The sequence below is a fragment of the Ictidomys tridecemlineatus genome, chromosome 13 (genome assembly GCF_052094955.1).
Source record: "Ictidomys tridecemlineatus isolate mIctTri1 chromosome 13, mIctTri1.hap1, whole genome shotgun sequence".
Taxonomy (NCBI): domain Eukaryota; kingdom Metazoa; phylum Chordata; class Mammalia; order Rodentia; family Sciuridae; genus Ictidomys; species Ictidomys tridecemlineatus.
This window is the reverse complement of record NC_135489.1, coordinates 72,338,168-72,409,319: the sequence shown is the minus strand read 5'-3', so window position 1 is coordinate 72,409,319 and position 71,152 is coordinate 72,338,168. Positions and strand designations below refer to the sequence as shown.

Genomic DNA, 71,152 nt, shown 5'->3' with positions numbered 1-71,152 from the left:
TTTCTGAGGATGGCTTTGAACTTACAATCCTCCTGTCTCAGCTGGGATTACAGGCATGTACCACCGTGTGAGTCTGTAGATGATTATTGCATGCATAGTTGTGCCCAAAGGGGGATATAGTGGGCCATGTACAGGAGGGATACACCCACATGACCCTTAGCAGTCAACTCACAGTTCCCACACCCACACATATAGCATATATTCCTCCACATTCCATGCTGGCCACTGCTCTTGAGTATGAAGAAGGCAGGGGCAGAGAAAGGTGACATGGCATGTTATAAGGGCTGAACTGAGAAGGAATTGTGGGGTCCATCTCCATTCCCACCTTTACCAGGCAAAGCAGGGTCCCTAAGGTAGGGGGTCTTCTAGTCCCCCTCAAGAGATCTAGGCATATCTGTGATCTCAGCTTCTCAGGAGGCTGAGACAGGATGATTCCAAGTTTGAGGCCACTCTCAGCAGCTTAACGAGACCCTGCCTCAAAATAAAAAAAAACCAACAGGCCTGAGGGTATAGCTCTGTGGTAGAAAGCCATGAGTTCAATCCCCAGGGCCACACACACACACACACACACACACACAAAGATATTTGGGGGGGTCAGACTCTCCCACCTCTAAACTCAGGGCCAGCACACTAAGCCCCTCCCCAACCTGTACCTGTACCCATTGTGGTATATGAAGCCACCAAGTTCCATGGTGTCTGTGTACATCTGTCCCCAAAGCTGTCAAAGTTCAAGGGCGGGGGAGAAGGGAGACAGGTTGAACCAGATTGTGGGGTATGGTTTTTGTGGGGTTGCCTCATACTGGAAAGTTTCAAGAGTTTTCTATTGTTTCTGTAATGACCAAATGAAAAAATACACAATACAATGTGAGAATCTGGAGTAAGGGTGGTCCTCAATGTCACTTTGATCTCCCTACATGTCCTCTCCCTAGGAGTGGAAGAGCACATTTTGACCCTTTCCCTACACCCCACCACATCACAGACAGAAGACACTACCTCAGATGAGAAAGAACAGTGTTAAAAGCAATAGACATCTCAGTGGGAAGACACCCTTCGCACACAGAGGATGTCTTCATGACAAAACAGTTTTTCCTCCACATGAAATGAGCTGTTCCTTGGGGGAAAGATTTTCCAACAGAAAAGAAGAGAGTAGCATGATGATATTCACCAGAACAGCATCAAACTTCTCTGTAGACAATGGTGCCTAGGACAGTGGACATGGTGGCCCAAGACTCCTGGTGTTCTAGGCCTTTGCTGGCAGGGGCTGGTGAGTGATGCAGTCACTCTGATTGTTTTCATTGTCTCTTATCCATGTCTTCTTTGTAGGAAGGCTGTGGCCCTTGGTGCCAGCTTGGTGAACACCAGCCAAATTACACATCACTCACATCACTTCACTTTGCTCTTGAGAGACAGTCCCTTGAGGTAACAGGAGTATCTACCAAGCAAGGTCTGGAGTACCTCTTTGTGCAGGCTATTCTTTGAGGTAGAAAGTTTATGCTGAAACCTCATCTTCTCCTCTAGGATCTATGCAACAACGGTTATCAGTATCTGGGCATCAGCTGCCCGCTCCCCTGTCTATAAAGTTTGTGCTTGCTACTGACATGAGGGATGCAAAATGGCTGATGGAGATTTACCTTTTTTCAAGAAATGTGCCTTCCCTTTATTGGAGAATATTTGCTTCAGAATTTTTTTATCCTGTTTCTGAAGTGCCTCTCTGAAGGGGATTGTTCTTTCTCTGGAGGGAGACTCAGAGGACTTGTCCACACTGAGTGCCCTCTATTTCCCTGACCTGAGCAGGGAGCATATCCACCAGCATGGGAGGGCTTCCCTTCAAGACCTTTCTTCCTGTGTGCCTGACCTGGGCCACACACAGCCCTCTCTCTTGTCAGTGGGACCAACCATGTTCCTCTTGTTCTTCCATGGATCCTGCAAGTTTGGGATCTTGAGCTCCTGCAGGTCCTGGCTGCTTTTCTTGATGGTTAAGAGATCACACATCCCCTGGGATGTTGACACACTGCTGCTGGATATCTTCAGGAAGGTGAACAGAGTTTTCCAGGAAGTCACATGTCAGGGGTATGGTCCCAAAGAAACACATCAGTGGCACAGTCTTCAAGGATGATGCCATGGTCAGACCTTGAGGCTGGCTCAGCCTCTGTTCTCTTGCAGGAATCTTCTGGCTCTTAGGAAATAGAACTTCAAGAGCAGCAGGTTACTTTACTGATCCCAGAACTCCTCAGAAACATACGAACCATTTGGGAGTTGGACATCTTTCTGGTTCTCATGGTGACTACCTCTTCAGAGAGCCTATCCTCAGCCTTCTCTATCTACCTGATGCATTTGACCTTTGAAGTTTAGGACTCGCCATTGATCTGGTATTGATATGCTGTGGCATGGGTCTTTTGAGTCCTCACCTTACTGTCCTGTGGCTCATGCCTACCTTATTCTGGGCTTGGGCTTGGTTCCAGGCTGCCCTTCCCAGATCCCAGGGCAGTATTTCTGTACCAGGCTCGGACTACAAGAATCTAAGTAGGGGCACTGAGAGGGCAGGCTACCCCTCAGTTAGAGGGCCTCTGAGAGCCCACAGTTGTCACCAAATGGAGTCCTGCTCAGGGAATCAAGTGAGGGGGCAAGGGAGAGGATTCTGCAGGGTGGGACCTTTCTGAGTGTGTTTTCCCAGTACCCTAGCATTGTGGACAAAGGAGTCAGCTAAGAGGCTAATGAGAGAAGGGCAGACTATGGAAGGGCTGAGGCTTGAGACTTTCTCAACTTGGAGAAATTTATGTGCTTGAGGACTCTGAGGGGTAGGCCCCACCTGTGCCTCACAGGGAGACTTTTATTGTGTGCTTCCAGCACCTGCTGAGTGCCAGCATTCAGAAAGGATAGCTCCCGGGAAAGGTTCCCTCAGGTTTCCCAAACTTTCAATGATTTCCCATCCCCAGGTCCCAAATGTGTGAATTTTCAGGCAGGGCAGAGACATAATATGTGGCAAGCCTGGAATGATAACCACCCACAGGAATCATGCCTTCTTTGATTTGCTCCAGCCTCCTTCTCGAAGGTACTTGCAAGCTATCTGTATGCTTCGTATCTGGGTCTTTTGTGAATAATTTTGAGTTACTTCTTTAGGATTTCATCAAGTCCCTTCCTAACTTTTTTAGATCATCCTCAGACTATGTTCCAGATAATTGCCTGAGTATTTCCCCACCTGTACCATTTCTGGGTTCCCTGCCATTCTGGCTGGCATCATCTGGAATCATGAAGCTCCAGAAAGATCCATAATTGTCCTTTGGCATATCTGTGCTTGGCAACTTTACCCTGGGCTCCGTTGTGTCTGAAGATAGCTGGATCTTGTGGAATACTCCATGCCAGTGCTGAGTAAACCTCTCCTCAAAGGTGTTACTTGAGGGGCTGGAGATATAGCTTAGTTGGTAGAGTGTCTGCCTCATGTACAAGGTTCTGGGTTCAATCCTCAGCACCACACACATCCAAAAAAAAAAAAAAAAGAAAGAGAAAAAATGGTGTTACTCCAGTTTCTTCTGGTATTCATTGCTGATAAAATAACTTGGGAATCTGGCTGTGGCCTTGTGTTTCTGGGAGGAAATGTGCTGTCTGTGAGATATCTAAATAATTACTGATATGGTTTGCTCACATAAGGTAAAGCCCTCATACTTTTTAGTTGCTTCTTTCAAAGGTGATGTTCTAAGTGTTAAAAAGCAATTAGAACGGGACATTGCATCCCCATCTTGGGTTGTAGGGCAGGAAATGCTACAGGTACTATTCAGAGGTGAGGTGAGTGGCTGACAGGATTTGGAGTGACAATGTTAGATGACCCTAGTTCTGAATCTGAGCTAGTGGTAGGGACTCAGACAAGGATAAGTTTGGAGAAAAGTAAAATCTTTGGGCAATGAGCAGGACACTACCACCCCACAATTCTTCTCAAACACAAAAGGCAAGCCAGAGCAGCCTTCTGTTTCTCAGCTTTTTTTTTTTTCCGCAAGATCTTATTTTAATGTTTAAATATGGTGGAGCAAGGGCTGGGAGAAAAGTGTCATGCAGATACTTTAGTATAAATTTGTACTGGTATGGAATTAGAGAGTTCATTGAATAACATGGAGGAAAGCCTAGCAGAGGTCCTTATCGTAGGCACCAGAGCCTTGCTGTTTAGAAGGCCCCACAAAAGCTGGCTGCATTTCTACTGTGAGTGCTCTCCCAAGACCTTGGAGTAAATAAGCTGCTAAGGAACAGAAAGCTGCTGTGGCTTGCCTTTTGTGTTTGAGTAGGATTGTGAGGTGGTAGTGTCCTGCTCATTGCCTTGTAACTTTTCTGTGCTCCTCAGAGAATGAAGGAGGTCATTTAATTTCTGTTTTGTTCTCAAGTTACAAATTTTTAGTTATGCTTTCTTGCTTACCAGTATCTCCTGCAGTTTTTGTACATAAGAGATAATGAAAGAGATACCTTTGGCCTCTACTTGTAAGAGTGGGTTGTTTGCACAGAATGAGTCATCTGGTGGGTGGCAAACATGGTGTTTCTGGAATTCCCTGTGTAAATATTTGGAGAGGCATGAGATTCTGGCAGCCATCTACCACCAGGAGAGGGATGACATGGAACACATGGAGAGAACATGGACTGAGATTGCTGGGACAGGAGAAAGCAATGGCACCGAAGATGGCATTAGAATAGAAGAAGGTAATGAGACGAGATTTTGATAGGAGAGGAGCAGGCTATGGGACAGGAGAAGGCAATGGAACAAGAAATGACAATAGGAAAGTGTTATGGTTTGGATGTGAGGTGTCCCCCAAAAGCTCATAATGTAATACAATACAAGAAGGTTCAGAGGAGAAATTACTGGGTTGTCAGATTCTTAACCCAATCAATGAGTTAATCTCCTGATTGAGATTGATTGAGTGGTAACTAAAGTGGTAATGTATGGTTGGAGACAGTGGTTCATTGGGGGCATAGCTATGGGGTATATATTTTGTATTATGAGAGTGACTGTCTCTCTACTTCAGGATCACCATATGAGATGCTTCCCTCTGCCACATGATTCAGTCATTATTTTCTGCCCCACCTCAAGCCCCAAGGAATGGAGCTAGCCTCCTATGAACTAAGCCCTCTGAAACTGTTATCTGTGAAATAACTTTTTTCTTTTTTATAATAGTTCTGGTTGAGTCCTTTTGTGTGAAAAAAAGATAATTAAAACAGAAAGCCTCATGTTTGATAAAAATATTTTAAAAGCTTCTAGTTAAGTCTTCAATTAGTTCAGCATTTTTAAATTAGTTCTTGACTGATTATCTCAGTCTCATTAACCTATCCATAATTCCATGGAAATGACTTTCCTTCATATTTGAAAGGACAGCAAGGAAATAAACAGGAATAGGTATAGTATTTTTTCTGATATTAAATAAAATAGACACTGTCCACAACATATGAAGTTCATGATTATTATTCATGTTAAACTGTGCTCATAGTTTGGATTGCTAAAATCCAAAAAATTACCTGCAACATGAACTTCCCATCTTGTGATAGCTGTGCTCAGTTCCAGTAGAGCAAGTTTGCTGACATTTTAAAGCAGCTGTCCTGGTCATGAATCATAGCTGATCTCCAATGCCTAAGACATTCCTTTGAAATGATGCCTTTGCCGGGAAGGCCAGCACCTGCTGCAGCTGTGACTCTGAAGTGCTTTCCTTGAAATACTCCTTTAGATAGAAGGGAACAGAAAAAAGCTTAATGGAGCACAAGTTACTGCTGGTAGTTACTTAATTTCAGTTTATTCTATAGGTCTATTTGATGCACCAAGATGCACACTCCAGGGAAAAATCCTCTAGCAGAGGCCTCTGCACCTAGGGCCTGAGGCTCTCCGTGGTGGTTCTGGGTCAGCTGAACACTCATGCCTCATGGTCACACACTCAGGTCCTCACTGTACATGGCCCAGAAGTCAAGGGCAGAGTCTGGGGAAGATGCTGAGTAAATAATAGGAAAAACAATAGCTGCATAGGCATTCTGTAGTCATTGAGGGTGAATCTCTGAAGGAACTGGATTTCTAAAACTGTAAAAATGGATTGGAAATAAAATCAAATGACAATAAGGAATAGGATAAAGTTAATTTGCAGAAGATGCAGAAGTTTATCAAAACCCTGAAGAGCCAGGAACTCTCTATAGGGAACTAAAAATAAACTCAAGGAAACCATGCACAACCTTCCCCACAGAAGGAGTCTGCCAGGCCCCCATGGTGTCCTTGTCTTGATGACCAGGAGCCCTGCAGAGCCACCCTTCCACATCTGGATCTGGGTCCTCAGTTCACAATCCCTCTGGGGCCAACTTTTGACTGTAGGGCTCCTGTGGAGAGAACAGTGCAGTTAGAACATACTGAGCCCCCAGTAGCTTGTGTGCTATGAAAGAGCTGGGCTCGGAGCCAGAGGACTCGGGGCACAGATAAATCCAGGTCATCACTATTCCTTTGTCCCATGACCTGAGCAGTTCAGGGCATAAGGGGAAGCTGGGCAGTGGCCTAGGGCATTTCCCGTCAGGACTTGACTCTTGGGATGCATCAAAGGCCTGTGCCAAGGGCTGACTCCCCCCACTTTACCCTGACCTCTGAAGCCTCAATACAGTGACTTCCAGCTATGCCCACTGCCTGCAGGTTCTCTGCACTTGGACTCAGCCACCCTGATCATCCTGCAAAGGGGTGACTGAGACCTCATGGGACAAGCTGGGATCTTCATGGGCTCACTGGGCACAGAAAGCAAGAATGGTCACCATAGCCTCCGAGGACCTAGAGGATGGAGAAAGAGAATGGCAGATAGATCTGCCAGCAAAGCTGGGCTCTTCCAGGACACTAGGACCAGGCCCCACTGATCTTGATGACAAACTGGATGCACAATTCCTTCAGTTCCCCAGGCCTCTCTGCCCACACTCTACAGCTACTCAATGGAGTAATATAGTATCCCACAAATTCAGCAGCCTCTGCACAATGGCCTCACAAAATCTCCTGCCTCCAGAAACCAGCATCAGTCCAGGCTGATAGAAGGTTTCTGGGTTCAGGGAAATGACTTATTAAAGTGGTTCTACCCGGTTTCAAAGGACAAATTCAGGTCATCTCTAGCCCCAAGTTCCCACTTCCCATGGAATCCATTCATGCACTCATCAGTCTCTTGTGGTCATATTCCAAGTGCCTTTTTCTGTCACACACATTTCCATGATCCTGTATTTGGGACAGGAAGAACAGACCTGGCCCTCCTGGGGACCATGGGAGATCTGTGGGATGGGCACTCAGGAATAAGCCCATTGAGAAGGGAAGGAGCCCTGTAGCATTGAGGGAAGGGTGGGCATTCTAGGCACAGGGAAATCAAGGAGGGTTTCAGAAAGAAACAACATCCAAAATGGTTCAGGAAAACCCTAGCATGAGTGCCTTGCCATGGGGGAGGGGCATGATGAGAGAAGCCACAGAGGCCCCCAGGGGCCACACGCTGCAGGACTTTGAGGTACTAGGTGAGAACCACGGGAGGATTTTGAGGAAGGCATTGATCACTTGGCTTTCTATGTAGGGATTTTTGGGGTTCTGAACAGGAAAAAAAGGAAGGAGGAGGGAAGGGAAGGATGCTGCCTATTGATGAGGAGAATATTGCAGAGGATCCAGGGGGGTCTCTCTCTCCCAGTGTATTTCTGACATTCTAATCTGTTTCCAGGTATGGGAGATTGAGCCCTGCCCTCTGTCTCCTCAGAAGACTGTGATGTGCTCTAGGGCTGCACCTGTGGGGCACTGTTCTGAAGGATGAGGGCAGAGGGTGAAGTCTCAGTGTAGAGAGGGTCTGACAGTTCTCTTGCTGAAGCCAGTGGTTATGGCCCTTGTTGTAGTTGCAGCTGGATGAGGCTGTGCCTATTTTTGTGTTTTCTGCCCTGCATTATATAATTCATAGCAGCAGAAAATTTTTATCTTTTAATTCACAACTTATTTCACTTTAACTACAGTGCCTCGTGTGTAGCACTTCCTCAACGTGTGGTGTATGTGTGTGAGTGTGTGTGTGTGTGTGTGTGTGTGTGTGTGAAAGAGAGAGAGAGACTGCACACTTTCTGTTAGTGGAAGGCTTCCCTTTTTCTTTCCTACTTTCTCACTTTCCTTTTGTAACTCCATAAAGTCTTCTCCATCTTTTCTGCATATTCTGTGTTTGTGTGTGTGGATGGCTAGAAAAATGTGTGGGTGCCCAGCTCCTGGGAGGTGGCGTTTGTCCAGATGCCTCTTTGCTGGTTTATTAAATTTCTTTTTTTTTTAAGTATTTATTTTTAGTTGTACACAATACCTTTATTTTGTTTATTTAGTTTTATGTGGTGCTGAGGATTGAACCCAAGGTCTCGCATGTGCTAGGCAAGTGCTCTACCACAGAGCCAAAACCCCAGCCCTGGCTCATTACATTTCTAGAGTCCTTTTACTGTAGGTATTTATTGTATTTCCAAACTAATCAACTATCCTGAATTCAGTTCTTGTCTCCCATGAGATAAAGAAATGACATTTAAAAATTTGAAAAGTTAACTAAAACTGGGCAAATAAGGAAATATCTGTCACTGGAGGCTGGCAGTGTTTTATTCATGTTTAAAATTTGTGATTCCCTAAACTGTGGGTTAAAGTTGAAGCTAGTGAAAACCTGTAGAAGTAGAAATTTTGCAGGTTTACATTTGGAATCTGTAGTTTTGTTCAGAGGCAATGGCATTAGAAAGTAACAGAATTTCCCAAAGATTTTCCCAAGGAGAGAACACCATTTGGGAGACCATATTTACAGTGTCTTGGTATTCTGGGGGCAGGAAAAGGCTAGTGGTGTCCCTCTTGTGCTTCCAGTTGACCAAGTAGTTTCAGAGGAAGGAAGAGTGGATGTGGGGATTCTGTGGAAAGTCTCTGTGAAATGTCTCTATGTTCAGTCCCTGTGGGAACTCTGTGAGGTGCCTGTGTGACATCTTTGTGTGACTCTCTCAGAATTGGTAAAGTATGTATAAAGTCTCTGTGTGAGGACCCTCTATGAAGTCACGTGTTTCTCTGAGATATCTTCATAGTATATCTCTTCGTGGTATCTGTGATAATTCCTCACTAAGAAAATCTGTAGGACATCTCTGTGGAGATGTTTCTCCATGGTCTGAAACTCTGTGGGAGGTCTCAGTGAAAAAATCACTGCATGAGGACCATGTGGCAGTGAAAGTTTGTAGTGGAGGATCTCTGTGTTATGTCTCTGAGGTTTCTCTTGGTACAAGTCTCTGTCAGAGGTCCCTCGGAGAGGTCTGTGCGAGGAGTTCTGTGTGATCTCAATGTGAGGTCCCTGAAGTTGGTGTTATTTCTGAGGGAGGTCCTTGTGTTTCTGTGACTGCTGTGTTGGAGGTTCTGTAGTGGTCTCTGTGGGAATCTTTTAGTTGGGTCTCTGAAGAGCTATGTGTCTGTGGGTTTTGTGTCTGACAAAATTCTGTGAAAAGTTTCTGTGAAGAGTCTCTTCATGGGTCTCTGTAGAGTCTCCTGATTGTTGGCATTACTGATCCTCATATATGAGAAAGCTGGCAGCAATACAGGGTACAAGAGTTTCTCCCTCATGTTTCTTGCTGTCCATCAGTGTCACTGTCTGTGGCATTATCCACTCTGGATTCCTGGGGTCTCTGTCTAGCTCCTCTGCATGGAGAACCTGCCTCTCTGGGCTCAGATAGGACCCAGCAGGATCAGAGTTAATTACCTGTCTCTCTTCTAGCCTATTCTTCATCTGGGTCTGTTCTTGATGCTAAGCCCATCCTGGGGCGATTATGATCAAGGAAGGGACAGGACCTGGCTCAGGGGTTACACTGGGAGGGACTTCCTAGTTTTACATATGGAGTTCTTTCAGGCATAAGAGCAGGACCACACCTATATCATCTGCATTGGTGGCACCTCCCAGTATGGGACTCTCTGTCAGGAAACAAACAGGGCAGAGGACGCTGGAGTGGTGCTGCTACCTTCCCAGGTGGGCCATAGCTTCAAACACTCTGCAGGCATGGCTTCTCCTCTTCCTTCTGTGGGGCCTGCCTGCTTTCCCATGTGGACCCGCCCTGGGAAGAAGCAGCATGTACTGGAAGCAGAGTGAGATGGAGGAAGTCTCCTTCCTGGTTGTTCCCCCCCCACACCATCCAGCTTGCTCCCACGTTTTGGACAAGTCACTGCTCTGATGTGACAAGTTCTAACTGAACCATCTCTTCTCTAGTCTATGGATAAGTTCTGGAAACCTAGAAAAACTTGCTTTGTGACCCCAGGCTACCCCCTGGGGTCTTTTGAGGTCCCATCTTTCCACTGCAGAGGAAGTGATAAAACCATGTATGTGTCTAAATATCACCAAATTGGGAGTCACAGCTAGAGTTCCCTGGTCCTGGCAATTCTGCCAGTTGTTAACTCATCCCTTCTATAAATAGAAAAAGCCACCCAGCCTCATTCAGTATAATGTCAGGAAATGAATCTTCTCTACCAAAGGGTTTGCTTCCTCTCTAGCCTATGTCATTGCTAAAAAGGCTTCTCCAGGCCTGTGGTCTGGGAGCCAGAGCAGGGTGCACAAGGGCGCAACCACGGTGAGTCTGTGATGTGTCCTCCCCCCAGGTTGGTGGCTGGTAGTGGGAGGGTGTGTTCCTCTGCCTCTTTCTTTGTCTCCATTTCAATCCTCCATGTCCCACTCTCTGCCCACAGTGCCCCACTGTCAGATGGTTATTGTGTGCATATTTGTGCAGGCTGGGGGCATTGGGAGGGTGCTGTAAATGACACAGCCCTTAGCAGCCAACCTGCAGTTCCTGCCGAGGTACTCCCACCTGGACCTAAAATTTCCATCCTGATTATGGCTCTACAGAGTGATGATGGCAGGAGCAGAAAGAGGTGACATGGCCACATCATGGAGCCAGAGCTAAAAGGAGTTGACAAGACCCATCTCCATGTTAGCCTCCATAAGGCAGGGGTTCTAAGGGCAGGTGTCCCCTGTTCCCCACCAAAACATCCAACAGCCAGGACTCTGACTATCTCTGAACTCAGGGCCAGGAAACAACCCTTTTCCCCAACTTTCCTGAGCCCATTTTTGGCATAGGAACTACTAAGTCCCATGGGAACCCTGTACACCAATCTCTACAGCCTCACAAAACACAGGATGGGGAGAAAGGCTGACTCAGACCTTAGAGTGGGGTCCTTGTGAGGTTGCCCCATCTTGATGAGTCCCAAAGGCACTCTATTACTTCTGTAATGATCAAGTCATGAATTCTTAAGGTATATTGATGGGATCTGGCATAAGGGTGGGTACTCAATGTCACCTCCACGCATATACAGTCTCTTCTAATGAATAACAGACACAACCACCTTCCCTATGACCCAGCACAACACAGACAGAAGCCTGTCTGATTAAACAATAACAACAACAAAACAGTATCATTAAGCAATTGTCACCTTATTAGGAAAAAAACCTTTATCAAACAAAGATTAGGCTCACATGGGGACAGTTTTTCTCAGTATGGTTTGAATTATGGGAAAAATTTCTTCTCAGAAGGACAGGAGTGAGACGCATATTGATGTTGACCAGACAACATAGGTCTCTGAAGAGCACAGTGCCTTGGACAGTGGACATTATGGCCTGCTATGCTTGCAACCCGGGGCCTATGCTGGCAGGGGCTGGGCAGAGGTGCAGATTCCTTGGTCAGGAAGGCCTGGCTGTTTTCCTTGTTTCTGATCCACAGGATGTCTGTCACCCCTGAGGCTGGCCTGGTGACCATAAGCCTTATGTCCCATAACCCTCCTTTGTTCCATGGAGGAGGGACCCCTGAAATAATGGGATTGCCTACCCCACAGGGGCCTGGGATACCTCTTTGACCATGTTTTTATTTGAGGCAGAATGATCATGATTAAACCTCATTTTCTGCTCTATGATTCATCCAATAGAGGTCATGGGTGGCTGGGCTTCCAATGCCCTGTTGTCTGTAAATAGTCAGCCTGAGACTGACCCTCAGCTTTAGGTAGAAGTTGATGGGGGTCATGATTTTGGATGGAGAGTTTGTCTGCCCCTTGCCTTTACTGGAGGAAATATACTGTGGAAATTTCTTTATCCGCCCCAAGGTGCCTCTTTGAAGGAGCCTGGGAGAACTTGTCCTGCATAGTGTCTCCTACCTCCATGACTAGGGCAGAGGGGCCCAATTCCCCAGCACAGGATGGCCTTCTCCTGCAAACATTTTTTCCTGTGTTTCTGACCTTGCCCAACTCTGTCTTCTATCTTGGCAGTTGACCTGCACTTATTTCTGTTGCTCTTCCATGGATCCTGGAGTTCAAGCATCTTGGGCTCCTGCAGGTCCTCGCTGCTGTCTTCACTAGTTAAGAGTCCATGCAGCCCCCAAGAAGTTGATGCACTGCTGCTGGATATGCTTAGAGAGCTTGAAAATCTCTCCTGGAAAGCTAGGATACCTGTGGCCAAGAGCACCTCAGGGGCAGTCTTGTAGAATGATGCCCTTGGCCATATCTTAAAGCTGGTTCTCTGGATCAGTCTGTGTTTTAGGGCATGAGTATCTTTGGCCCTAGGAATTAGAACTTCTATAAGGGAAGGAGTTTTTACTGGTCCCCAGAGATTCTAAGTTCCCCGGATTAATATGTACATTTTGGAAGTTTGATATCTTCCTGATTTCCATGGTGACTCCCCAGTCAGAAGACTTGTCATCCCCTATCTCTCTAATTTCTTCACCTTTTCAAAATTGGGACCCTACACAAAGTGATGAAATGCTGTGTCATGAGTCTTGTAAGCTCACACCTCCACTCCCCAGTGACTCACATCTTCCCGTATCTAGGTTTAGATTTGGTTCCAGGCTCTCTTCCAGCTCTCATGACAGCATTGCTGTGCCAGGTTTTGCCCACAAAAATATAAGTGTGGGGCTGAGAGGGCAAGCTGCCTTCTTGTGCAGTTGAAGGAGCATTTCACAAGATGAACTTCTACTCAGGGACTCAAAAGAGGGGCCAGAGAGAGGACTCTTCAGGGTGGGAATTGGAGTTTGTGCTACCTTCTTCAGTCCTGAACTTTCTGGGTGGTTTTTCCCAGGACCTTGGCATCATGGGCATTGGGGTCAGCCCTGGAGCCATAAGAGGCTAAAGAGGGAAGGGCAGGCTGTGGAGGTGGTGAAGCCTCAAAGTTCCTCATCTTCAAGGTATTAACATGCTTGAGGACCCTGAGGGGTAGACCCTACCTGTGCCTCACTCTTAGACTTATAGCATGTGCCTCCAGCACCTGCCGAGTGCCAGCATTAAGGAGGGGGAGCTCCTGGGAGTTGTTCCTGAAGGTTTCCTTACCTTTTATGGATTGTCCCTTCCCAGTTTTCTTGTGGGTGTTTGAATTTCCAGGCAGGGCAGAGACATGATATGTGCCCAGCGAGAACAGCAAATACCCACAGGAATCATGCCCTCTTGGATTATTTCTCACCTCTCTGAAGCAGTCTCCTGTACAGTAGGGTTTCAGGGACTGGCTTGAACAGGAGTTATGAACACCTCTTTAAGTCCTGAACAAGGAGGTACTGGACTGATATCATACCCATTGCAATTCATGTGCACAACCAGTAGAAGAGGGTGGTGGCTGGGTGGGTGTGCTTTGGGATTCGTGGGTTAGGGAAGAGCCAAGGCCTGCCATATTGACCTCAACCTGGAGTGGCCGTGACTCTCTCCCTAGTTGGATGCCACATGGCCAAGGAAAGGAGTGGTCCTCCATAGATGGCAGTGTCCCACCAGATATTGGGAACCCCAAACCCAACCCATTAGCACAGGCTGGCCTCTGCCAGAAGCGGTGCTCAGCCAGAGGTGATCATGTCCACTAGCACCACTCTAGTGCTATAAAGCTGTCCCTATAAGACTCACCCAACCCTCCCCTGTGCTTAGGGCTACTTATGGGGCAGCTGTCTTTTCCTCTCTCTCAGGGGAGCAGGGTGAGATACTTAGGCACCCATATTAGGCAGTGACACCCAGCTCCAACCTTGCTTTTCAAGCAGCTCTACACACTTCTGGGGGCCACTTGTGTTGGGCCAAGGTTCGGCCCTTGCTGCAACTCCACCCAAGTCCCCCTGCCCACCTCCCCCAAGTTCTCAGTGCTTGTCTGGGGAAGCTGGCCTAGCCTGCAGTCTGAGCTACAGTCTTAGCTTGCTGGATGGTGGCAGAGATAGAGAAGGGAGTGTCTTCTGCATGGAGGGGGATCCAGGGCAGAATTGGACTTGGGATGGGCCAGTTGCCATGAGCAGTCACAGGGGACCCACTGCTGCTGGGTGTCAATTGACCAGGGGAACTTTCTGGTTACAGCAATCTCACTTTTTTAGAAACTGAAACTGAAATGGGACTATAGTCACCTGAGAAGGAGGCACAGTTTATAACAACTGCCTTGGGGAGTTCTGCTCATCCTTTGAGACCTGTAGGGGAAGGGACACTGGGCTGGAGGATCTTCCCCAGCTAGAGACAGCACTTCTCCTGTGAGGAGGCCCCCAAATTCTACAGCCAGTGTGGAGAGAGGCTGTCTCCTGCAGTCCCAGGACTAGGAAAGTTGCAAGGAGTGCTGGGGTCAGGTGGGGAATGCCTTCTAGGCAGATGGGAGCAGGGCAAGCTTGCAGACTTAGCAGGGGCCCAGCTCCTGCTTAAAGTTTCCAGTCTCTTTTCTTTGAGGGAACTGGAATTTAGTCCCTCTTTGGGATGAGAAGCCTCTGGCTGAGCTGAAGAGCCCTGGACATTCCAGAGGATGTCTGGGGAGGTGTCTGAGGCTGCTGGAAGTGGAGGGCTCTGTGGGTTTGCAATGCCCTGGGAGAGGTCCCTGCAGCCTGCCCAGGAGGACAGGAGGGGACAAGCTGTCAGATGGGCCTTCCCTGCTGATAGTCAGGATAGATCAAGTGCCTCCCCTGCTCCTGTCTTGCTGCCCTAGAGCCCATGGGGCACAGTGCTCCCAGAGGGCAGCACTGCTTTCCCCTAGCCCCAAGGATGCCCTGAGCATCTGGGACTTGTGGAACCTGAGTGGCTGTAGATTCCTTGCCTTGTGAAGATGGAGTTGTGGAATGGTGGAGCCACCTGCCAGGGCTCCCCACCCCTTGGTACCAGGAAGAACAAATGCCAGATGGCACCTTGGGAGGAGAGGGTTTGCAGTCCCAGGGGTTTAAAAAAGCCAAGCTGCTAAGCTGTGACATGCCCAGCATTGTGCTATATTCGAAATTATCATAAATCCCTGTCCTACAGATGTTGAGAGTAAAGCACAGAGAAGTTAAGTAACTTTCCCACTGCCTCACAGCTAGTGGCAAGAAGAGACAGGATTTGAACCCTCTGGAACCCAAGTGCAGGTTGAACTGTGGTTGAGGTCTTGCTGGTCTGGTTTGAGGGGAGAAAAGGGGTCTGAGTGTTGAGCAGCACCAGCCTGTCTTCACAGGCTTGCTGTGAAGCCAGCATTAAAATTAATTATGGAACAAGATAGGGTGGTCCCTGACAGTGGCCAGGAAAGGGCAGGTGGGACAGACACAGCACTCTTTGGGGCTTCATTTAGTCCCCAAACCTTTGGGAAGTGGCAACCCACATTCATCCTGCTGCAGGGCCTCCCTGAAAGGCCACTGCCCTCTGCCCCTCTTTTCATTTTTGGTGAGGGGCTGGGACTGGCCGAGGGCAACAGAACCACTTGCCAGCAGAACCAGGATCTGCCTGAGAACACAACACAGGCATGAGGCCTTTTTACCAAATGCCACTGATTCCTACTGTTGCTGGGAATCAGACAAGAAGCAGGAGGATCAGAGCCTCAGGAACGTTTTTAGAAACTGAAACAGGACACAAGGGACTTGGCTTCCCAGCAAAGGAAGGCCTCTCCTTTCAGCCACTTGGAGGTTCTCCAGGTGGTTCCACCTGCTGCAGGACCAGGGTAGGAATCCTAGGAATCCATGGGGCCAGCAAGGTCACTCTGTGCTCTGCCAGGAACCCAGGCCTGGAGGTCCCATGGATGAAGGCATGGGGGAGAGGCTGGGGTCTCTGCACAGACAGGTGGTTGGGTGAGGGCTTAGAGAGCTGTGGACCACCCATCTCTGCCCTAGGTCCCCCAGGGACCCAGGCGGGCCTCCTGCTGGGAGGTTCCTGGAGGAGGCACCAAGGTCCAGGCAGCATGTTTCCTTTTTCTTCTGTTTTCCTGGAGGATGTGTATCTCTACAATGGAGGAAATAAGTTCAGAGTCTCCAGAGCATCAGGCCTCCTGGGAGGCTGGGAGTGTGCAGCTTGGAGACTGGATGGTGGGCACTCCCTGCAGGAGGAGCTGCCTTGCCTCTTGGGCCCAGGGTCAGTGGGGTTCATCCAACCCCTGGCATGGGTCTGGTCTGTCCCCATAGGAGTCTACAGGCTCCAGGTCCCTGGCCTCCACCTTCCTTTCCCTGCCCTAGACCCAATACGCATGTGTCTCAGGAGCTGTGGCCGGCAAGGTGTGGGTCCCACTCTCCTCGGGGTCTCTGTGTTGATGTACAGGGCTGGGTGCTCCTCCACTGTGCCGCAAGACCCATGTGTGGGTGCTTGTTGGTTGGCAGGTGCTTTCAGGTGCTCTTCCTTGGAAGTGAGGCCCGATCAGCCTCTGGGAGGCATTAGACATAGAGGAATTATTCTATGGTCAGGGACTCCCACTGGAGCCCAGGGAGAGCTGTGGGAGGGAGCTCCTTGCCAGTATTCAGGAGCACAGGGCGGCAGGGGAGAGGGGACTCCCTGGCTCAGTTCCAGCTCACAGACACCCAGAGTGTGGTGCCTGCTCCCAGGCTTCCTCCTGGGCAATGCAAGACCTCCTCCACATACATTAGGATGGCTGCAATAAAAACCATCAAATCACAGGTGTCACTGAGGAGGTAGTCTGTGTGCCTGGCTGCAGAGCCTCCCACTAGCCCTGGATCAGCTGGTTGCCCTCATGCTTCTGCTGAAGGGGCTGAGCTGGGCCATTTGTGAGGTGGCAGCACCCACTCAGGTTTTGGGCCTTGTGGCAGGTCATTTTGGGGGGAGGCACCGTCTTTCTGTTCTGTGCTGCACATCCTGCCTGCCCACCCTGACTCCCAGATTTTATTTCTTGTGAAAGTCTCTCTATTGACATCCACAAGCCACCCAGGGTTCTTCTCACCAGGCAAGTGGCATCCAAGTTGGGTCTGTGCCCATCAGCAGGCTGTTCTTGAGACACTAGTGGTGTGGCGGGCAGATTGGTGTCTGCTTTTTGGGGTTCACTTTCCAGGGCATTGGTTGGGTGTGTTCCAGGTTCACTATAATACCAGTAGAGAAGCTCGCTCATGTAATGAAGGTGCTGTGAACATGAGGAAAGCAGGGCCGCTTCATCCCTGTAGAGGGATGCTGTCACTCACAAAGGGCTATGGCTGTTCCTGAGTACCATGGTCGCACACTATTTCACATGTGGGTTGGGCTGGGCCCTGGTGAGTTTGGAAACAAGGTGCCTGGTGTGGACCTTCCTCCAGGGCCATGGGTGTGCCAACAGCTCCCTGCTGTGGTGTTGATGGGCATAGCCACATCAAATCAGGTTGGACTTGCCCAGGCCAAAGTGAGCTCTTCATGTCAGCAGCACAGGTGCAGTGGAAGGAACTAGTGTGCCCAGGAGTGAGGGAGGGAGGAGGGGCCAGGCAAGGTTGGGGAAGGGTCCTCAGAGGCCATGGGAGTGGACTGGAAGGACTGGACAGTCCACCTGGGATGCTGTGAGATGCTTGGCTTAGAGGTAGCCTTTCAGGCTGGGGCTTGGTTGCTCTTTTCAGGAGGGTGAGACCAAGGACGGGTTGGCTGCTACTGGAGAAAAAACAGGTGAACACAGCTCAGAACCCAAAGACCTGAGGAAGCCTGAAGGGAGTGACAAAAATTACACAGCTGCTATGACAAAGGAGAAGGAGCAGAAGAAACAGAAGGCCAGAGCATGGGCTGTCCCCACAAGGTACCAAGTCGCCAGCCCAGGCCCAAGGCACAGGGAGGACATCTGTGCCTGTTGAGGGCCGCTGGGATGAGTTCAGTCCAGGGGTGTCAGGGGAGGCGGGCTGGCTAGGCCAGGGACTCACACCCTACTCTCCACTTCTTGGCCGCTTGTGATGGGCAGCAGCCAGGGGTGATACCAGTAGAGAAAGAGGAGGTGGGCTGGGCCAGGAGCAGTTGGTGACCACAGTGCTTCCTTCTCTCTTCCAGCTGGCTGAAGCCCAAGGAGGGGATCACTGTGCACTTCCATGCCATCATCCCCCAGCATGTCACCTTCGACCCCGAGCTCCACACGGTGTTCATCAGGGGAGGAGAAGAGCTCGGACGGCCCGAGTGGAGAGACGCTTGCAAGATGTACTATGTTGAGTGAGTCCCGCGGCCCCCAGCCCTCTGAGAGTGTGTTAGAGTTGATCAGTGAGTTCCCGGGGTGACCCTGCTCCCTGGATGAGTGTGTGTTTGATATTCCCAGCATGCATGTCTTTGTTTCGCTTCGCTATGGCTCTTTTTTCTGTTCTAACTGGAAACAAAGCCCTGCCCTGTTCTAGACATGCTGTCTTGGTCAGTGTCTGTTATAATTTTGGGTCTATGTTCCCAGTGTTTGAGACCTAAATCTTCTGATGTAAGACTTCCAGATAACTGGCCAGTGTCTGTTGATTTGCAGGGACTTACATGAGCACGGGTCCCTCATCGAAGGCAGCATTGTCATTCCCAGGCAGAGCCTGGATAGAGCTATCCCTTACAAGTACGTCCTTCACTGTGGCCAAGGTTCCAACTGCACCGTGGAGTATGAGTACATCTACGAGCAGCCACAGAAGGCAGGCGAGCACGTGAACCGCTGCCTGTATGTCAAGTCCTCCCTCCTGTGCTCCGGAGGTAAAGGGCCTTTCCTGTGACACCTGTGTCCTGGCTTGTATGCTGCTGTGTGGAGTAGACTGCCTGGTCTGCATGGGTCCTCTGCTGTGCGCTGCCCCTGCTGTGGTTTAAATTATGCGAGAGAGGAAATGGGAAGGAGAGAGGACAAGCCAGAGGAAGGACTTGGGCAGTAGGAAGAGTGGTCCCCAGGTCCCAGGCAGACTCTGGGACAAAGCAGGGAACAGGGAGCTGCTGGTTGGCCCTTTCTGGAGGCAGCTAGGTGGTGACTGGAAGCAGGACAGGGTGTCGAGAGCTTCCTTGTGGTTCTCTGCTATTTGTCACGTTTTGTTGGTGGCATTTGGTTGGCTTCCACATTTGACTTGCTGAATCCTTGGAAAGAACCTTCTGCACCACTTCAGGCCCTCTAGCAGCTCTTTGTATGTGACCTTTTCTGTAGCTACTGGCTGTCCTGGCCTGCCTGGGCACCCAGCCCTGTCCTCAGCTCCCCCCAGGGCCTAGGATTTTTAAAAAAATATATGTTTTTTGGGCTGACCTCAAGCACCTGGGCTCCAGAGGTCCTCCTGCCTCACCCTCTTGAGAGGCTATATGTCCACCATGCCTCCTGGCTATGTACTTAATATTTAATAACAATAGTGTATTCCGAGGACTTCAGCTTTTAGGGGAGACTGGACTTCATCAGATAATTCCACAAGCAAAGATGGAATTTCTGCTCTGACAAGTCCCACAAAGTGAGGGGCTGGAGTAGGGTCAGGAGAAGCTCCAGAGGAGGCCATGCCTGAATCAGCATATGAACCCTGGCCAACTGTCACCTGGCAGGGACAGGGTAGAGCTGGGGTGGCCGGACCAACCAATGGGACAGTAGTGTGCACAGTGCCTGCTTTGGGCCTCAGGAGTCCTGCTCAGCACCTGTCTTAATATTTCACTGCTATTTGTGTGTGTCTTTCTACACATAGGGCTTTTTTTTTTTTTTTTTGATAGTAGGGATTAAACCCAGGGGCACTTTACCACTGAGCCATGTCCCCAGCTCTTTTTATTTTTTAATTGGCTTAGGGCCTCTGAAGTTGCTAAGGTTGGCCTTGACCTTGCAATCCTTTGCCTCAGCCTCTAGAGTCACCGGGATTACAGGAATGTACCATGGTGCTCAGCTACCTCTGACCACTTTATAAGTTTTCTGTCTTTTTTCTTCTCTTTCTTTTCTTTTTATTTCTTACTTTTTTTTTTTTTGACAATGCTGGGGCCTCATGCATGCTGGATAAATCCTCTACCCCTGAGCTGGATCCCTAGCTCTTTTAAATTTTGAGTCAGGTTTTGCTAAATTACCCAGCTGCCCTCAAAATTTTGATCCTCCCACTTCAGCCTCCTAAATTGCCTGGAGTACAGCCAGGCATCATGGTGCTTGGCTAACTACTTTTGTCTTCTAATATTTTACAGTTGACGTCACTGGATTTTCTAGGTCTATAATTTTGTCTCTTGCAAGCTGGATTTTAGAGCAGACTTGAATTCAGTGCTTGCCCTGTAGTGGGCACCTGCTAGTATCTCTGTGTCTGCTGGGTAATCTGCACTGTCCTCTTTGGAGTGAGTGTTTCTGTTCCCAGTAGGTACTCTGAAGTCATTTACCAGAACAGGACTCACTTGCTAATGAGAGATGCAATTTTGGAATAAATGTTTAACCTGCATGTGGTCATGTTTAAAGCTTTTACCAGGCTTTCTGAACTGCATGACTAAGCAGAGACTTGGTTTTAAGCTCATCACTGTGGGTTGTCTGGGATTTCTGTCTCTAGGGGCATGGCCATGGTAGCTGATGGAGTGAGTTCTGATTGCCTCAATTTACCAGAATCCTCTTGTTTTCCTTCCGTTCTTTCATCCTCTGACTGTGCTCCCCAGTTTCCTGTCTGTTTATATTTTAGTCAGGGCCTCCCTAAGTTGCTGAGGTTGACCTCCAACCTGTGATCCTCCTGCCTTAGCCTCCTTAGATACTAGCATTACAGACATGTACCACTGTGCCCAGCTACGCCCCTGTGTTTGTCTTCTGGGATGGTGCCTTGGGCTGGTGGGTTTTGAGATCTGAAATGTGACATTTTTCTTGCTATCACCCATAGACTGGCATCAATATGATGATATAATTTGCACAAAGCCTCCTGGGACATTCCAGAAATTTCAGAACTTCTTCACTAATAATATGAAGAAGGAGGTGGTGAAGGGGAAGAAGATAGCAGCTGAGATCATGCTGGGCCGCGTCTTCAGCCACCTTCAGACCTGGAACCTCGTCAACCTGCAGAAATGCTTCACCCAGTTCCGGCAGTTTTATCATGTTGTCCAAGTGCCTATGATTTACGAAGGGAAAGCACAGCCCTGGCACAGCCTGGGCCTCGGAGAGGAAGAGGTATCAGGCTTCCCCTGGTTACCAGCAGCTCTGGTGTGGGTGGGCAGGGTCCCCTGACTACTACCAGTAAGGAGACCCTGTGACTGACTGGGGCAGGTGCCGAGGGGGCAGGAGGACCTTTCCTTTCCTTCTTTTCCTGCTCCACCTCTTGGGAATCCCCTGCCCCCATGTCCCTCCTCCTGATTGCACTTCTGAGCCTCACTCCCAGCACTGATCTTGAGTTCTTTCAAGGCCTAGGCAGAGTTGAAAGAAAGGGTGGAGCCCATCATTGCCCCTTCAGCCACACTGTGGCTTGGAGACAGAGATGGCGCTCTCTCTGGAGTTTGACATTGAGCTCTCAGGAGCATCCAGGGGTCTCCCAGACCCACCTCACTGCAGGGTTTGGGACTGAGCATCCCTGTGCTTCTGCTGTTCCAGAACCTAAGTGTGCCTGGGTGTTGGGGAGGCGAGGGAGGTGGGACCCTCCCCAGAGCTCCCCTTCCTCAGGGCCTTGATCCCCTGCCCAAGAATCCTTCAGCCTCCAGGGCATGCACTCCATGGTGCCTCTTTTTTCCCCTGCATCAGGTGAGAAAACACCTATGGGAGTGTTTGAAAAAGCAGATTAAACCGGTTCTGGAAGGAAGAAGTGGGGATGCCCTGCTTGAAGGCTGGCCTGTGAGGAGCAGAATGAGAATAGGCTTGGTCCTCCTTTTCCTGGTGGAAGATACCAAACTTTGCTTATCAGAGGGTGACCTGACCTCACTGTGCTCCATCCTCTGCCCTAGCACCTGCTTTCCAGATGTCCTACACAGTGAACTCCACCACATCCTGGGCACATCTGAGAGGTATCCCATGTTTTTGTTTTTGTTTTTTTTGGTCAGAGGTTTCATAGGCATTTATCATGATTTTTATCTGATTACAGAGCTAAGTGCTTGTTAGAGAAAGGCTGTGCACACACTGGGAAAAATAAAACCACAGTCATGTCACCATTTGCTCCTGTCATTTTCCTGGCATTGTTTCATTGCTAGTGTTGTTAAATTCTGTGTTCTCCCAAATATCCTGACTTCAAAAAACTTCACAGAGCCAGGCACCACGGCAACACTGTCATCCCAGATACTTGGGAGGTTGAGGCAGGAGGGTTGCTTGAACCCAAGAGCTTACAGCCAGCCCGGGCAACTGGAAAAAATAAATGAATATAAAATACATGACAAAAGTGTTCCTGGGAGGACCTTCCTCTTCATGCTCAGCATGCCTTAGCACTGGGGCCCAGGCCTGCCTGCAGGTGTCACCTAGGAATGCTGCAGAAACCACAGGGTTGCTGTTCCTGCTGTCCCACCTGTGTTGGTAGCTCTGGAAGCATACTGCCCCTGCTGGGTCAGCCACAGCCTTTTATGTGGTTGAGGAGACCTCTTCTGAGCTGCTATGCTCAGACAATCAGGGTCTCCTCTGCTTCTGTTTGGTTTGAGCTTGGGTAAAATCAGACAGCCTTTCCTGAGCTCTTAGTACCTGTTGGTTTCCTAAGTTTTAAAGACCCAGGCAGTTGCTGTGGCCTCTGTGAAAGAGAGACATTGGTTAGGAAATCTACAAACAGCTGTGTGAGGGTGTGAGAGAAGGAAGAAGCATCTATTTCTGTGCCTGTGAGACACACACCATGAGTTGTTCCTTTTAAAAAGTGGCTTTGTAGCTGGGCACAGTGGCACATGCCTGTAATCCCAGTGACTCAGGAGGCTGAGTCAGGAGGATTGCAAGTTTGGGACCAGTCTCAGAAACTAAAGAAGACCATGTCTCAAAATAAAAAAGGCTAGAAATATAGCTTAGTAGTAGTGTGTCCCTGGGTTCAATTCCCAGTTCAAAACAAAGAAAAAAGTTTGCTTTGTGTTTAGGTTCACCTTTGCCAGACTGCCTGGTTTAAACCCTAGGCCCTGTGTGAATTCTTGGCTGGAAACCAAGGGCCTCAATACCTCAGCTGTTGTGTAGGTGGAAACGACACCCATGGGAGTTTGTTGGGATTCATGACATTCTGGTGCACTGGGATGGGGTCTAGGGAATTTGTCCCCCTTGCCACCCTATGTCTCCTGATCTGGAACTCGGTTCAGGTGTGCCACTTGCTACTTCTGCTGGTTGCTCTCCTGAGACATTGGACCACAGGGCAGGTCAGACACAGCCAACCACAGGTCACATTAGGTCTTGGTTCCCTTCCAGATGGCAAGAGTACTTGGTCAACCTGTGCCAAAGGTGCATAGACGCAAGAGTCGTCCACTGGCTGGGCATCCTCCCTGTCCTGCACTACTGTATGCAGCTGGTTCCTCCAAGAAAGGACTTTGTGAGCCAGCCTGAGGACATCTGGGCTGCCCTTAAGGGAATCTCCTTCTCTCAGTTTCAGGAAAAATGGCTAAATGAGTAAGTTGTAAAGCTGCATTTATATAAGCGCCTCTTGGAATAATGATTCTTTAGCACTTTGCCACTGAGCTACATCCCCAGTCCTTTCTTAAATTTTCAACTTTTGAGACCAGTCTTGCTAAGTTGCCTGGCCTGGCCTGAACTCATGATCTTCCTGTCTCTGGAGCAACTGGGATCACCGGTGTGGCTACTGTGCTGGGCAGTCTTTCTCTTATGACTGTATTAATGTGTGTTTACTCATTTGTGTGACAGACACTTAGCACCTCTGTGTGTCCCAGGACACAGCCCCCAGTACTGCAAACCTTAGTTCATGATCTTGCCTCTGACCTTGCCTTTTACCTGAGGTGAGGGGTGGTGATTGCATTTTTGCAGGGCTGGAGCAAGATCCTCTTTTTGCAGGCCATAATTCTTAGGTGAAGCAGAAGACTTCCACACTCTCTGCTCTCTAATTGTGAGAATGGTGTGCTATCCTGTAGGTGGGAGGCTCAGGCCTCCTGGAGTGTGGAAGTCTTGGTGGGCAAGAGTAAAGAGACAATGACCATGGGCTCACTGGGCCCTGCAGTGTGTACAAGACAGTGGCCATCCAGTGGGGAGAGGGACTGAAAATTGGAAAAGTCACTGTTCCTGAGATGTGGATGCACAGAGCTTGCTGAAGGCTGAAGCAGGAGATAGGAGCCACTTTCTGTGGACACTCAGATTCTGGCTTCTGCCTGGGGTACTGTGGCCCTTCTGTCAAAGGATTGAAAACTTTCATGATCTGAGTCTCTCTAAGCTACAGCAAAGCCCTGGCTCCTCTCCCTCATACTGCACAGCCAGGGAGGAAATAGGGGGGTGAAACCCACAGATAGCCCCAAACATGAGGAATTTATTAAAGGACCTTCAGAAAAATTGGAACATGTTCTGAACAGTTGGGAAATTTCAGAAGAGCATTGGAAACCATGGGTATTAAGAAAATTGTCAAGTCGGAAGGCCACAGATGACACCTGGAGGACAGAAGGAGACTCTTCTTGATGGCTCAGCAGCCACCTGGAGACAGCAGCGGGGAAGGGGCCAAGAACCAGAGGACTGGGGACTGGGCAATAGAAATATCATGCTCACACAGAGAAGGAGCAGAGGGGAGAAAAGTAGAACAGAACTTCTGAGGTCTGTGGGTGAAAACCAGGTGAGAAAAGAGGAGAAAGAGGAGAAAGAGGCCAGAGGAAAGATGGAAAGATTGTGCTGGGTTTCCCAGAACAGAGAGTGCTGCCTAAGACTCCCCATTACCTAAAGACTCCAGGGAGGACAGGGGCAGGCCACTCACATCCGGCACAGTCATGGCTGCTGGGCACAAAAGAAAGACTTTCTCCAAGGCAGCTGGAGAAAAGACTCAGTGAATCCAAGGGACTGTGGAAGGGTGAATGGAGGAGGGAGAGGTGGCACTCATACAGAGTGCTTAGCCTTCACATGGAGACAGGTTCAGTCACATGCTGCAGTGCAGACCTGTGCTGAGGACATTGAGCTAATGAACCAAAGCAGACCACAAAAGGACAATTACCATGTGATTCCACCCATGAAGTCCCTAGCATCCTCACACTCAGAGTAGTGTGGCTTGCCAGGGGCCAGGGATGGGGAGTTAGTCTTTAATGAGGATAGAGTTTCAGTTTTGCAAGATGAAAAAAGTTCTAGAGTTTGGTTGTGTGACAATGTGATGTCATTGACACATTGCAAATACTGGAAAATGGTTGAAATGCTAAAATTTAGGTTATGTTTACTACAATTAAAAAAAAACCTAACTTTTAAGCCAGGTGTGGTGGTACATGCCTGAAATCCCAGAGACTTGGGAGGCCAAGTCAGGAGTATCATAAGTTCAAGGCCAGCCTGAGCAACTTTAAAATCTCAAAATAAGATTTAAAAAAGGGCCATGGATGAGGCTCAGTGGTTGAGTGCACTACTCCCCATTACTAAAATAAATAAATAAATAAATAAATAAAATCATGATGATAATTAATTTTAAAAATCCACTGTCTAACGTAATTCTAGGCATGATTTCTTGACTTTTAGCACTGTTGTATTTTTGGGACGAGGCCATTCTGTGTGGTGGAGGCCATCCTATGCACTGTAGGGTGTCAAGCAGTGTGCCTGGCTCCCACCTGGAAGGTGCTGCTGGTCTTGCCCCCTCCCCAGTTCTTAAAGGCACATGTGTCTCCAGGTATTGCCAGGGCCCCAGGGTGGGCGAGGGAAGGGCTTGAACACCCCTTTCCCCACTTAGAACTGCACTTCAAGAGGCTAAAGGGGACTCAGAGATGCAAAACTCCAAGCTAAATAAATGATAAACTGAAATACTAATCAATATGCATTCCACCAATTTAAAAAGCTGGCTGAGGCCCTGGGTTCCAACCCTAGCACCACAAAAAATAAAAAGAGTCAGAGCGGGAGTTACAGAGGAATAGGTGGAGAATCAAATCCAGTCCCCAATCAAGAGTCTGAGAGGAGGAACAGGCAGATCTGTACCTCTGTGGAGTTCTGTGCCTCCTTTCCAGGAACTGGTGGAGCAAATGGCTAGAGAATAAATATGGTACAGACACTGGGGAGAAAGCTGCAGAGAAACCAGACCCAGGTGTCACCCAGGGGCTTTAGTGCCCTGCATGACAGGACACATGGCCTTCTCAGGTGTGCCTGTGGAACATGGAGCAAGACAGGCTGCATTCTGAGCTGGACCACTCTCAGTACCCTAAGGTGGTAACCACTCAGTACTCAGCTGTGGTTAGAGTGCAGGTTCCTAACCACAGCTGAGCAGATGGCTCTCTGGAAAATCCTTACATGCCTATGTGTTAATGGCATGCTGCTTCTAAATAACCTCATCTTGAAGTGAGGAAAGGTTTTTCAGAGAAAACATGGAAAGCACAACCTACATAAGAAAAATTGTAGGGGGCTGGGCTGTACTCAGTGGCAGAGGCCTACTTGCAAGGGCGAGGCCCTAGGTTGCCACCTCAACACCACAAAAAAATAATTTAAATCCAATTTAAGAGAGAAGTATAAAACTTAAAACTTAAAATAAATCTGAATTAAGCATGAAAGCAGCCTTTGCACTCATTTCCACCACTGATAACTGCCATGTGTGGAGTGTCCTGTCCCCTTGCCCTCTCCGTCCACTGGGAGCCTGGTGCCATCTTTAGGGTTGAAGGCGATAAGCTCAATTTTTCTCATCTCTTCTCTATTTTAGGAACCTTTTGAAATGAAAGCTAAATAGAAATGATTTTTAAAATTTATTTGTTTTTTTAAAATTTTATTTATTTTTGTTATTTTTAAATTTATTTATTTATTGGTGCCAGGGATTGAAACCAGGGGTGCTTAACTACTGAGCCACATCCATAGCCCTTTTTTATTTTTTATTCTGAGACAGGGCCTCACTGATTTGCTCAGGCTGGCCTTGAACTTTCAATCCCCCTGTCTCAGCCTCCTGAGTTGCTGGGATCACAGATGTGCCATACACTTGGCTATTCTGTTCAGTTTTCATCTGATTCACTCTGTATGTCTGTTTCCACATGATGATGCATTGATATCATCATTAAAATCTGAGCTTTCTGGACCTTCCCAGCTTTGCTTTTCCTTGTCTTGAGTCTGTTCAGTGCTCTCACTGCTGCCCTGGTCTCTGTCCCGGTTTCTTCATTCAGGAATCAGTTTGTTAACTTTATGGAGAGGAAGAAGCAGTTGCTGAGTATGGATGAGTATCTCTTTCGATCCTGGTTCAGTTTGCTGCCTCTGGAAAGCCTGGTTGCCTATATGGAAAACTCCAATGAATACTTGAGTCTCATGCCTGCTAGCGTCCTGGACTCTTTCCTAGGGACTCACTACAGGCTGCAACGGCTTCAGAAGATCTCTAAGATCTCAGAAGATCTCTTGGAGGTTTGTTTTTGGGGGTAGGGTGTCAGGTCCTTTCTTAGCAAAAGCAGGTTACAACTGAACATTGAGTGCATGTGGGTCTTCTGTCCTGAAGGGCAGATTGGTGGAAGTGCCAAGAAATAATAAGAAAATTATTGAAATAAGAAATCCCTATTTCTTAGGGTGAAAGTTTGACTTTCCAAAGTTGATTCTTGTTTAGGAAATAGAGCACAAGAGAACAGTAGCCATTTGTTAGATATGAGTATTAGAAGGCACTCTGGCTGTCACACATTTTATGCTTACTGTCTTTCTTTTTGGGGTAAAGAAAATGAGATAAGCACTGAGATGTAGCTCATGGCAAAGCACTTGCCTTGCAGATGCAAAGCCCTGGGTTTGATACCTGCTTCCAAAAAAAAAAAAAAAAAAAAAAAGGAAAATGGCATTAATTTACAGTGTGCATTTCACTGGTTGAAAATGAAGTTTGGTCCTTGAGCCCTTCAAGGCTTGAATACAGGGAGAACAGGATGAGTCCCTGTGCCTTTTTCCCTTCTTGGCACAGACAGCTGTTTCCTAGTTGGACCTTTCATATTTCCCTTTCTCTTTCCTGCCCTAGCATGTTGAGAATGTTTTCAAAATGCTGATGCACCTCATGGACATCTATCAGGATGTGTAAGTAGAGCAGCTGGTATAGCCCCTTCACATGGGCTCCTATATGGTGTGGGTCACCTGCTGTCAAAGTGGGAGGGTGGTACATGAGCAAGTGCCCCAGTGTCTTCTGCAGTTGCCAATCCAGCCATCCATGTTTTCTCCTCCTCCTCCTTCTCTTCCTCCTCCTCCTCTTCTTTCTCTTAAAGGAAATCAACAGGGCTGTGGATGTAGTTCAGGGGATGAGCACTTGCCTAGCATGTGCAAGGCCTGGGTTCAGTCCCCAGTACCAAACAAACAAACAAACAAAAAAGCAAATAACAGTTCTTGGGTGCTGAGATTTTGCTTCATTCCCATCCGATCTTTTGACCTTTGTGTAGTCACTTATTTTTAAATGATCATTGTCACAGTACAAATGTATGTGTCCTGCATTTTTTAAACATTTAGTTCTACGTTTTTTGTAAGTTGGGCCAATATAAAACAAAAATCAAAGGTGGCCTTGCAGAATCATTTACTCCCACACCTGGAGTGACCTTTGACACCTGGAGGAACAGCATGGGAAACACAGAACAGGAATGTGCACCAGAGACCTGTGTGTTCCTAGAGCCTCTCAGCACTGCTGGTGCTCCCTGCTCCAAGCCCCTGGTGTGTCTGGACATGGGGCATAGCAGAGGGTCCCCCTGTGTGGCAAGCCCCTGTGACTTTGCAGGGTCCTTTCTCATATCACCAGGCTGTCAGTCAGTAAATGTGAAACCTGGTCATGCCAGGTGGAAGAAATTCTGTGCTCAGTGCACATTGTTCTTCTAGCACCCTCCCTCCCTCCCTCTCATGTCCCTCTGAATTTTTCTCCAAGTATATATCATATTTTAATGATTATAAATATTCATCCCTTGAGGTTTTTTGAATAAGGGAATGTATTTGCAAATATTTTATCTTGCTTTTGATAGAGTTCCAACTGCTGAGCTAAGACAAAGGAACTGTGTGTTCCATTTTTATCTTAGTCACAGCTTTAAGACCTATTGTCATGATAGTCTGGGGGAGAACAAGTAAATGCCTTCTTGTAGGTCATTTATTTTAAGTAAATAATTTATTTGCAGTACTGGGGATTGAACCCAGAGGCTCTCTACCACTGAGCCATACTCCCAGCCCTTTTTATTTCTTATTTTGAGATAAGGTCTTGTAATTTGCTGAGGCTGACCTTGAACTTGGCCATCCTCCTGCCTCAGCCTCCTGAGAAGCTGTGAGTACAGGCATACTTGTAGGTCTTTTAAAGGGAAGGGACTGGTAATTGATAATTGGTATTGTTTTCTCATTTCCCAATGACTTAAATGATCTCTCTGGACTCCTGGTGGGTAGGATTCTTGAGAAAACCTCGTTTGAGTCCTACTTGACTGTGTGCCTGAAGCTCCATGAAGCTGTCTGCAGGATCACCAAAAGCCTGAGGTTTTACGAGATCCCCGCCTTGTCTGCTGAGATCATTTGCAGAGTCATTAGACTTAGACCTCTGGAGGTGAGTGGGATTTATGGACCAAATGTCATGCACAGGAGAGATCTGGGATTCCACACAGCCCGATTTGGAAGGGAACTAAGGGAGTTCTGGGATGGCTGGATTAGACAGAGTGGTCTAGTCAACTGTCAGGTATTCATTTGGCATTTCCTACCTGCTGGGTTCCACTGTATGCAGACTACACATTTCGCCCCTGGCCTCGCCAAGAAGATGACCCCTCCTTTTTCCTTGATTCTATTATTCACAGAAAACTAGAGCCTCTTTACCCCCCAAAAAACACATGTCTGTGCCTTGTATTCCCCGCCAGACTCTTCCCTTCATGTAGCGACACACCATGGCAGCAGAGTCCATGTCCTGCTGCCCTGCTCAGGCCCCTGTGCCCCTCAGCGTGCAGTCACCCTCGCCCTCATACCCAGAGGGAACCTCACTCTGATTCCTGCCACTGGAGCTCGGCTGCCCCTTGCCTTCACACTCTGTTCTCTCACCCGTGTCTCAGGGCAGCATCCCTGCTGCTGCATCAGGAGCTTTGAGTTGCTGTGCAGCTTCTCTACTGTGGGTCCTGAGCTTCCACTGTGGGTGATGGAGAATGGCATCTGTGGGTGACTCATTTTTTCAAAACCTTTTTGCACATCACCTCAGACCTGTGATGTCAGGGATGGAGATGGTCAAGTCTACATTTTCACCTGATTCCTTTCAGCCTTTCTGCTTTAATATATCACAGACACACTTTAAGAATTTCTTTTTTCAGTACTGGGGTTGAACTCAGCAGTGCTTAACCACTGAGCCACATCCCCAGCCTTCTTTTGTATTTTATTTAGAATCAGGGTCTATGCTGAGTTGCTTAGGGCCTTGCAAAGTTTCTGAGGTTGGGTTTGAGGTTTTGATCCTCTTGCCTTGGCCTTCTGAGCTGCTAGTATTACAGGTACTAAGAATGTATCTTATTGATAAGATGTCTGCTTTCTCCTGAGTGGTACTATTTCATCCATCACAGGTTGGTGCCAGATCCCAATAAATGGTGCTTCAAAAGTTTGTCAATTATTTAGGGTTCACTTTTCTGCAGAAGGAAGTGTCCTCATTGTTGGTGGGGTCCCAGATCTGTGGTTACAAATATTCTACCTGTGCTGCAAAAACAAAATTTTTGCTGTGCTAAAACTGACCAAAGCAAAATCATGCCTGGGCATGTGGGAGCCTCCTGTCAGGTGGTCATCTGGGTGGCTGCTGTGAGGGTCAGAGCACAGTTCAGGGCCCTGCCGCTTGTTCAGCCTCAGGGTTGTCCCTGCAGTTCATTTATTGACCACCTCTGCCCAGCCTGGATGACACCTGGATGGGTCAGTGTGTGGCCAGAGCCATTCTTGGAGTTGGTGGAATGCCTGAGGCCCAATACAAGGGACATACATGTCGTGATGAGGCATTCAGATTGTCCTGGAAGGTAGGAGGTGGCAGACCCAGGTTTTGTGCAGCCCTCAGGGGCTTAGGAGAGGCCTCTCTAACGTGGGGCCTGATCTGTAGCTGTATGTGCTCCCTGGCACCTCTGGAGTGCAAAGAGAGAGGGGCTGAGGAAGGGTTGGGTCACCAGAGGCCTTGAGCCCCTGAAAGGGAGTGGTTCTGTTGGTATGGTGATGGAGGTGGGGAAGAGAGAGACAGTGGCTGTCCCCACAGAGTACTCATGGGGAGAGAACTGGTCTGGCCTCCAGGCCAGGAGAGTGGCTGCTTCATATTCCCAAGGATTAAGGGCTGGGAGTTTGCATGACCTACTGGTTCAGGGTTCTCTGGAAGCTCTCTGCTCATGGGTGCATTCTTCTCACCCAATCTGGAGAAAGCACAGGGCTATTGTGTGTGCCTCTGCTGGTGGAGGCTCTTGGTGAGGCAGAGTCTACTCAGGGACCTGAAACACCCGTACCTTCTCCCCTCCTCTCCCATGTTGCCCCTTTCATGGGAGCCCAGGGTACTGGGGAAACAACAGTGCTTGTGTCAGGAGGGCTTCCAACAAGCATGGAGCTAGGAGGTGGCTCAGGAGTGGGGAGCAGCAGAGTAGAGCTGGTAAACCTTCTCTCATGTGCCCACAGGACGTGACAGAGGACTGGGGAGCCGCAGCCAGGAAGGGCTCACTGGAAGACATCTTCCAGAGTGTCCTGGCCACCACGACATCCTGGCTGCGCACAGTGTTAGCAAAGAGCATGCTCCGGAAGGGTTCAACTGTCCTGTTCACATACCCCGAGGAGATCCAGGTGAGCTTTGCCTGAGGCTGCAGAGCCTCCAAGGGCAGCAGAGTGGGGAGTCACACAGTTGTGTCCTGTCACCAAGCACCGGACCAACAATGCCTTGGTCTGGAGGCCCGGGCTCATCCTGAACCTTACCTTGGGCCCTGGTCTCTTCTCTGAGAAAGGAACATTGCCCTTTGCCCAGAAGGGAGTCATTGATTCTGGTAGATTGTGATGGGGTGCAGTCACACTGAGGCAGGGGTTGCCAGGAGAACCTTCAGGCTCTGCTTCAGGTCTGAGGCTGTAAGCCAGCTGTGTGGAACTGGAAACAGAAGACCAAAATGACAGGAAGCACCTTTAGCTGGCAGCTGAGTGAAGTCATTTGACAAGACGAACTCCTCCTCCAAAACCTGGGACATGAGGAGGATTCCATAATAGTCACCCCAGTGCTGGAGAAGACAGCTGAGAGCCGGTGGGATCCAGGAGCCTGAGTCCCTAGAAGGCTACAGGGGGAGGAGGTAAAGTGGGAGGTCCTGCCCACCCCAGGCTTGTGGCCAGCCTGGCTGCCTTTTCCCTGTCCTGGAAGTGGAAGATTGTCCCCCTTGAGCCACAGTCTTCCAGGGAGACTCTGGAACCTGCTTGGGGTCTTCACACAGAGTTGGTGGCAAGATTTATTGTGATATGAGGCAGGGGTACCCCAACTGTATGGACTAGGGTAGCCAAAGGGCCAGAGGGTTTTTCATTTCAATCAAGGACAAAAAAAATCCTCCCCCAACTGCTTTGTGAAGTTTGATACCAACAGACTGAAATCCCAGAAAAACACAATTGTATTATTAAATATTTTTTATTCCAGGATTCTAAGTAGTATAATCCCCAGGTATTAAGCATGAGTGATGGGTAGCTGAGCAGCCACTGACAAGAAAGAATGATTCTAAGTGCAGTAGTAATGATAAAAACATGAAATTTATTAAACATCTACTGTGAGGTGGTTGCTGTGGTTATTCCTGTTTTTCAAATAAATTTACCAAGGTCTGAGGAGATGAATATGCTGTTGGTATTGTCAGGATAAGGGAGTTAGTGAGTAAGAGGGAGAAGAGCTCTATGGTATAGAAGGAGCTAGAAATAGCAGTAGGAACTCATGATTTAGATAGTTGCCCGCTCAGTCCATCAAGAGTCCTGTGGCAAAGGCACCCTGGGACCATGAGCACTTACGGAAATAATGACGCCCTGGGACCTGAGCACACCCACATCCCATCATGCCTTTTTGTTTTTTTTTGTACTGGGGGCTGACCCAGGAGCACTTTACCACTGAGCTACATCCCCAGCCCTTTTTATTTTTTATTTTGAGGCAGGGTCTTGCTAAGTTTCCAAGAATGGTCTGGAACTTGCGACCCTTCTACCTCAGCTTCGTGAGTAGCAGGGAATATAGGTGTACACAACCCCACATGGCCCAATCATGCCTTCTAACTCCCATTCCCACCACACAATTCTGTTCCTGGAAGAACAGCCTCCTCCATGGGTCAGTGGGGGATGCACAGGTGGGCCAAGAACTTCTTGTGCTGGAATTTCAGGAAGTGCTGAGGCTGCAGGCCCATCACAGGGATAGAGTTAAACTCATGCGGTGATCCAGACTCCTCCTGGGATGGCAAGAGGACTCCATGTGAAGTCTGGGGTTGCCATGGTGATCTGCTGTTGCTAACTTTTAACTTATGACAACTGAGTGGTAGTCACGTTTATGATGGCAGAAACAGGATCAAGAGAACATAGAAATTATCTGGGCTACCTCTGCAGAATTTTTGTAAGTCTAAAGTTATTCTGTATTTTTTAAGAAAACTGTTGAAGATGCTCATGTTAGCCAAATCTGGTACGATTTGATTATTAAAAGGCAAAATGATAGGAATGGATTAAAATTCATTGATAAACAAAGAAGAAAAAGAGAAATAATGCACTTTTTATTTTTCTTTTGAAGAATGGAGCTAAGAAATATAGAAGAAATAATTGCAATAGAAAACTGTCACTCTGTAATCAAGGTATAGTAACTGATGCAGGCAGGTATCACCCAGGAATCCTGAGATTGGTGGGGATGCCAGGAGGGCACAGGATTTCCAGTGTCCCACTGCAGAAGCCTTTATAGAGGAGGAAAGATGACTTTCACAGTGAAGAAATCTGGCAGATAAGCCTTAACCAAAGGCCAACCTCTCTGTCATCCCTGGTGGAACCAACAGGTTTCATGGGCCACTTGGTCAGGCTCAAGGTGTTTGGCTGGGCAGCTGTGGCAAGTGCAGATGTTTGGCCACACCTGACCTGAACTGAGTACATTTTTACATGGCTTGGCTTAGTAGTGTCCCAACCAAACCATTGTAATCATGGGAAAACTGTGAGCCAACTGGATCAAGAGACAGTCTACAGAATGACCTGAACTTTTCAAAATTGTCAGCATCAAAAAAGATAAGGCCAGGGAACTTCTCTAGGAAAGAGACATGACCAGTAAATGCATTGTGTGTCCCAAGGTGGACCCTGGATCCAGATGTCAGGTGGACATATGGAGGCATGTGGGCAGGAGCAGATGATCCAGGCTCCTGTCCTCCTAATATTGCCTGTCCTGAGCAGACATGGTAGTGGACAGATGTCTACCTGGGCTTGGAGACTTGTTAGAATGCTGCCTTCAAATGCCTTCAAATGCTTTAACAAAACCTGCTTCTTTTTTTTTTTTGTACTGGGGATTAACCCAGGAGCATTCAACCCCTGAGCCACATTCCCAGCCCTTTTCTTCTTTGTTTTTTATTTAAAGACAGGGTCTTGCTGAATTGCTTATGGCCTCACTAAGTTGCTGAGGCTGGCTTTGAACTCGTGATCCTCCTGCCTTGGCCTCCTGAGCCACAGGTGCCCCCATGCCTGACTGTTGCTCTCTTATCTGCAGGATATCCCTGTGGTGTTTACTTGTCCCTGTGGCTGTCACTTAACATGTGGATTTTGCAGGTCTGGAGGCGGCAGGTGGGAATAAACTTTTCTGCGGAACATGGCTGGAAGGAGTCACTGCTGGGGGACATGGAAGGGAGGCTCAAGCAGGTACCAGACATCAGGACACATTAGCATGGTGATGGATAAGCCCAGATCACTGGCAGCACCCAGGGCTATGAGCAGTGCACAGAGTGCGCAGGCCCTGGAACCTACGCCAGCTTTGTATTTCTGTTTCTGATCAGAACTTTGCAATTTGACTACAGAATGTGACATTCCTGAGAAGAGCTGGGGAATGGGATTGTTCAGTCACTGGGGCCCTAGACATATGTGTCCTCAAGCCCTCCATATACAGGTGCTCCAAGGGACCTGCTGGTGGCAGGGGCCTTATTAAACACAATGACATGGAGAAAACACACACAAAAATGCCCTTCATTTTGAATGAAGCCCTGTAACCGAGGAAAACTGATTTCTCTCTGAGTGTTTTATATGGACCTGGTCAAATGGACATTTTAGCAAAACAGAAGCAAAGAAAAATGGCTCATTTTTCAAAATTTGCATGTTTTTGCAAGCTGCTTTTCTGGCTGCTTTTTTTGCAGCATAGGAAGAGTCTAAATTTGTTTCATCTATGCTCCTCTGTGAAGGGCAGGGAGGACATGCTTAGTGTAAGGCAGGGAAGAGGGGAATCAGAACAACCAGGTGTTCATACCCCCACCTGCCTTTGTGTTTGCAGGAGAGGCCCCTTTCCCAGATCTCTGCCTTCTGCAGCCCTCAGTGGGACGCCGCTGGCTTCAAAGACAATGTGGCCAGGAGCTTTGAGAAGTGTGTCATCGAAGCTGTGGGCTCTGCCTGCCAGGTGACCAATCTCTTCTTGAGAAACATTCTTGGGTTCATAGCTGCTTGCTGACATGGCTAGCTCCAGGCCCTAAGTGCCTGCCAGTTCCAAGGCCTGTGCTGACCAGGATTGGGTCCTTGGTGCCCCCTCCCTGGCTTGGGCCTCATGCTGTGATCCAGTGTTCTCTACCCTCTCCTTGACATGCAATTTGGCTTCCTTCTATAGATGCAGACACACACCCTGTGTAACCACAGCAGTGTTACAAGCCTTGGTGCAGATGATCTGGTGGGCTGGGCCTCCATCTGCCCATTGTGATCCTTGCTGCTGGTTTGTTTATGACCTGTTCATTATTGCCCAGTAGATATGTAGGAAAAGACTCCAAAGATTGACAAGGAAAAGACTCCAAAGGTTGACAAGACATCTAGGGAGGCTTATGAAGTTCAATAGACTCCATCCTTGTTGGGGTAGAGCACTTGCCTGGCATGTGCAGAGCCCTGGGTTCTATTCCCAACAAAAGGGGGAAATGTTACTATTGGTTCACTAAGCTTTTTTTCTGCAAAGTGGGAAGATGTTCTGCCCCAGTGCATGTCAAGGGTAGTCCCCATACAGTACCCATGAGGCTCCCAGGGTCCTGCTCTATTTCCTAGTGGACAGTTCACACTCTGTACAGACCTCAGCTTCATTACTGGCCAGTAGATTCCTGAGAATTAGAGGTCTCTTCTTCCAGGGAAACAGGCTCTCATCTTTTTACATAATTAATACTTTCTAAGGCTTTCATTCGTTTTTTGCTCAGTGCTTTAGTAACATGGTAGCCACATGTCCTGTCACTCATCCCTGGAAGCCACGCTTGGGGGAATGGTGTGTTTCAGGTGTGGGTGCTATCACCACAGTCTACCTGACAACATTCTCATAAGCTCAGAAAGAAAACACAGCCCTTTATCTGCTGTGTCTGCCCTCCACCATGCTGGCCCCAGGCCCCTCCCTAGCAGCACCTAATCTCCCTCCTCCACAGACTACTCAGGCATCTCAGGAATGAAATCACACAGGCTGTGGCCTTGGGTGCCTGGCTTCTTTTGAGTGTTTGTTCAAGGCCATCCATTCTGGGCATCTGTCAGTACTTTGTCCCTTTTCATGGCTACATGTTGCTCATCATATGGATGCAGGGTGCTTTTATGTTCCACTTGTCCTCTGGTGGACATCTGGGCTTTCCCTGACTGATGGCTGTTATCAGTCTGCTGCTGTGATCCTCCACACATGGGTTTGTGTGGATGTGCTGTTCACTCACACTCTCTACACCTATGGTGGAGTGGCTGGATCACTTGGTACCTGTGAGATTTGAAGGACTGTCTGGCCCATTCCCACAGGGGCTGGACCATTTCCATGTCAGCTGCCAGCCTAGGAGGGTCCTGACTTCTCCACACCCCCACAGCCTGTGCTCTCAGACCTGTGACTGAACAGTCTTAGGTATGGGATAGTTTCTCAGGTGACTCTGGTGGCTATGACCTTGGGCACCTTTTCCTATGTTTATTGGTTATTTCTGCTTTCTATGTCTTTGGAGAAATGTCTGTTTAGATCTTTGGGCCATTTTGTTCATTTGGGCTCTATGTCCTTCCTTGATTGTGGCTTATGAGAGTTCTTTGGATAATCAGATGCAAATCTCTGGTCAAATATGTGATCTACCAGTATTTTCTCCTGTTCTCTGGATTTTTTTTTTCACTCTTGGTGATTTCTTTACAAGCACAGAGGTTTTTAACTTCTTTTTTTTCTCTCTCTCCTTTTGTGGTAGTAGGGATTAAAACCAGGGCTGCTCTACCACTGAACTATATTCCTAATCCTTTTTTTTAAATTTTGAATCACAGTCTCACAGAGTTGTCCAGGTTGACCTCAAACTTGCAATCTTCCTGCCCCAGCTTCCTGAGTAGCTGGGATTACAGGTGTGCTCCACCACTTCTGGGAAGGTTTTTACTTTTAGTGAAATTCAATGTTTCTATTTTTTTCTTTGTTGCTAATACTTTTGATATCAAAGAATCTTGTACTAAATCCTGGGTTGTGAAGTTTTACCTGTGTCTTCCTCTAAAATGTTTTTGTTTTGTTTTGTTTTGGGCACTGGGTGTTAAACCTAAGACCATATGCTAAACAAGTGCTCTATCAGAGAGAGAGCCCTTCTGAAAGCTCCAGAGAGACCCTTTCTGAAAGCTCTAGAGAGACCCCTTCTGAAAGCTCTTCTCCATGGTAGGAGGTAGGAGTCCAGGTACATTCTCTTGCATATGGAGATCCAGCTGTCCCAGACCATTTGAGGAAGGCACTATACTTCACCCCTAGAGGGATCTTGGCACTCTTGTCAAAAGTCAGTTGACACAGTCCTGAGGGTTCACCTCACATCCATCCATATCTCCACTGCCATTTCTTTCCAGTAGGTCATAAAATCAAGAAGCATGAGTTCTCCTGATTTTTTCTCCTCTTTTGGCATTGTTTGCTCTTCTGGATCTCTTGGGATTCCATATGTATTTTAGAATCAGTTTGTCAATTTCTATAAGGAAAACATCTGAGATTCTTTGAATCTATAGGTTAGTTTGGGGAGTGTTGACCTCTTAACAATGTCACATCTCACGGTCTCTGAACCTGGAATGTCTTCTCATTTATTTTGGTTTTTAATTCTTTTCAACAATGGTTTGCAGTTTTTATTTATTTTTTCTTTTTTTATTGATTTATTTTTATTTGATACATTATGGTTGTATATAAAAGTAGAATTCATTGTGATATATTCAGATATGCACAGGACAGAGTTTGGTTAATTTCATGTTGTTGTTCTTCCCCTTTCCCATCCTTCCTACTCTTTCCTCTCATTCCTTTTCTTCTAATATTCTCCTATTTTTCAAAAGATAAACCCTTTTAATTTCTTATTTCTCTCTTATTTCATTTTATAATTAGGTTAAAATTACAAAACTAAATCACTATGACAGCTTTAGAATGGCCACAAATTCTTTGCAACTCTTTTCACTAAGAGGATGAATTGCTTTCCCCAACCCTTGAATCTGGATTGACATTAACACTTTGATTTGACTGAATGAGGAGGAAATATCTGTGAATTCCAAACCTAGGCAACCAGAGACCTTATGAACAGACCAAAAAAGGAGATAAGAAAACATGTGGAGATCCCTAAATTGGGAGATGTTGCATAGAAGGAGGTAAACTATACATCACTCAAGTTGCCTTTTATTTAGTTTGGCACAAGACTGTGATCTTCCATCAAAAAAATATTTAGCATACTTATATATGTAGCCATATATACATATATGGTCTATACAGATCTATGACATAAATATACAGATATATGTTACCAAATTTTTAGGCAAAGTAAGTTTCCAAACACTTTAGAGTAATTCTAATAGCAAGAATTTGGCTAATCCAAGATTATTCTTCTCCAGGTTAAAAAATTCAAGTAGTTTATAAAATATTCCTCCAAATGTAAGGCCATTTTCAAAATTCTTGCTACTCTTTTTTGCATCATGTACAGAGAATTTCACTTATGTTTTATGTTTCCAGTTCTATTCTCCTGAGTGAGTTAACTGAAAGGTTTGCAGTTTTTAAATGTAAGATTTGCATTTCTTTTGTGAAGTTTACTCCTAAGTGCTTTATTCCTTTGCTATTGTAACAAATTATTTTCTCAATTCTGTTGTTGAATTGTTCATCACTAGCATATGGAAATAGGGCTGTACCTTATCTCTGTGTCCTGCAACTTTGCAGGCTTGTTTGATGACTCTAGTGGAGCATACATGGGAGAGTGTGTCTTCTTTGAGTTTTCTATATAGATGACTGTGTAATCTGCCTACGAGGATAGTACTCCTTTTCAATCCCAACACCTTTTTTTTTTTTATCATTTCCCAACCTAATTACCCTGGATAGCAACTCTGGGACTGTGAAAGTGGCGAAATTGGCCATCCTGTGTTGTTCTTGGAGTTTTGTCTGATACTTATTCTGTGTGTATTAAAATGGCTATTATTTTGTTCTACTGGTAGGATGTGTTAACATTTTTGTGTGTGTATGTGGTACTGAGGATTAAACCTATGTGTACTTTATCTCTTTATCCCAGTCCTTTTTATTTTCATTTTGAGACAGAGCTCACTAAGTTGTTGAATCAGGTCTCCAACCTGTGATCCTCCTGCCTCAGCCTCACAAGTTGCTGGGATTATAAGCATGTGCCACCACACCCAGCTTATTAACTGATTTTTTATTTTAAAACATCCTTTTTACTAGTTCCCGGTAGGTCTTGAACAACCAATAATAAATAAATAAATAAATAAATAAATAAATAAATAAATAAATAAAAATCGGATTAATTAAAAAAAACATCCTTTTTATACATGGGATAAATCTGCTTCATAACTTTTTATGTGTGGCTAGTTAATGATTTTTCTATCCTTTCATGTCAAAAAAGTATCGGTTGTTAGTTTACCCTGTGTTTTTTTCTGACTACTGAACATTTTTTTGCAAAATTGTGAACCCAAAGAAGAAATGCATTTTGTTTCTTGGTGAAGCATCAGAAGGAGAATTGGATTGTCTATGGTGCTTGAGGGTAGTCTTTATGAGAATCACAGCTCAGGACATAAAATACATGATATAGTAAAAATGATACATGATACATTTAAAATAGTCATGTTTTAAAATGTTGCCCTCTAGTATTAAAAGTTTTCCTCATCTTGTTTTTGGTATTTTTAATGACAGGCAAGTCTAAGAGAAATGCAGATGTTGGCAGTGAGCTGAATTGGTGTATGACTTGGGGTTGTGGGGGTGTGTGTTCATGCGTGTGTAAGCATCTTCAAATCTCTGTCACTTCACATAAGAAGCCAGGCCACAAGGAAATGGAATCACTCTAGGAAATTTTAAGCATTTTATGTTTTTTCTTTCTTTTCTTTTTGCAGTACTGGGGATGAAATCCAGAGAATCCAATAGGCTAAGCTCCTCACTTACTAGGGGGTAGCCCAAACTCTCTTCTGTATTATTATTTTTTTGAGGCACTATAAAACTAGCTTCAGTAGATTTCTGAAATGTTCTTGGGTGCTAACTTGTGTCACTAAAAACAAATCAGTAAAATCTTCTAAAGTCCTCCCTTTTCAATTCATTTTCTTTTAGTCTCAGACCAGTGTCCTGGAGGGAGTCTCTTGTCATGATTTGCAGAAATTTGGCAGCCTCATGTCTGCTGTGATCACCAAGTCCTGGCCCAGGAACAACAGAGAGGCTGTTGAAGGCCTGGATGAGATTCTTGAACACCTGCTCATGGGGCCAGATATGAAGCAGCTCTTCAAGTTGTACAGTGTGTATACGGCTGGTTGGGGTTGCTGTCCTTCCTCAGGCAGAACATGGCAAGGTACTTGACCTGATCCTCAGCCTGCATGTGCTGAGATTTGGTAAAGGCAGGAGGACAGAGGTGCCCAGGCAGGTGCTAGGCATCTCGTGTAATTAAGAACATCTAACAGCAGAACCAGAGTCTGCTGAATGCCTGCTGGACATGTGCTCCTGGGGGGACACACTTGAAAAAGCCCCTCTGAAAAGTCCCCAAGCGCCTTGATTTCCAGATGAGAGAATAGAAGTGCCCAGGACACGTTGCTTACCCAGGGTGTTGAAGACTTACTGTCTCCAAGATAACAAATGATTAGAAATCAAGTCCAAGCCCAGCTTGCCTCCCTGTGAAGCTCACATTTTGAGACCAATATTGATAACTAACAAAACATGAAGTGACTCTTCAGCTATCATCTTCCCAAGTGTCATGCATTGCCCTGGAAATGATGGTGCAGGTTTATGTGTAAATTGCTAGATTCATATCCTGTAGTGGGAAAGCACTGGGTGTGGCAATAAAAACCCAGGGCCAATGATTGTCTCAGCCAAACCAGCTGCTCTGTTCTACACCAGGACATAGGCAGGAGTAGTGTGTGGTCCTGAACCGGCCACAGTAGCCTGCTGTATTACACTCTACATACTTGGCAACATTCAGTTAAGACTCCTCCTTGTCTTTTCCTGGTTCATGGCTCTGTTCCTTTTATCACTGAGAAAAGTCTCCTTGTCTGGATGTTCTTGGGTTGGTCAATTCTCCCACTGAAGGTCATATCAGCTGCATTGTGTGTGTGTGTGTGTGTGTGTGTGTGTGTGTGTGTGTGTGTGTGATGCTGGGGATGAACCAGGATCTGGTGCTTGCTAGCATAGCACACTACCACCAAGATGCACCCCAGCCCCCTGCTATCTTTGTTTTTAATGGTAAAGATAAACTTGGTCTTCTTATAATACTATACGAGCCTCATATTACTGTGAGATAAATAATCTGACAGTAAAAATAGTCATGTTTTAAAATATTGTCCTCTAGTTGAACCTCATGTTCCAGGTTTTGATCCAGAGACAAGATAGGCAGAGCATGAAGCTGCAGCATGGATCTGCCTTTTTCTGGGTGTTGTGCAGATGCTTCCCTGCACCCATGGAGTGGCCTCTGATGTGAGCTTGTCCTGTTGCAGTTTATTTTTGTACTACTGCAGGGTTTCTCAGGACAGGTGAATTTCAAAAGATATCATGTGTAGTTCAAGAACTACGTTCACTGTAATGTGGGCTCAGGCCTTCAACCCTGAGCACTGTGGTTCTTCCAGCTGATTCTGTCCATTGGAAGGGTCTCCTCCTCCCAGACAGGAGATGCACTAGGGTAAAACTTTAACCTCACAGGTACAGGCATAGCTGAGAGGGGTGACTGCACATCTAGAAACACCACTGACTGCTACAGGCACCCTGTGGGAATGAGGCTGGTGAGAGGTTCTAGCTGCAAAGAGGTGAGAGGGGCAGAGACTCACCGCTCTCCTTACCTGATTAGGAACAGAGGAGAAGCCAACAACACAGAGGATGCCAAGAGGTTGATGGCTGCCGCAAGCTCTGTCTTCATGAAGGTTGCTGATGACATCCTGGATGGGTTTATATTGGTCAGACGGTTGGAGCTGATCCTGAAGCACAAAAGTCAGTTTCTGGACCTGTGGCAGTTAGGTGAGCTGTGGCCAGGCTGGTAAGAAGACTGTGTTCACTTGTGTGCTGGCTGTCCTCCTCTATGCCACCAAGTGGAGGCCTTCTTGTCCTTCGGGTGGTGACTATGGGGCACTCCCAGAGAGAGAAAGGGATGCTGTGAAGTGTGTTTCCTTTGGCTGACTTTGTCATTGTTTTCTAGAGACAGAAAGTTCTTCTGTCATGGAAGAGACACTGAACTGGAGGATGGATGAAGTCGTGTTTCTGAAGAGAGAGAAGAGACAGGTGGACAGCCTCCTGAGGCTGTGTGGGAAGGTGAAGCACCTCATCCAAGGTACTGCTCCCGCAGTTGCGCTGGGAACCCTTGAGAGCTGTCACAGGGACGAAGCAGGCCACAAATAGTGGGGCCTTTTTTTTCAGGGAGAAGCTTTTAAAAAACATTCTTGACCCAGTATTCAATGTGTTTGCCCAGGGAAGCAGCTTCCCCTTGTACATTCTTGTTTGTGTGCCTCTACACCCGTCGATGTCCCTGATTTCCCAGTGTCAGTGTCCTATGCTGGCTTCCCAAGGAGGGGAGGTGTCGATCTTTCTCCAGTCTGTGCCCTGCACATGAGGCTGCTTGCTGCTCTGTCACTCCCAGGATGTCCTGAGTTACTGGTACCTTCTTCAGGGTAGAGCCTTCGCCATGGTGTGAACACAGGATTCACAGGCGAGCCGTGTGGGGGACCACAGCCACTCCATGGTTCTGGCACAAAGTTTCTGTAGCTGGTGGAATTGCATTTCTTGCCTTGGTACTTCCTTTTCCCCTTTTTCATTGTGTTTATTTCAAATTCAACCCCAAACTGTACCAGCTATCTGAGTGGATGTCTCTGAAGAGTCTCCCAGGACAGAGGGCTTATTTTCCCTAGCGGGGAGGTGGCCCTCAATCTCCCCTCGTCTCCCAGGTTTCCTTGGCTCTGGCCTGTGCTTGACTCCTGTTTGACAGAGAGTGGCATCTACTGCTTGCTGGGACAGGGACACAGGAGGCCAGATACAGAACTGTGCCCCTGCTGTAGGTTGATCATTGGGCCAGGGGCAGAGTTTCCTTCAGAGTGCTGCCTGAATGCTGCATTGGGATGTCAGATGCATTCTCGCTATTGATCCTCTGTATGGAGCTTGTTGTCCTTCTCTGGATGCTCTTGCAAGCTGTGTGGCCCTGGTATTCTGAGGTTAACATTAATCTCTGCCTGACCTTGGGTCTCTTTTCCATCTCTAGGATGAAGCACTGACAGGTCTCAGCTGGAGATTTAGTCTTAGAGCTCTAGGGCGTTCTCCTGAATTGGTTCATTGTGCTTTCCCTCTTGCAGGGTGCACATCAACAGCTTCTGGGCTCCTAGCATGGTTGCCTGACTTCCATGACATCTCTCCTGCTTGGGCTTCGCTTCCTGAGCCTCCTAACCTCCTCCTGCAGCCTGGACATTAACTTTTCATGTCAGCTCCCACATACACTGAATTTAAAGGCACTCCCTTTTTCCTTGAAAGATCTGTCCATTTATGTACCATGCTGTTCTCATGGCTCATGATTACAGTATGTTTTATTTCAGAGGTTATTGATATTTTTAAAGGTTTTCTTTTTCTTGCATATTTTCCAGTTTCATCCAAGTTGCTTTTTTCTGTTAGTTTGTTTTTCTTTCTTTCTTTCTTTTCTTTTCTTTTTTGTATGCTTGGGATGGAATGAAGGCTTTCCTTTTCTTTTTTTTTTTTACGTGGTGCTAAGGATCAAACCCAATGCCTCACATGTGCTAAGCAAGCAGTCACCAGTGAGCTACAATCCCAGCCGAAACCTAGGCTCTGTGTTTGCCAGGTAACCACTCTGCCACTGAGCTATCCCAGCCCTGTTGAGGTTTTGGTATCTATTTCCCGCTTTAAAGCTTTTCCTATTCTAGTTGGAGATTTTTGTTTGTCTGTGTCTATGAAGGCAGTCCCCACAAATGGATTGATAGGTTGAGTGCTTCTGGGCCAAGGCCCTTGGGGTACTGTGGTTGCCCCTAAATTTACCTGGTCCTTGAGGGATGATTATATTTGCAGCCCCTACCTTCCGCAAGGTTTCTGGAGCCAAGAGGGAGAGGAGGAGGTGGAGTCTCTGCTTTACTTCTGCTTTCCTGCCTTGGTGGCTATGTCATCCTCTTGGTCCTTAGATTGAATAATCCCTGTCCTCTGGAGCTGCCCAAGACAGGTGTGTGTTTAGAAGTAGCCTCCAGGCCTAAGAGCCCTGCAGGTGGTCCTTTCTGCCCCTTGCCAGGTAGAGAGCAGCCCCCATCTGCCTGCATGGTGGAGATGGACTCTCACCAACTGCTTCTTAAACAGACTTGGAACCCAATTCCAGTTCCCTCTCTGCCTTTCCCAGTCTAGGGTGCTAGGCCTGGCTGAGCTTATGTCTGCTGTGGCCTCAGGTTCTGTATTCTCAGGCCCCAAGTGTCTTTTGCCACCGGTGTGGCTGTCTTTCCACTTCCCAGCTTGTGTTGCTATCAGTCTCCTTTTCTACTCTTCTCGTTCCTGCTGATTCTGATTTTTCAAAAGTAATTTCTAATCTACCACAGGAGTGGGATTTGGGGGTGGGGGATAAATGTGTGTTTCCAACTGTCCCCTCCATACAAGAGCTTACAGTCTATTTTTAATTATTAAAACTGATGAGCAAACCCAAGGCAAGATGGAGGGGAGGAGGGATGAATTCTTACTGAAACAAAAATCCCAGCAATGGTATTCACTTAAAGAAATGGTTTTCTTAAAGAAATGATTAGAAATTCTAGGAAAGTAAAATAAGATGACTAGCAGTTTAACTTCCATGTTTCCTATGGTTTCCCAAGTGGACTTTGGAGAGATTGAAGCAAGACACTCAGAAGATCTGAACCACAAAAGACTGAATGAAGCCATGAGGGTGAGCCAGCCAGCATCCTCAGCCTGCAAGCAGATGACACACTATAACATGGACTGTGAGGTCCAGGAAATGGCTGCAAGGATAGACTCCCTGATGGACAGCCACATCTTCCAGATCTTCTGGGAAGAAGCTGCAGAGTCATTAAGCTATCCCCAAGGAGAATCTGAAAGGTGAACCCTTGAGCTTATAGAGGCCTTTGAGTACTTGTACTCGCCTTGTTACCAAAAGTTCATGAAATTGTATCAGGATCTGAAGTCAGGAGAGGTCACCATTGGAGAAATCAATGTCATCTTCAAGGACTTTGTAGATAAATACAATGATCTGACTTTAGACCTTCAGATCATGTGTAAAGTAGACCCCTAGGCCCAGAGGGGCTGGATCTCAGAATGTGTTGAACAGATCAAGGAGTACCATAGCCTGCACCAGGCAATCAGCTCGGCCAAGGTCATCTTGCAACTCAAAAACAATTTTGGATTGACTGATGACTTCAGTGTTATTTACACTTTAATAAACTTTGTAAGTTATTTTCTGGGGACTCCCGGGAGGTAGGGGCCTACCTCAGACTCCTTGGAAGCCCCAGGGCTTCTAGGAAGGTCAGTGAGGCAGCCCCCTCCAAGGACTCTCATCTGTGCTGCACTAAGTCTGGAATATTCCAAGCCCTGGGTTTTTACCTTTGCTTGAGACAGTGTGACTGTTCCTTAGCTAGTAAATTTTCTTGAGTTGATATGAAAACCCAAAATTTGGGATAGAGAAACCATCCTTTTTCTAAAGGAATCTCATCTTTTTAGGTTGTAAAAGCACAAAAGAAAATATTTTGTCAGCTGTCCAGGTACCTCTCCCTAGTTCTGGTGGAAATGCCAAATGGTACCTTGTTCCTGTTGTAACTCAGGCCTGAGTCTCTTCTTCCTATTTCTTAGCCTCAGGTTTCTAAGACATTTAGCCCATTTTTTCAGTAGAGACGGGTGTGATAATGCTTAGAATTTAGCACAGAGTATGGAAGTGTCCATACCTAAACTTGAACCCTTTGGTACATATGTGAGTAACTCCCCAAAACAGAGAAGCCAACGACATGGACCTGGCAGGGCTATTGTGAGGAGTAGGTTTCAAAGTCCAAGTAAGCTTCCCCATAGGACCTTGGGTACCAGTGACAGTAGCTACTGCTGCCCAGCAGGGAGGGCTGTGGAGGTCATGCTATCCTTGGTGCAAGAGTGTGTCATGCTGTTGCCGTAGCAGCTGCTGGTCCAGGCATGTGGGGGCGGGGCAGGCATGGGTAGTCTCTGGTGCAGCCCACAGCAGAGCTTCATCTTGCAGATTGATGACTTCGAGGCCTCCCTCCTTGAGACACTGGACCAGATCAGCCCACAGCATATCTGGGCTAAGAAGCTGCTGCAGGACATCAGCGAGCCCTGCTGCCAGTGTCTGGAGGAACTGGCCCTGCAGAAGGCCCTGGGAGGTATGGGGGGGACTTGACTTCAGTTGTTTGCCAAGCGGGGTTTCTGAGCTTGAGGTTACTGTGACTCATTCCTGTGTGTGCTTTAAGTGGGGAACAGTGTCTGCTTCCAGGCCCACAGTGCAGTCTGCATCAGGACAGCTTTTCAGGGTTCTGGTTAAAACTGTTTGCTTTGCTGCTCTCTCCATCTGTGTTTGTAAGCATCTGGATTTCCTTTGCTCCTTCTAACTCATTCTGCCAGAGGCCTAGGTAAGCTCTTGCAGGCAGAGAGGCATTGCTGCTCTAAGCTTGTAGAAAATGGGCATTTCTCTTCCAGCCTAGCGCTAGGCAGCCTGCATGGTTGTGTGGACTAGATTGAGGCAGGGGAGGAGAGGTAAGAAAGAAAGTTCAAAGAGGTGGAGCAGGGGCAGAGCCTAGAAGACCACCTCCTGCTGCCACTAAGGCTGTGCTGGCTCCAACTCTCATACAGAGCTGTGCTGCTTCCACCTTGTATTCCTGAGTCTGCTTTGATGTACATCCTTTGATTAGTAATTAACCCTGGGGGAATTATCTCAGTTTTTTTTAAATAAGTAATTGTCCACATATTATTAACCAACTGACTCTGAATTGTTTAAGTGATGATGTTTTTGGATTAAAGGAAATAAGTTACACACAAGCCAAGAACAGTGCCTGAGACATTGTTTGGTAAAGATTAGATGTTGGTCAGTGGTGTCATCATATGCTACTAAAGAAAAGGTGCCCTGGTGTCCTAACTGAAGGCAGGAAGTATCACACATCCTAGGTGTTTACTTAGTGTCTATTGATGGCCTCACGAAGGATCGTGCTCCAGGTGAGAGTTGTGCAGAATCTTGGAGTGGTCCTGTGCTGACCTGTTCTCTGCCCCACGCATCACCGAGCTCCAGGTGTTTGTGGACCTGGCCTCCATCTCAACTGGAGACAGTGACATTGACGTGGACCTGGTGGCCTGCTTCCATGATGCTGTGCAGGGCTATGCATCCCTGCTGTATAAGCTGGACAAGAAGGCAGGCTTCAGCGAGTTCATGAAACAGTTGAGAGAACTCTGGAAGGCTCTGCAAAATGACCCCCATCTGTCCCGTAAATTGGTGAGTCTTGTGCCTGGTTCCAAGGCATGAAGGTCTTGCAGCCCTGGGGAGCAGCTGTGCTTTGAGGGCACGTGGGCATGGAGGAATGTAGGCAGCCATTTAAACTAATGTTTAAAACCAGCTTTTCTTCACATATGGAAATGCTTTCTTTGTCTTGGGTTGGAATGGAGCTACAGAACTGCATGTCCAGAGCAGTCTCCACCCTACAGGACAAGTGTGGAAAGAACATGGTAGGAAATGTCCAAAAGGGTGTGCAGCAGTTTTCTCTGAATGGTAGTAATTTTGTTTGGTTACTTTTGAGTATTTTTCACAATTAATTTTTGATTTTTTATCAGAAAAAAAAAACACTTCAGTAAACTACCTGTACCAGCATCTGAGTAAACGTACACTCATAACTCGCCGAACGAGAAGAGATGTCCAGAGGCCTGCATCAGCCTTGGGACAATCCTGTGTGTGGTTGGAGGGTGGGAAGATGGACAGAGAGAGCAATTTGCAGTTTAGTTTTTCTGCTAGAAGCTGGCATTCTGTTGCAATTTTTCAAGTTCTTCGGGTCATGCTCAGGGACCATGGCAGGACATTAAGATTTTAGGGCTCCTGTTCAGTCAGGCATCTCTCCTCAGAGGGCCTTTGTTCTGGGTACGTAACAGGATGGTGGCATTTCACTTGGGAGTGTGGCCTGTGGCCATCCACCCAATCATCCATAAGTGCAGGCTACGTGCACTCCAAGTGTCAGCTAGGAATCAGGCACCAGCGCAGCCACACTGAGTGGCCAGGGTCCTTGGGGACCAGGCAGGGTCCTGAGGGACCGTCAGAGGCACCTGAGTCAGCCTTAGGCACTGGGTGAGCAGCTACACCCAGAGCCCTGGAGGAGAGTGGCTGGAGTTTGCCCAGCAAGGGCAAAGGCAGGAGGAGGACATCCAGGAAGACATTCGAACTCTGGCCAATGTTCTTTGCTTTTATCCCAACAGCGAAATTCTGCCAGGAACTTGGAGTGGCTGAAGACAGTGAAGGAAAGCCATGGATCCATTGAGCTCTCATCCCTGTCTGTGGCCACAGCAATCAACAGCAGAGGCATCTATGAGATCAGGGCACCCACAGGTGACCAGAAGGTGAGCCCTCCCAGATTCTAGGTGCAGTGTTGGTGGCATGCGCTGGCCTGCTGCAGAGTCAGGGTTTCAGCCACCAGAAAATGGCCTCTAAACATGTTGTGCCTCCCAGATCTCACCAGATGCCATCCTGAGCCTGATCCTCCCTGGGGGTCACAGTGGCCTGGAACCAGAGCGCTCCTACACTTTGGAAGAGCTGAAGGATCTTTTAAACAAGCTGATGCTGATGTCTGGCAAGAAAGACCAAAAGAGTATGGAAGTGGAGAGGTTTTCTGAGGTGAGCAGGTGCCCTGTTGCCTCAGGCTGGGCATGCTCACTGCCCTGCTGCTTGCAAAGGGGAAGGGGCAGGGGTTGGCCTCCGGTGGACAGAGTGGCTCTAGAGAGTGGATCTTGTGGGTCTGAAGGGTGCACCTTGCCCGGAGCCACATCTGAAGTGGGACAGGCCCTGGAGGCCCTGGAGGCATCCTTAAGATCTGTCACCACTGGTGGTTAATCAGCTGCATTTAGCAGGAGGTGACCAAGTAGATAGATCTTAAAAAGAAGCACAAATGTCTTTGTTTACTCTGTCAAACACCACAAGATTCAAATGGGCACTCTTCTTCAAAACTAAAGTAATCAAGCCAGGTGTGGTGGCACATGCCTGTAACATCAGTGACTCAGGAGGTAGTCAGGAAGATTGCAAGTTAGAGGCCAGCCTCAGCAACCTAGTGAGATTCTGTCTTAAAATAAAAAGGGCTGGGGACATAGCTCAATGGTAGAACACCCTGAGTTCAATCCCTAGTACCAAGAAAAAAAAAAAACCCTGAAATAATTGTTGACACAGGTTGTTGGTTTTTGTAAAAATCTCTCTCTCTCTCTCTAACACACACTCTATCTCTCTCTCTCTCATATATATATATATATATATATATATATATATATATATATATGTCATATATATATGACATATATATATATATATATATATGAGAGAGAGAGAGAGAGAGAGAGAGAGAGAGATAGATATATAGATATATAGATATAGATATCTCCTGTTATAGGTTCTTTCCTTACAGTTTGTTTGTACTTCACAATTGACATTTTTTCCTCCAGTGCAGCCATAGAGCCAGGTCCTGGCACATACTAGGCAAGTGCTCTACCACTGAGCGCAGTCCAGCGCACATCAACATTCTTATCTGCCACCTGATCTCTTCCTGAAGGTAGCTGCCCTCTCCCTAGGCTTTTCGTGTTTCCCAGTGACCCTATGGGAGGAGTGAACCCAAGTCCCTTTACTTAGAACACGTGTGTGTCTAGATTAGCATATCCCCCTGCAGTAGCTCACTGGGAAATCTGCCTTATGCCCTTGTTTCCCCCAGTTAATCTGCTATGTGCATCGGCTCATGCAAGCCTTCCTGAACATGTACTCTGCGGGAAACATGCTGTTCCAGTCCTGGACTGCCAAGGTCTCCTGCTGCCCCAGGAATGGCGTCTCCATCCACATGGACTTCCACTTGGAGTTGGTAAGCCAGCTGACAGAGAGTGGGGACATCACCCAGCTCCTGGAAGCCCTCTGCAGGCAGATGGAGCACTTCCTGAATGACTGGAAGGAGCTGGTGAGCAGAAAGCGCAGGGAGCATTTCTACCTCAACTTCTACACGGCCGAGCAGCTGGTCCTCCTGAGCACCGAGCTCAGGAAGCAGAGTCCCAGCGAAGCTGCCCTCATGATGCTGTCCTTCATCAAAGACAACTCCACCCCAGCTGACGTCTTAAGGGCCACCGAGGGGTTCAATGAGGCCCCCAGACACCATGTGAGGACAGTGATGGAAAAATTATCTCCATTGCAATCCGCTGAGATCAACCTGGTGACCAAGCTGAGGGCCATCATGGAACAGTCGCGGGAGAGCATGAGTGTCTTTCTGCCTGGCTGCCTGGACCTGGAGGCCCTGGGCCATTGTCTGGCTCGCCTGGCTAGGATGGGCAGGTCTCCTGTGGAACGGTCACTCTCCTTGGGCCTGCAGGTTGGCCAGCCCAACCTGGTTATGTGTGGCCACTCTGAGGTGCTGTTGGCTGCCCTGGCCATCTACATGCAGGCCCCAGGTCAGCCCCTGCCCACCTTCGATGAGGTGCTACTCTGTACCCCAGGGACCACATTTGAGGAGGTGGCCCTGTTCCTGCATCGCTGCCTGGCCCCAGTTTCCCAGGGGCATAAGGTCTACAGCCTGCTGTTTGCGGATCAGCAAACAGCTACGAGGTGGCCTGCCAGGCAGAGGCCCTGTTCCGCAGCCTGTGCACACAGTGTCCCTGGGAGGACTACCAGCTGGTGGTGGTCTGTGATACGGCACAGGAATGCTGCTACCTGCCCTCAGCCTTCAGCCAGCACAAAGTCCACCTCGTCCCCCAGGCACCCCTCCATGCCATCCAGGACTACCTGGCACATCACTACCAGGTCCAAGCACAGACCCTGTCTGCAGCAGCTGTGTTCAGAGACCGGATGTGTGTGGGGATGGTGGCCTCGGAGAGAGCGGGAGTTGGTAATGAGAACACTGGGGTGGGCAGGCAGTCTCTCAGGGTTTCCCAATGACCCCTGCCTCTGCAGCAGTGGGCATCTCAGATGACACCCCTGTGCAGGTGGGAAAGTGAGTCTCAGGAGGGTCTGACTGCCTACAGTCAGTACTTCCTCTAGAAGGGGCCCCCTTTCCACCCAGGCTGCAGTTCCCGGGAGCCCAGCTCCTCCTTGGATGGACTTCTCTGCAGGTCACTTTTTTCTTGTGTAAACCCTTGACCTTTTCTGGGTTGCATTAGTGTGAGCAGAGGAGGCACAGCTGCTCTGGCTCCAGAAGAAGAGTGCTTCGCACCCTCCCTTCAGTCACTGACATGTGTCCTTGGAAAGAAGTGGTGACTTCCATTCTGTTTATTTCATCCCATTGGCATCACTGTGCCCTGTCAGGACAAAACCTGCCCTCCCCTACCCACCCAGGACATGCCTCTGCTTTTACATTATTACACTTTCACTGCTGTCATCATGGAGAATGCCAGGATGCTGAGTGGGTGACAGCTGGGGACTCTGACTTCATGGTGGAGTTGTGCTCTATTCTGATATTCCCTTGCATCACTTTTGAATTTTACACAGAGAAATAACTGTTTTTATTATTTTTAAACTGGATTTGCCCCAGGGGTGCCCTACCACTGAGCCACATCCCCAACCATTTTTATTTTTTGTTTTGAGACATGGTCTCACTAAGTTGTTTAGGGCCTCAGTAAATTGCTGATTCTGGTCTTGAACTTGCAATCCTCTTGCCACAGCCTCCCACATAGGTGGGATTACACGCAGGTGCCACTGCTCTTGCCTGAGACATAATTTCTAATCTCTCTGGATTCTCTTTCTCTTGGTCCATAGGCTTGGGATCTCATTTCCTTATTTTAACATTTCAGGGAAATCTCTCTATGTGAAGAGATTGCATGAAAAACTGAAAAAGAAGTTAAACAGTGAAAAGATCCCTTTAAAGATTGTTCAGTTGACTGACACTCGGGTGGATGAGGGCCGCGTCCTGGGCTCCCTCCTGTCTTTCTGGGATTCTCAGTATGGGAAAAAGCTCATGATATTCCACTTTTATGTTACTGCTTCGGTCAGTTCCCATATGGCAACCAAATGGCCACATCAGAAGGTGTAATTCCAAGGGACCCACCTGCTTCTCCCTGTATGAAGAGTCTCTTCTTTCTACACCTACCTGTGGTCGATACCCTTCTCTCAAGGAAAAAGACAGGAGGGTCCTGGGGGTTGGGAGAGATGGTTGGCAATTGTTTATTTTTAAACCCATGCTTCTCTGTCTTTAGGTACAGTCTGGAACTTGGGTCTTTCTTTTCAACTCCTCATTTTACAATACCTAATGGATACAAGTGGGAAAATGTGGCTTTGGAATCCGATCCATTTATATATCATTGAAATTACAGAAAGAAATTTAGTGCAGTCAAGGAGGTCTTCAAAGCAGGTATGTACAAGGGCATTTGCAGGTGGTCATGGTACACTTTTGATTCTGTGGCCTGTGGCTTGGGGTGACACATCTTAGTTGTTTCCCACTTTTGCCTTAGAGGAGCAGCATGTACAGTGGCAGGGGAAATGCATGCTTGGACTTAAAATTCAATGATGTCTGGAATGAGAATGCTCTTGTGTTGATTGGCAGCATCTTGGATTTGTCTGGATCTGTCAGATTGGTGCTGTGTGTCTGGGTTGAGTCCCAGCCATGCTGAGTGATGGGAGATTCCTCTGTTGACAGACACTGTCTCCTATATTCTCTTCCAGTGAACATGGCAGGGACACTTCACGCATAGAAACCCATTACCTGGTGGGAATTCTGTTGTCACACACCGTTTGTTCTTAGTGGAGAGATGGAGCCGCAGGATTGGAAATGGTTTCCTGGTTCATAATACAGCTGCCATAGTTGAGCTTTGGTAGTACCCTAACATGCAGATGCCAGCCTCTGTGAACAATAGACTGCAGATAGCCACATGCATTCAAGTGATTTTTTTTTTCATAAAGTCCCATCCAGGCTAGACTGCATGAAAGGTGTCTGCCAGGAAATCAAGTTCTAACTTCTACTTATGTCTCTTCTTTGCAGAATCCCCATGTCCCCCAGTTCACTTTTCTTTATATCTTCCCCAAAGTCACCTGCAAACCTCCCAGTGAAGTGATAGCCATGGAGCTGAGCCCTGAGAGGAGTGTCATAGAGCCTGGAATGGATGAGAGAGAGTTCCAAAGTGCCACTTTCCAAAGACCTTACCAATATTTAAAATGATTCCATCAAAAAGAAAACCTAGACACTATCAAGAAGGCTCTGTTGAAGGTACCCCAGGGGAGTGCATCCAGCACCTACTCATATACTGCGGGGTCATCAACCCCTCCTGGTAAGAACTCTGGAATTTTGCTCGGTTCCTCAACTGTCAGCTCAAGGACTGTGAGGCCTCTTCATTCTGCAATCCAGGATGTACTGAAGACGCACTATGGGGCTTCAAGAACTTTGTGGTCACCTTCATGATCTTCATGGCAAGAGACTTTGCCACACCAACACTTCATACCTCTGACCAGAGCCCTGGGAAGCACACGGTCACCACGGATGGTGTCAATGAAGAAGAGCTCGCCCCCTTCACTCTCCGGAGGAGGTGGGAGTCAGAGTCTCACCCATATGTGTTCTTCAATGGTGACCATGAGACCGTGACATTCATAGGCTTCCATTCTCTGGCCCAATGAGAATGGCAGTGTTGATGCCATCAACCATCTCAATAGGAAGATAATCATGAAAGATGTCATAACAGAAGAACTGTACATAAGGCTGTTTCTTCAAGGCGTGTCCTTCAATGTTGACTTTGATAACCTGCCCAGACATGAGAAAATCTTGAGACTCTGCCAGCCACTAGGAATTTCTTGGGCCCTGGACCCTGATGTAACATATGAGCTTACAACAGACAACATGCTCAAGATTCTGGCCATTGAGATGCGGTTCCGCTGTGGGATCCCAGTTATCATCATGGGAGAAACCGGCTGTGGGAAAACCAGGCTCATTAAATTCCTTAGTGATCTGTGGCGTGCTGGTACCCAGGCTGAGACCATGAAGTTGGTCAAGGTTCATGGAGGAACAACTGCAGCCATGATCTACTCCAAAGTCTTGGAGGCTGAGAAAACTGCCTTATCCAATAAGGACCAACACCAGTTGGACACTATCTTGTTCTTTGACAAAGCCAACACAACAGAAGCCATAAGCTGTATCAAGGAAGTCTTGTGTGACCAGACCGTGGATGGCCAGCCCCTGGAGGAGGACTCAGGCTTGCACATCATAGCTGCCTGCAACCCTTACAGAAAGCACTCCCAGGAGACCATCTGTTGTTTGGAGTCAGTTGGTTTGGGGTACAGGGTCAGTGCAGAGGAAACAGCAGACAGGCTGGGCTCCATTCCCCTCAGGCAGCTGGTGTACCGGGTCCACACCCTGCCCCCGAGCCTGATTCCTCTGGTGTGGGACTTTGGGCAACTGAATGACACTGCTGAAAAGCTCTACATCCAGCAGATTGTGCAGAGACTGGTGGACCATGTCAGGATCAGCGAGAACGAGACTCACGTAATCACGGAAGTGCTCTCTGCCTCTCAGAGGTTCATGAGGAACACTGAAAGTGAGTGCAGTTTCGTCAGCCTCCGATATGTGGAGCGCTGTGTGAAGGTGTTCACATGGTTTCATGGCTACAGCGAAATGCTCTTGGTGAAGCTAAACACCTTTCTCTGTGAGACCAGTGTCAGCAAAAATAACTTCAGGAGAGACCCGGTCCTCTGGTCCCTGTTGATGGCTGTGGGGGTCTATTACCATGCCTCCCTAAAGGAGAAGGAATCCTACCGCAGAGCCATTTGCAGGTATTTTCCAGGACCATATGACAACAGCGGGGTCATCCTGGACGAGATCACACACGCACAGGATCTTTTCCTGAGTGGGGTGCCTCTGAGGAAAACCATAGCCAGGAACTTGGCTCTGAAGGAGAATGTCTTCATGATGATCATCTGCATTGAGCTGAAGATACCCCTTTTCCTTGTGGGAAAGCTCCGAACCTCCAAATCTCTCGCCAAGACCATTGTGGCAGATGCCATGCAGGGCCAGGCCGCACACTCCACTCTCTTTTGCAGCCTAAAGCAGGTCCACCTGGTGTCATTCCAGTGTAGCCCCCACTGCACCCCACAGGGCATCATCAACACCTTCAAGCAGTTTGCTCACTTCCAGCGGGGGAAGGACCTGCAGCAGTACGTGTCTGTGGTGGTGTTGGATGAGGTTGGCTTGGCAGAGGATTCCCTCAAAATGCCCCTGAAGGCTCTGCACCCACTGCTGGAAGACGGGTGCATTGAAGATGATCCTTCCCCCCACCAAAAAGTCGGCTTCATAGGTATTTCCAACTGGGCCCTCAACCCTGCCAAGATGAACCGGGGCATCTTTGTGTCCTGCGGCAGCCCCAGTGAGAAGGAGCTCATAGAGAGTGCCAGAGGGATCTACTCTTCAGACAGCCTGGTGCAGGACAGGGTCCGAGGGTATTTCGCTCCTTTTCCCAAGGCCTATAAAACAGTGTGCAGCAGGCAGAACAAGGAATTATTTGGGCTTCGCGACTACTATAGCCTCATCAAGATGGTCTTTGCCACCACCAGAGCATCTAACAAGAAGCCTTCTCCACAGGATATTGCACAGGCAGTCCTTCGGAACTTCAGTGGCAAAGATGACATTCCTGCTTTGGATATCTTCATGGCCAGTTTACCTGAGGTCAGGTACATAGGAGAGCTCAGGACCCTGGAGCTCATCAAGCAGAACATTTTCAGGGATATGAAGACGGCAGCAGTGGGGGAGCTATAAGGAGCTGAATCCCGCTACTTGCTTGTGCTGATGAAAAACTACATGGCCCTGCAGATCCTGCAGCAGTTATTCTTCGGTGAGGACCAGCAGCCTGAGATCATCTTTGGTTCCAGTTTTCCCCGGGACCAGGAGTACACCCAGATCTGCAGAAACATCAACCGGGTGAAGATCTGCATGGAGACTGGCAAGATGGTGGTGCTGCTGAACCTGTAGCACCTCTATGAGAGCCTATACGATGCACTCAACCAGTACTACATCTACCTTGGGGGCCAGAAGTACGTGGACCTAGGGCTCAGCACCCATTGCGTCTAGTGTCTGTTCTACCCTGACTTCCACCTGATTGATATCGAGGAGAAAAATGTGGTGTACGAGCAGTTCCCCGTGCCCCTTATTAACCGGCTGGAGAAGCACTACCTGGACCTCAGCTTGGTGCTGCAGGGGTGGCAGAAGAGCATCATGCAGGAGCTCACGCAGTGGGCAGAGGACTTCGCTGACGTGAAGGCCCATCAGTTCCGGGATGGGCACAAGTACAGCCCTGCTGACGTCTTCATCGGCTACCACTCTGATGCCTGTGCCTCTGTGGTACTGCAGGCTATGGAGAGGCAGGGCCCCAGGGACCTGACACAGGAGCCATATCTCAGAGTATCTGAGGCCAAGCTGGTCCTGCTGGACTGTGCCACACCAGATGCTGTGGTGCGGCTGAGCACCTCCATGCTGGGCTCATTTGCTGCACAGACACTGTCTCAGGAATACTGGAACAAGCAGCAGCATCACTCCTTTGCAGATTTCCTCCAGACCCAACTTTGCAATGCAGACTCAGAGTGCCACGCTATCTTTACAGAGGTGACTGCCCCCACAGTCTTTCCCTTTCCTCTTTTACCCAGGAGCCAGGAGGTCTCCACTCCGTTTAAGGCACCATTCACTCTGGGAAATGGATGTGTCCCCTTCATGTTAGGATCAAGGAGGATAAGTTCAGTTAGGTTCTCTTGCCTGTTTGTGAGCAGAGCTCTGTTCTGAGAGTAGCACCAGGCACAATGTTCACTTCCCCAGAGTGCCAGCAGACCCCAGATGTAAGTGATTGGCCTACTTGTCATCCTTGGAGTGTAAGAGTAATGGACTCTGATGCCTCCCAAGCTGGTGCCCTTAGTGTTATAGTGAAAATTGTGCAGCCAGGCAGGGGCATGGATCATAGGTGGTGTTAGTAGAAAAGAACCTGGCTGGTTGCAAACTTCACACATCAGCTAAGCTCTCTATTCAGGAATGAAGTTTCATTTAGGAATGGGATGATGCCTCTGATGGATCCACTCTGCTGGAGGAAAATAAGCCATCAGCCAAAGGGGAAGTTTGCACTTATATAGGTTATACTGAGAGGTAACCTAATTATTGTAGAGTGTGTCTAATGGAGGGTCTGGGGTCAGCGGTCAGAGGACCAGATGGAGGGTCTAGTGTCGAGGTCAGTATTCATCTCTTTCCCTCCATGGTCTCATTGTACTATCATTGAGAAAGGACTTATCTGAGGAAGGGTCAATACTTTGGCTTCTTCCCAGAGACTGCTAGTCTAGGCTTGGATGAGTATTTCCTCCCCAGGGCTGGTCTTGTCACCAGTAAAGATTCTTTCAGGGGAAGGATCAATGCTATCATTGTATGGCTTTTTTTTTATTCCCTTCTCCCAGGCTGCACTATTTTTGTGTTTTTCATTTTCTATATCCAACAGCCAGTTCTTCTTAAGAGAGGCAACTTGGGCTGGTCATGAGGGCTGCCTGGGCAGGCATCAAAGGCAGAGGGCTCCTTGGGGCACAGATATTGAGTCTGAATCTGCATTTGTGCAGGAGCCCAGGAAGGGACTGCTGACAGTGCATGAAGTTCAGGCTTCATGAGTGCTGGGTCATGGGGATAGGATAGGTGGAGAGACATGGGGAGGGCCTTGCAGCTTTAAGCTTGGTCTTGCTTGTGCAGAGAGGAGCTATGTAGGAAAGTGTACATGGTGGACACACCCCACTGTAAGGTAGTGGGAAAGCAGTGACAAGAGACTGACATTGAGAGGATACACCAGTCAGGAGGCTGCTGTCATGGTGAAAATTGCAAATGGTTAGCAGACAGCATGGCTGGGCTAATCACCGACTCCATGGAAGGGAGGCAGAGGAAGAGGATAGCCTTCCTGAACTCATTGCAGCTTTGTGCAGTCACCATGAGAATCCAGGGAGGAGCAATGGGTTTGGGAGCCAGTGGTGACATCTGTTTGGGATAGGTTTGGATGTCTTCTGTGTAAGTTGGATGTAGGAATTGGAAGCTTGTTAGTAATGACAGGGTCAGAGAAAGGGTCTGGAGCCAGGTGCAATAATACATCCCCATGATCCCAGTGGCTTGGGAGACTGAGGCAGGAGGATCTCAAGTTCAAAGCCAGCCTCAGCAACTTGTAGAGGCCCTTAGCAAGACCCTGTCTCAAAATAAAAAAAGGACTAAGGATGTCACTCAGTGATTAAACAGTCTTGCATTCAATCCCTGGGACCAAAAAAAAAAAAAAAAAAAAAACAAGAAGTGTTCTGAAGAGCTGAGGTCCTATGTGCCTAAAACGACTGGGTTTGCACTGTGGAGTATGGTCCATAGCAGAGAATTGAGGACTACTGAGGGGAGAGAGAGTTGCCAGTGACTAACTCCATCAGATAGCAGGAAGCCAGATTACAAGAAGAAATGGCATTGTGCTGAAAGCAGAAAGAGAGATATTGGCATTTCAGAAGGAGACCAAGGCAGCTTTGGGTCAGGGCAAGTCTTCTCTCTGACATCTGTTGACCCTGAGGTTCTGCTTGACTCAGCCACTCTTTGTATGTAAAAGCTGCTCTGGGTTGGGCTTCTTTATGTCTGAGTGCCCACTGGCCCCGAGTTCTGACCAGTTCTCTGCGCCCTTGCTTGAATCTGGCTGATGGCTTGTGTGCCCATGTTGCAGGTCACCACCTTCTCCAGACTGCTGACCAACTGTGACTGCAAAGCTCTAGGGGCAGAGGTGAAGGGCTTGGCCCCTAAGCCTGTGATCCTGTCACTGCAGCAGTTTGACACTGAGTACTCATTCCTCAAGGAAGTCCGGTGAGGCGCCCTGCCTGCCCATCACCCTTGGCCCCTGCCCTGGGAACGTGGTATCGCATGCCAGGGTGTGGTAACCACTTGTAAGAAACTCTGAGTACTATGGAGGCTCATTGCTCAGCCTCCTGGTATGCCTCTCTGGCCCCAGTTGTAAGACAGCTGTGTCCGTCTGTCTCCTGAGCACTGTGTGGCCCTTTTCTTCTCCAGTGGATTGTATCCTCACCTTGTGGAGGGAGACCCCACCTGGATGCTGGGTTCTGCATGGCCTGTGTTTCCCTTCACTTTGTGGAGTGTTATGATCCATGTTTTTGTTTTTTTTTTGTGTGTGTGGGTTTTTTTTTTTTCTTGTGCTGGGGATTGAACCCAGGGCTGCTCTACCACTGAGCCACATCCCCAGCCCTAATTTTTATTATTATTAATTCTGGGATAGGATCTGGCTGTGTTGCTGAGGCTAGCCTGGAACTGGTGACCCTCCTACCTTAGCCTCCTGAGCTCTGGCTGCCCATGTTTTAGGACAGAGGACTCACTGGGGTGATTCTCTTTTTCTTTCAGAAGCAGCTTAATGAAGACAGCCAGATGTAAAATCCTCATTGCCCAGATAGATTTTGATGATGGAGCTCACAGTGCTCAACTCATTGTATCAGCTAAGTATGTTCTCAGTAGTTTTCTAGGAAAACATAGGAAGCCAAAATCTCCCCAGGACATCCTGAAGAATTTTTTCCATGAAAACAGTGTGGAAATAAGAATGACTCTCCCTCCCAGCTCCTGACATGGGCTAGAGAAGCTAGAAAGTAAAGGATGAAGGAAAAGGCCTGTAATGGCACAGAAATTGTGGAATGAAAGATGCGTCAATAATGGAATTTTTGTAGTGTTTAGGAGGATGTGTTAAAGCTGCATTTGCAGTCATTTACAGTCCTTTTTTGATCATTTTGATTTTGAATCGCATAATTAAAATTAAAGTTCAGTCTGGGATTTAGCTTGGTGGTACAGCACTTGCCTAGCATGTCTGAGGCCCTAGGTTTGATCCCCAGTACTGCCTAAAAAAAAAAAAAAAGAACTTATCATAAGTTTAAGGGCAGTAAGATTATATAAATAAATTAATATTTATTGAACATTTTTGTGGTGTCCATAAATCTGAAAATTTCAGAATTAGCTATGTTCTGTTAACTCATGTAATTAAGAGTGACATCTGCTCCTTTAAAGCACTGGGTGCCTAGGATAAGTTAAGACCCAGCCAGATGCTATGGGGAGGTGGTCTGTAGCCACTGGGTGTGCAAGGCACACTGTACCACACAACATTGTCTTGAAATTGGAAGGCCAGCAAGCCCTACCCTCTGAACACGGGGCTGCTGAGAAGGACAGTGTAGTGTCCTAGGGACAGAAAAGTGAAATCACAGAAAAGGAAAACAGGAAGCAACCAGCTTCACAGTGAAAAGCTTTTGCTGTAATCAATCAATCCCCCTGAACCCCTAGTTCAGGCAGTTTTAGAACTTTATATCTAGTGTATAGTGGGAGGGACTCAGAGGTTCACATTCTACAGAAGTTCCCATGACAACAAGTTTTTCTTTCACTGTTCTGGGCCAATTAATCCCTCAAAGATACTTTTTGCAAGAATTAGCACTGGAGAAAGGGAGAGCACTCACCCCCACCCCCAGCTGTTTCCATGGAACCCAATTAGTAACACTTTCCCTATTTTTGATTTATATTTTATTTTTTATTGATTTTTTAAATGACAGTGGAATGCTTTACAACACTTGTTACATATATAGAGCACAATTTTTCATATCTCTGGTTGTATATAAAGTATGTTCACATCAATTCATATCTTCATACATGACTTTGGATAATGATGTCCATCACATTCCACCATCCTTATTAAGCCCCTGCCCCTCCCTTTCTTTCCCAGCCCTCTGCCCTATCTATAGTTCCTCTATTCCTCCCATGTTCCCCCTCCCTACCCTACTATGAGTCAGTCACCTTATATCAGAGAAAACATTCATCCTTTTTTTATTTGAAATTGGCTAACTTTGCTTAGCATTATCTTTTTCAACTGCATCCATTAACCTGCAAATACCATGATTTTATTCTCTTTTGTTACTGAGTAATATTCCCTTGTGTATATATAACACATTTTTTTATCCATTCACCTACTAAAGGGTATTGAGATTGGCTCCACAGTTTAGCTATTGTGAATTGTGCTGCTATAAACATTGATGTGGCTGTGTCCCTATAGTATACTGTTTTTAAGTTCTTTGGGTATAGATTGAGGAGTCCTGGGTCAAATGGTGGTTCCATTCACATATTTCCAAGGAATCTCTATACTGCTTTCCATATTGGCTACACCAATTTGCAGTCCCACCAGCAATGTATGAGAGTACTTTTTTCCCCACATCCTCGCCAACACTTGCTGTTGTTTATCTTCATAATAGTTGCCATTCTTACTGGAGTGAGATGATATCTTAGAGTAGTTTTGATTTGCATTTCTCTAATTGCTAGAGATGATGAGCTTTTTTTCATATATTTGTTGTTTAATGTATATCCTCTTCTGAGAAGTGTCTGTTCAGGTCCTTGGCCCATTTGTTGATTGAATTATTTGTTATTTTGGTATTTAGCTTTGTTTTTATATCTTTATATACCCTAGAGATTAGTGCTCTATCTGATGTGTGAAGGGTAAAAGTTTGTTCCCAAGATGTAAGCTCTTTGTTTATCTCACTGAGTGTTTATTTTGCTGAGAAGAAACTTTTTTGTTTGATTCCATCCCATTTATTGATTCTTGGTTTTAATTCTTGCACTATAGGAGTCTTAATAAGGAATTTGGGGCTTATTCCCACATGGTGAAGATTAGGGACTACTTTTTCTTCTATTAGAGGCAGTGTCTCTGATTTAATGCCAAGTCCTTGATCCACTTTGAGTTGAGTTTTGTGCATGGTGAAAGATGGGGGTTCAATTTTATTTTGTCACATATGGATTTCCAGTTTTCCAGCACCATTTGTTGAAGAGGCTATCTTTTCTCCAATGCATGTTTTTGACACCTTTGTCTAATATAAGATAATTGTAATTTTGTGGTTTAGTCTCTGTGTCCTATATTTTGTACTATTAGTCTACCAGTCTGTTTTGGTGCCAATACTATGCTGTTTTTGTTACTACTACTCTGTAGTATAGTTTAAGGTCTGGTATAGTGATACCACCTGCTTCAATTTTCCTGATAAAGATTGCTTTAGCTATTCTGGGTCTCTTATTTTTCCAGATGAATTTCATGATTGCTTTTTCTATTTCTATGAGGAATGTCATTGGGATCTTGATTGGAATTGCATTAAATCTGTATAGTGCTTTTGGTAGTATGGTGTTTTTGATAATATTATTTCTGCCTATCCAAGAGCAAAGTAGATCTTTCCATCTTCTAAGGTCTTTGTTGATTACTTTCTTTAGGATTCTGTAGATTACATTGTACAGATCTTTCACCTGTTTCATTAAGTTGATTCCCAATTATTTTTTTTTCTTTTGAGGTTATTGTAAAGGGGTAGTTTTCCTCATTTCCATCTCAGAGGGTTTGTCACTGATATACAGAAATGCCTTTGATTTATGGGTGTTGATTTTACATCCTGTTATTTTGCCAAATTACTAGTTCTAGAAGTTTTCTGGTGGAGTTTTTTGGGTCTTCTAGGTATAGAATCATATCGACAGCAAATAGTGCTAATTTAAATTCTTCTTTTCCTATACATAGCCCTTTGATTTCTTTCATCTGTCTACTGCTCTGGCCAGTGTTTCAATAACTATGTTAAATAAAAGTGGTGAAAGAGAACATCCATGTCTTGTTCCAGTTTTTAGAGGGAATGTCTTCAATTTTCTTCGGTTTAGAATGATGTTGACCTGGGCTTAGCGAATATAGCCTTTACGATGTTGAGATATGTACCTGTTATTCCTAGTTTTTCTAGTGTTTTGAACATAAAAGGGTGTTGTATTTTGTCAAATGCTTCTTCTGTGTCTATTGAGATGATCATATGATTCTTATCTTTGAGTATATTGATGTGATGAATTACATTTATTGATTTCCATATGTTAAACCAACCTTGCATCCCTGTGATGAACACCACTTGATCATGGTGCACTATCTTTTTGATATGTTTTTGTATTCGATTTGTCAGAATTTTATTGAAGATTTTTGCATATATGTTTATTAGAGATTTTGATCTGAAGTTTTCTTTCTTTGATGTGTCTTTGCCTGGTTTTGGGATCAGGGTGATATTGGCCTCATAGAATGAGTTTAGAAATGCTGTGTCTTTTTCTATTTCCTGAAATAAATTATAGAATATTGACATTAGTTCTTCTTTAAAGGTCTTGTAGAATTTGGCTGTGTATCTACCTGGTCCTGGGATTTTCTTGGTTGGTAGTCTTCTGAAGGCATCTTCTATTTCTTCAGTTGATATTGGTCTATTTAAATTGTGTATATTATCCTGAGTCAATCTGGGCAAATCATATGACTTAAAAAATTTGTCGATGCCTTCAATATCTTCTATTTTATTGGAGTATAAGTTTTCAAAATAATTTCTAATTATCCTCTATATTCCTGTAATGTCTATTGTGGAATTACCTTTTTCATCATGTATGCTGGTAATTTGAGTTTTCTCTCCGTCTCTTTGTTAGCATAGTTAAGGGTCTGTCAATTTTATTTATTTTTTTCAAAGACCAAATTTTTGTTTTGTCAATTTTTTCAATTGTTTCTTTTGTTTCAATTTCATTAATTTCAGCTCTAATGTTAATTATTTCTTGCCTTCTACAGCTTTTCCTTTTGTTCTGATTTTTCTAGGGCTTTGAAATGTATTGTGAGGTCATTTATTTGTTGATTTTTTCTTCTTTTAAGGAGTGAACTCCATGCAATAAATTTTCCTCTTAGTACTGCTTTCATAGTGTCCCGAGATTTCGGTATGTTGTGACTATGTTCTCATTTACCTCTAAGAATTTATTAATACCCTCCTTGATGTCTTCTGTAACCCATTGATCATTGAGTAACATATTGTTTAGTCTCCAAGTGTTGGATTAATTTTTATTTTTTATTTTGTCATTGATTTCCAAATTCATTCCATTATGATCTAACAAATTGCATGGTAGTATCTCTACTTTTTTATATTCGCTTAGAGTTGATTTGTGGCATAGGATGTGGTCTATTTTAGAGAAGAATCCATGTGCTGCTGAGAAGAAAGTGTATCCACTTGATAACAGATTGAAATATTTTATATATGTCAAAGTTATTAGTTGTATTATTGAGATCTATAGTTTCTTTATTCAACTATTGTTTGGAAGATCTATCCAGTGGTGAGAGATGTGTGTTAAAGTCATCCAAGATTATTATGTTATGGTCAATTTGACTCTTGAACTTGAGAAGGGTTTGATTGATGAACATAGCTACTCCATTGTTTGGGGCATATATATTTATGATTGTTATTTTAAAAGTTTTAAATTTGTTTTAATTACTTATACATGACTGTATAATGCACTTATATACTTTGATACATCATACATAGATGGGATATAATTTCTCATTTTTCTGAGTATATATATTGTAGAATCATATTGGCCATACATTCACATATATACTTAAAGTAATAATATCTATTTTATTCTACTATCTTTCTTATCCCCACATCCCCTCCTTTCACTTCCTTCTATTTAATCTATGGTAATGCTATACTTTTTTTTGCCTTTATGCATATTCTTTGTTGGGTTTTTTGCATTACAATTCTTAATACACATATATACCACAATTTTTGTAACTCTGTTTGTAGATAAAGTATGTTGAAACCCAATTCAAGTCTTCATACATGTGTTTTGTATGGTAATGTCTGTCACATTCCACCATTGTTCCTAATCTCCTGTCCCCTCTCTTTCCCTCCCACCCCTCTTCCCTATCTAGAATTCATCTATACCTCCTATGCTCTCCCTCCCTACCCCACTATGAGTCAGCCTCCATATATCAGAGAAAACATTTGCCATTTGTTTTTTGGGGGGATTGGCTGACTTCACTTAGCATTATCTTCTCCAGTGCCATCCATTTACCTGCAAATGCCATGATTTTATTCTCTTTTATTGCTGAGTAAAATTTTCATTGTGTACATATGCCATATTTTTTTATCCATTCATCCACTGAAGGGCATCAAGTTTGGCTCCACAGTTTAGCTATTGTGAATTGTGCTGCTATAAACATTGATGTGGCTGTGTCCTTGTAGTATGCTGTTTTTAAGTCCTTTGGGTATAGTTTGAAGAGATCTGGGTCAAATGGTGGTTCCATTTCCAGATTTCCAAGGAATATCCATACTGCTTTCCAAATTGGCTGCACCAATTTGCAGTTCCATGAGAAATATATGAGTGTACCTTTTTCCTATATCCTCACCAACACCTATTGTTGTTTGTCTTCATAATACCTGTCATTCTGATTTGAGTGAGATGATATCTTAGAGTGGTTTTTATTTGCATTTCTCTGATTGCTAGAGATGATGAGAAATTTTTCATATATTGTTGATTGAATGTATATCCTCTTCTGAGAAGTGTCTGTTCAGGTCCTTGGCCCATTTGTTGATTGGGTTATTTGTTTTTTAAGTGTTTAGCTTTTTGAGTTCTTTATATATTCTAGAGATTAGTGCTCTATCTGATGTGTGAAGGGTAAAAGTTTGTTCCCAAGATGTAGGCTCTTTATTCATCTCACTGATTGTTTCTTTTGCTGAGAAGAAACTTTTTAGTTTGATTCCATTCCATTTATTGATTCTTGGTTTTAAGTCTTGCACTATAGGAGTCTTAATAAGGAAGTTGGGGCCTAATCCCACATGATGAAGATTTGGGCCCACTTTTTCTTCTATTAGACACAGAGTCTTTGGTTTAATTCCTAGTTTCTTGATCCATTTTGAGTTGAGTTTTGTGCATGGTGAAAGATGAAGTTTAATTTCATTTTGTTGTATATGGATTTCCAGTTTTTCCATCACCATTTGTTGAAAATGCTATCTTTTCTCCAGTGCATGGTTTTGGCACCTTTGAATAATATAAGATAATTGTAATTTTGTGGGTGAGTCGCTGTGTCCTCTATTCTTGAATGTTCTGTCATGGTTTCTTACCATTATTACTGTGTGGTCTATGTTTCTTTCAAGATTATATATTTTGTATTCATAAATGTGCAGTCTGGATAATCAGATACTTCCCCAGGGTGCTCATGGGAAAACTTTCAGGTCATTTTACCTACTTGCTGAGGTGTAGGTCCTGAGCTGGTACCCAGCAGCCCTGCCAGAGTGCCCCAGGCTGTCTGTGTCCCAGGAAGGCAAAGCCCTGGCCGGCTGCCCACCCAACTCCACACCAACACCCACTCTACTTTCTGGCATTCCCATGAAAGCCCAAACTGGCAATACTGTAGCTGACCCCACCAGATGCCTTCCCAACTTCTTCCAGATGTTTCTCTACCAGACCTCCATCAGGACCATGGGTCAGGGAAATAAAAAGCCCAGGGTTGAAGCTGAGCATAGCTCTCTGGGATCTGACTGCCTCTCTCTAATGCCCTGGGCACAACTCAGACATCAGGTTGGAACAATACCTGTTCCACCTTCCCTGAGATTACAAAGACCCCAGGTGGTAAGGGTTGGCTCAGGCCTGGCACAGTGAGGAAGGCTGTTGTCTGGAGAAGTAAAGACCACAGAGCCAGGGGTGATAGCTATCTAGCCAGCAGGCCACAGGTAGGGACAGTTGGGTAGACAGACCCTTCTCTCAGGGTTGTGGGATCTGTGCTCAAGGGTGCAAACTAAAGGAGCAGGGTGTACGGGTGGGGTGCACAGGACTGGCTGGGCCTGGGGCTGGGAGGACAGTCAGAAACAAGGCCTGAATAGAGGGGTGGGTGGGGGTGGGGGCTAATTGTAGTGGCACCTCAGCTCCTTCCTGCAGAACCTAATAAATAGACCATGGTGATGTCCATATCTGCAGATCACAACTTCTCAGGACTAAGAATATTCTTGAACCTCTTAATAATTCAAGTCACATCCAAATCCAATTTCCAGTTCCCCTACCAGCCTCTGTGCTCCTTCCCAGCCCCCCAACTTGCCTAGCGTCTGGGAGGCACTGGCTTCCAGTGGTCTTACACAGGACCCCTCAGGGCTCTCACAGCCAGGGCTGGGTGGCCTGTATGACCTGTCCAAGGCCAGCCTCAATCCAACCCACACCTACTCAGACACTGGGCTGCTTGAGGGGGTGGAGCTGAGCCACATGGCCCCTTCCTCAACATCTCTCTAGAGCCACAGGCCTCTTGGGACCAACCCTTTGGGCTCCAGGTTCAACTCAGGCTGTAAAGGAGCCCCTTTGATCCCTAGCTTCTGTGCACTCAAAGTTGTCCTTGTGCCTCCTCAGATGAGGGCCTGAAGGGCTTTGCCTGGAGCTCTCTGTCCTTGTGGGGACACCTGGGTTCCAACTCAGGTTTCTGCCCTGTGTGCTGGGGTAAGTGACTTCACCTCTCTGTGCCTCTTTCCCCATCAGTGGGCTGGTAGGATCAATGTCTCCAGAATAAGCTGTGAAAGTTTTGGGGGCAAGAGGGGGTGTCTGCACCCTCCTCTCCAGGTGTAGTTCCCAGCTGCAGACACCCCTTTCTTGCCCAAAGCAGCTCAATCTCTGGTCCCTCAGAGAGGTGAGGAACTTGAGGTGCCACCAGGAGCCTGTGTGAAGTGGGGGCTCCCCAGCCTGCTCCACCTGCCCCATCAGCAACCCAAGCCCACTGCACTCCCCTGGCCAGGCAACTTGTGGAGTTTTGCCAATGCTAATGACAGCAGAGGTGGCTGCACTGGCATGCAGGTGAGTGGCAGGCAGGTGGTGGGAAAGGAGCATGGAAGGATGATACTGCCTGTTCTGCCCCAACCCAGCCAGGGGACCAAGCCCCTCAGCCTCCGATACCAGAGGCCAGTGCAGGAAGGTGGTGAGACCCTGCAGAAGGCAACCAGAGGTGGTGGCAGGCCAGATGCACAAGCTGAGGGCCAGGATAGAGCAGAAAGACCCAGGATACCTTCAGGAGGGGAAGGAGGACACTGGGGGTCCCAGACCCAGGAAGAGGCCCGGCTGCCTGGGTTTCTGCCCGGCTGCAGGGAGATAGGTGTGGGGAGTAGCTTGGGTGCTTTTGGTTTTGTTTTTGGTGATTTAAATTTCATTTTTTCCTAAACAAAGTCATAAATGTGCACAGTCTGGATTATCAGATAGTTTTGAGGGGCTTGGGATGAAATCCAGTCCCTCTTGCATGGCTCCCTGCTTTCCCTATCCTCCTGGATGGTTCTTTTGGTATTTACTTCTGAATAGCAATGTTGCCGCTGCTTTTTCCTTTTCAGATTTAGAAATTGCTCGTCGACATCCTGCTCTGGGGAGTCAAACTTTGTCCTCTCATGGAGCCCAGATGCTCACATGCACACGTGTGTGCACACATAGCACACTCATCCTGCTTCCTCCCATCCCCCTGAATAAGGGTTAAGTGTGTCCAAGATGTTTCCTTGCATACACTGGTTGCTGCTGAGTAACGTGTTTTAATTACATTTCTGTAATTTTTTTTTTGGACTTAATAATTGCCTCACTTGGAGGATGGTATTTTCTATGTGCCCATTACTTATCCCCAAACTCTGCCATGGAATGAAATGGAATATGAATCTCTTTTTGATACTGAAAACATCAGGCCATCTATGTGCTTAATTTTTCCTGGAGCCTGTGGTAGCTGGCCTCCAAGATAGCCTAGTAATTTGCCCTCCTGATGGTGTCCTTGTCCTGCTGCATGGCACAGGGTGGGTGTGTATGAAAAACAGAAGATGGCAGAAGCCATGGCTCTCTCCCTGGCTCCAGGTTTAGGTTACAGAACACACTATGGCTCTTGTGTTGGTGTGGTCTCTATCTATCAATCTATCTATCTATCTATCTATCTATCTATCTATCTATCTATCTATCTATCTCCCCTCTTTATTGTTGCTGCCACTCTCTCCCTGTTTCCATTTCTTCCTCTCTCTCCCCACCTTTCCTCTTCCTCTCTGCTTTGCTCTCTCTCCTTCTCATTTTCTTCCTTTCTCTCCACTTTTCTCTCTCCTTCTACCTGTCTTTCTCTACCTCTACCTTTCCCCCTGTTTCTACCGCTTTTATTCTTCCTCTTGGCCTCCTTCTCCTTCTTTTGGCATTTGTTTTGAGGGAGGTCCCCTGCCCCATCAGAAATCTCTCTGTGAATGGGTCCTATTGGCTACTATTAGCCATGGAAAGACATCATTTTGGAAGTAGTCCTCCATCCCCACACTTGGGAGGAAGGTGCCCTGGCTGTCCTCTTGGCTGCAAGCCACCTCATGACACCTATAACCTGAGTCCTCCACCATTCTGCTTCCAGATTCCTGTCTCCCAGAAACTGTGTGATAATAAATATTTGCTCTTGGATAACTTGATATACAGTAATACAGAGCCATTCTTCCTCAGATATGCATCTGTCATGGTCACCTTCATACCTGTGCACCATTTACCATCAGGGACTTCCCTCCACTCCAGCCTGGGAAGTTCTTCTGTCTGCTTCTGAGTGGCATCCTTCCCACATCCCCCACAACCTATATTTTGGACAACTTCCTGTTTTAATACTGAGTGGCAAGAGTACCAGCCCATCTTGCCCCTGCCTCACCCCAGCCAGCACCCCAGCCCTGATCTTCCAGCAGGAAGCCTGAGAGTGGAGCTTTTTTGTTAACTTGCCTGAGACTTCAGGTAGATAAGAACTGCCCTGTTGGATGTCACCATGTTAAAGCCCATCTGCCTGGAGGGCCTGCTGGCTCCTCATCTGGACCATAGTTCTGTGTGGGTTAAGCCCATCTGTGTTAGCCACCTTTCTGTTATTGTAATAAAATACCTGAGAAAATTGCCTTAAAAAGAGGGAACGTTCATGTTTCCAGAGTTTTCAGTTCATGGTCACCTGGTCCCATTACTTTTGGACATGTGGCAGGACAGCATATCATGGCAGGAGTGAAGCTGCTCATCTCATTGCAGCCAGAAAGAAAATAAGAAGAGACCAGGGGCTCACTCTCTCCTGAAGCACAATCCCAGCAACCTAGGACTGCCCACTAGGCCCACCTTCTACAGGTTCCAGCACCTGCAGGGCCCAGTGGACAGGGCCATGGTCTGGGGACTAAGCCTAACACATGGACCTCTCAGGAACATTCAAGGTCCAAACAATGGCACCACTGGACTGGGCTGTCTGGTTTCCTGGGTGCTGGGGACCCTCCTTCAGCTTCACTGCTTATCAGCTTTGGCCAGTTTCCCCTATCCATAGCCCCCAATATGGGCAACAGACACCTGAGGGAGGAGTGGATCCATCCTCAAGCATACGCTGCTCCAATCCTGGACTTTGACCAGGCTGTCATCCTCCCTGGGGACCCTGACAGGCCTTCAGATGGGTGAATCCTAGAGCAAGAGTGTGCAGGTGTACAAACCAAGTCATCCTGTGTGTGATCAGAACTACAGGTCACGTGTGAAAGAAACCACCTGAAGCAAAACTGGGTCATATGTGTTGACTCCAAGGTGAATCAACACTGCACAGCCTTGCTGCCTCCTGG

General features: G+C 46.8%; 2 long non-coding RNA genes and 1 pseudogene across 3 annotated transcripts; all 3 read left to right on the top strand.

Annotated features, from left to right (window-relative positions):
- The first annotated feature begins 17,336 nt into the window (after positions 1-17,336).
- On the top strand, positions 17,337-57,738 carry LOC144369682 (E3 ubiquitin-protein ligase RNF213-like; annotated as a pseudogene). Its single transcript, XR_013429433.1, has 16 exons — positions 17,337-17,522; positions 17,731-17,903; positions 18,149-18,304; positions 18,600-18,811; positions 20,911-21,194; positions 21,759-22,018; positions 23,376-23,573; positions 27,227-27,458; positions 28,048-28,103; positions 29,436-29,589; positions 31,653-31,814; positions 47,843-48,043; positions 50,505-51,659; positions 52,561-52,754; positions 52,963-53,117; positions 53,745-57,738. The product of XR_013429433.1 is annotated as an E3 ubiquitin-protein ligase RNF213-like (transcript).
- On the top strand, positions 34,628-41,050 carry LOC144369906 (uncharacterized). Its single transcript, XR_013429752.1, has 3 exons — positions 34,628-34,856; positions 35,479-35,601; positions 40,714-41,050. It is a non-coding gene; the product is annotated as an uncharacterized LOC144369906 (long non-coding RNA).
- LOC144369905 (uncharacterized) lies at positions 42,532-46,970 on the top strand. The gene is made up of 4 exons (XR_013429751.1): positions 42,532-42,597; positions 42,776-42,907; positions 45,420-45,660; positions 46,802-46,970. It is a non-coding gene; the product is annotated as an uncharacterized LOC144369905 (long non-coding RNA).
- Positions 57,739-71,152: the final 13,414 nt, after the last annotated feature.